This window comes from Sphaeramia orbicularis, chromosome 17, assembly GCF_902148855.1.
Source record: "Sphaeramia orbicularis chromosome 17, fSphaOr1.1, whole genome shotgun sequence".
Lineage (NCBI taxonomy): Eukaryota > Metazoa > Chordata > Actinopteri > Kurtiformes > Apogonidae > Sphaeramia > Sphaeramia orbicularis.
Window position 1 is genome coordinate 38,534,257 of NC_043973.1, and position 60,605 is coordinate 38,594,861.

General features: G+C 34.8%; 2 protein-coding genes across 2 annotated transcripts; one reads left to right on the top strand and one right to left on the bottom strand.

The window, feature by feature from the left end:
- Positions 1 to 7,830: 7,830 nt before the first annotated feature.
- Positions 7,831 to 40,044, bottom strand: LOC115437276 (regulator of G-protein signaling 11-like). The gene is given in 20 exon segments (XM_030160465.1): positions 7,831 to 8,541; positions 9,578 to 9,660; positions 11,630 to 11,768; positions 11,857 to 11,944; positions 15,325 to 15,440; positions 19,936 to 20,049; positions 20,346 to 20,407; positions 20,509 to 20,532; positions 24,576 to 24,643; positions 29,425 to 29,510; positions 34,772 to 34,843; positions 34,932 to 34,995; positions 35,200 to 35,251; positions 35,496 to 35,536; positions 35,539 to 35,601; positions 39,370 to 39,420; positions 39,641 to 39,655; positions 39,658 to 39,736; positions 39,983 to 40,014; positions 40,017 to 40,044. Coding segments are annotated over 20 exon segments (1,416 nt in total). The 3' UTR covers positions 7,831 to 8,402.
- Positions 40,045 to 42,469: 2,425 nt separating this feature from the next.
- On the top strand, positions 42,470 to 53,760 carry LOC115437273 (uncharacterized protein C7orf26 homolog). The gene is made up of 8 exons (XM_030160463.1): positions 42,470 to 42,580; positions 43,504 to 43,704; positions 43,785 to 44,006; positions 44,863 to 45,028; positions 45,150 to 45,427; positions 46,852 to 47,086; positions 50,979 to 51,018; positions 53,297 to 53,760. Exons 2-8 carry the CDS (start codon positions 43,510 to 43,512, stop codon positions 53,520 to 53,522), a joined length of 1,362 nt encoding a protein of 453 aa, XP_030016323.1. The 5' UTR covers positions 42,470 to 42,580; positions 43,504 to 43,509; the 3' UTR covers positions 53,523 to 53,760.
- Positions 53,761 to 60,605: the final 6,845 nt, after the last annotated feature.

Consider the following 60,605-nt stretch of genomic DNA (forward strand, 5'->3'; position numbering starts at 1 on the left):
TGATAATAACCAAAATCACTTCAGTTCTTACATCAAAAGCTATGGCATTGTACTGACAAAAACAGTGCTTTTAGGCATTCCATGTTTTCTTTTCTGTTTGTTTTAGTCACATGATACGCACAGGAGTTAGGACTTGATTGCATAACCATTGTTTTTGATGACTTTTGATGGTCTAATAATTTCTTTCTGCAACTGTGTATGGACTTTTATATAATTATTACCTCCGCCAAGGAGGTTATGTTTTTGCCAGGGTTTGTTTGTCTGTCTGTTTGTCTGTCCGTTAGTGTGCAACATAACTCAAAAAGTTATGGACAGATTTTGATGAAATTTTCAGGGTTTGTTGGAAATGGGATAAGGAAGAAATGATTAACTTTTGAGGGTGATCCGGAAGAAATCCTGGATTCTGGATCACTTTGAAATTTTCGTTAACATTGTGGTAAATGGGGCCAAAATTTTCGTTTCCCAATATCTCGCTTAATTATTGACCAAAACTCATGAAATTTAACTCAGGAATTGACAATGGGGTCCTCTATCACATTTCAAAGGCTGATCCGGATCTGATCCAGAAGGCGGATTTTATCTCAATTTATATAAAAAATGGGGGTGCCCTTACTTTTTGGCCTACTGTGCCTTTAATATTAAAGGTAGAAATTTCTGACAAGCGCCATCGTGTAGCTCAGTCAGTTCTGCATCGGGAGTATGCCACCGGATTTCATGTAGCTTTAATACTTAAGGAGCTAGATCCAGAAGAAAACCGCCATTACGAGAAATGTGATTTTCGTGAATAACTACTGAACTAATAAGGATATAATTATGAATCCAGTTGCTAATGGTATGTTTTCATGGTCAAGGAATCTTAAAATATAGGTAAAATAAATATGGGACTAATATTTATGGTGGAAATCACAATATGGGGGAATTGTGCAAATCTCATGCAATTTGACTCAGGGATTTACAATGGGGTGTTCTATCAAATGGCAAAGACTGATCCGGATCTTTCAAAAAGTTATGGACAGATTTGGATGAAAATTTCAGGAAATATTGATACTGGCACAAGGAACAAATGATTAAATTTTGGTGGTGATCGAGGGGGGGGGGCATTGATCTGCCTTGGCGGAGGTCTGCGCTCTCAGAGTGCTTTTCTAGTTTGTTGAGTTCCCCTCCAGTCAAAGTACCAACCACTTCTATTGGGAGATCGATCTCCTGCATCAAGACCACAGGACTCTAACATCATAACAGAACCTGACAAGCTCTCAAATTCAACTCGTTATTGATTATTGATGGAACATTCCGGTGAGATATAGGGACATTGTTCCTATTTTTCAGCTCTTACTTTAATGAACCTGCCACGAACCTTTTGCCTGATAGGTCATTTCCAATCAGATACAGATAAATAAAACAATAAATGATTTTTCTTCCTGTATGAGAGTTGAAGAAACCAGGTTGTTTTCGTGTGGTTTTAAGTGAATATTTATGGTCAGAGCAAATAATTGTAGAAATCTAGACGTAAAACATTTACGGCAACATTATCATGATGATTAAGAAAAATAACTGTAGAGTGAAACAAACATTGAAAGTTAAAAATGGGGTAGGAGATGTTTTCCTGGAGCATTTTTACTATATTACTTAAAATCTCCTTCACATCCCGATTGCAACCAATTAATTAAATGCTCTAACACAAAAAATACAAATTTTAGTCACCTGTGGAACGGACAGGACTGAAAAAACACCATCCAATCATTTTAACCAGCTCATCGAAATAATCGAACGGTGATATGTCTATCAAACTCAACTGCCATTTGTCCCTCCCCCCTCCTCATATAGAAGATTTTCAGTCCCTGGCCTTGTTCTTCTTTTATTTGATAGACAATCTGTTGCTCAACAGTGTAAACAAAAGTCATATTTGAAGAAATTGGAAATAGTAATTAGGTATCACTAGTCATGCACAGTTGCAAAAGATTAAGTTAAAATTTAGCTGTATTTTACCCATTATAATACACACAGCACCTAGCGTTAGCATTAGCTTTAGCAGTGGAGGAGAGTTTACATTTTGATCTCTCCTGTACAGAAATGTAGTATTTATTTATTTGCACGTCACAAACAAGATTTTTTTTTTTTTAATTATCATGCAAGTAACACCATTGTGCAGAAGAGGATAGAAGCCAAAAAAGGCTTATAGAAATACCTCCCCAGAATTAAACAATACACAAAAAAGAAATAAAGAAATGAATAAAATATCCTTAGATTTATACCTTCTTTACCAATTTCTCACTCTGCAGTCTTAAATATAAAAATAATGTTCCTTTTTTTTTTTTTTTTTTTTTTGACACGCCATGCAAAACAGGTTAAATTATGCAGATTATATAATAAAAATAAAACTCCTCAACTGGACTATTTGCCAAATTCTGCTCACCACGCCTTTCCATACCGTGAACCTCAGCCTCATAACTTTCTTTCTTGTTTTTGTCTTAAGTACTGTACATGACAAAAAGCTAATATGCAGCTCGTACCGAAAGTGAATGACTGTTCTTTCTTGTATCTACATTGTTTTGTTCCCTTTTTTTTTTTTTTTTTTTCTTATTGTCTCGATTGATTCTGAAGCACTTTGATGATTTACTGCATTGATTCTACTGCGTAATGTACACGGCCCATATACGATACGTATAAATGGGCGCTTGGTGAATGTATAATCAGATTATTGTGTCCAGTGCCTCCTCTGTTCTCTGTGTGTGTGTGTGTGTTTTGTCCTCTACAGCAATAAAACTACTGAACAGTCCCACTCTTAGTCGAATCTAAGACGGGGTATTCGTTTGTTGTTTTTAAAATCTCCACAGCCAGAGGATTTTCTAGCTGTGATTTTTTTTTTTTTTTTTTTTTTGCACAACGTCATTTGAATTTAATGTTTTTTTTCTGAATAACCTACCTTTTCTCGTTGAATTGTTGATTGTTTCGACTGTGCGCGCGAGTGTGAATGCTTCCTTTCTGTGGTCTTATTTACATATTTGTAAAGTAGGAGTGTGAAAGGATATTCTGCCCACTGTTGCTCTCTTTGTGTTCGGATGAATATATCTAATGTTCGGTGTAAAATATAATTTCGCTCACTTGTACTGGATAGTTATCTTTCATTCTGTTTAAGAATACAAACAGCATTTATCCTACCAAAAATAAATCTGTTGTAGAAAGAGAAATGATTCACGATTTCATGTTTTTTTTGGTTTTTTTTTTACTGTGAAAATACCGCCTCGTACTGTTTTTGTTCTTTCATCAGGCACACGGTACAAAGTGGATGGCAAATGGAGGGAAGAGGATTATTATAATCCTCAGAAATATGGAAAGTGCTTGTTTGAAGTGCTGGAATACACATTTCATTGTTTGTGTGTGTGTATATTTGCTTGCATTCCCGCATATAGCTTACAACCATTAGCAAATGTGATGAGTTCCCTGGTGTGTGTGAGGCCGATGCAGATCTGAACCTGCTTATTGGAGTTTTAACAACACTGACGCCACTTGATGTTGACCTGAATTTACACCAATAAGAGTTAAGCAGCAGTGATGCTCTAATCCCTTCAGTTAAGTTATTTACATGTGGACTGTTTTGTGTTTAGAGGGTTGTTTTGTAGCTTTCTAACTCAAGATGCTGTAAATCTAAACCAGGGGTGTCAAAGTCATTTTGGTTCAGGGGCCACATTCAACTAAATTTGATTTGAAGAGGGCCAGACCAGTAAAATTTAAATAATATTATGTTATTAAATGTCAACTCCAAACTTTTCTCTATGTTTTAGAGTGAAAAAAGTAAATTTACATTATGAAAAGGTTCACATCTACAAACGATCCTTTCAAAAGATGTGAATTACATGAACAAACTGAAAAAATAAGTAAAATTTTAACAATATTTTGCCTCAGTTTTTCATTTAAACATGTACATTATAACTTACAGATCACAGTGGATCTACAAATACACAAAACATTTAGTAATAGGCAGAAAATTGTTGAAATTGTACTTACTTCTCTTAAGACATTTCAGGTTGTTCATATTTTTTCAGGTTATTCACATTTTTTGCAAAATTAATCTTTGTTTTAGTGTAACTACATGAAAATATTTACAAAGAGAAAAATTTGGAGTTGTCATTATTTCTATGTTATTATGATAGTATTTTACTGGTTTGACCCATTTTCGATCATATTGGTCTGAATGTGGAACCTGAACTAAAAGAATTGTTAATATCTTAGTGTAATTTTTGCTTTTCACAGAATCATCCCAAGGGCCGGACTGGACCCTTTGGCGGGCCGGATTTGGCCCCCGGGCCACATGTTTGACACCTGTGATCTAAACTGTCGAAATGATAAAGGGGAAACTAAAACTAGAAAGCCACTATGACAAGGTTCAGCCCACTCCTTAAAATGATAATCGATCTATGTTTTCCTCTTTTCTGTCATTTCATGCCATAACTGGCTCTTTCCACCATAAAAAAAAAAAAAGGATTTAATGAAATTTTGTCAGATGATGGTTATTCTTTTAGTTAACTGTGGTAATCATGTATGAGCAAAATGCTTCCTGAATTTTTATATTTTATAATTTTATTTTTGTATCCTTTTTTGTTTTTATTAATTTCTTTTCTCCTTTGTTTTCTGGTAAGTTACTTATGTGTTTTGAAAAACAATGAATATATTTTTTTAAAAAAAAGCTTCCTGAATAAAAAGTAATGAAACTTAATCCAATTTGAGTAACTAGCAAAGTAAAATTACAATGATTGTTTTTAATGTAGTATTTAATTTCTCTTAATGTTGGACTTTCTTTATCTTTGTAGCACTTTGAGATTCCACTGAATGAAAAGTGCTTTAAAAATACAATTTATTATGTTTATGTTTATGCATTTGGCAGACGCTTTTTTCCAAAGCGACTTACAGGGGAAAGCCAATCAAATCAATCAATCAAATTTTATTTATATAGCGCCAGATCACAAAAAAGTTATCTCGTGATACTTTATATATAGAGTTGGTCAAAACCAGACTCTAAGACAATTTACAGAAACCCAACATTATTTATTTATTTATTTATTATTATTATTATTATTATTATTATTATTATTATTACAGCAATGAAATTATGCCAAAAATGTTATTTTTTTTATGGTACAGTACGGGGTGAAAATGTGAAATTCTATGATTTAACCTTCTAAGTAAGACCCAGTTATGGGTTTTCTGTCCATAATTGTTGACAAGAGTTTCACAACTTTATACAAAAAAAAAAGAAAAGAAAAGAAAAGAAAACTCCACCACAAAGGACATGCCACAAAAATTTTAAAAACTGCATCTGAAAAAACTGTTGCATCATGTTTCCAATATAGGCACTTATTTAATAAAAAAAACAAAAAAAGCTGGTACTTCATTGACATTTCCTGGGTCTTAGGAGGTTAATGAATGTTTGTCTCTTGTTCTACTTCAAATGTCTGTATATTAGAGTACAGATTCATTCAGTTCATTCAAATTCCTTCCAGTATAGGATTTCTAGATCTGCTTATCTTCAAAAACATAAGCCAACCAGCACTTTCATCATTTGTTTTCCAGTTCATCGCATCAAATTATGTATGATTTAGATCATTTTATCATTATGAAGCAGATATTTCCCAAAAAACAAACCTGCAGACTCTCTGTGAATCTCAGATATTACACATTTAAAAAAAAAAAAAAAACAACAATTCAATCCCAACCCCTTTTTGGGATCAGATTATAAATTTGACATGATAGATTCTTCCAAAAACCACTGGTAATATTCACTCTAACCCCTTAAGTTTTGATGAAAGCGTCCATTCTTTTCCAAAGCCACTGATGTTCTCAGTATGTGGACACTTGTGTTGCTTTTACCATAAGTCCCCAGCAGAGGGAGCCCATCTAGTTCAGCAAATGTCAGGACTGAAGGAGGAAGGAGGGAAGTGGTTGAAGAAAGTATGTGCACATTAAGAAACCAAATGGAGTCAGTGTTTGTTGGACACAGATACAGACAGACTGATTAATCTGTGCTAATTGAACAATTTGTTTTAACTTTCAAAGCTATAGAATTGTATTATTATCTTCTTTTTTAACTGCACTGCAAAAATCAAAATCTTACCGAGTGTGTTTTTCTCATTTCGAGTCAAAATATCTCATCACACTGAAAATAAGACATAATCGTTTATATCTGTAAATGATATTCATTTTCATCTATATACGTGTATTTGTTTTTATTAGTGGTTTTGGGATTTTGAGATCCAGGTTGGGTTGGTATGGGGGTCGTCATTGGTTTCGGGGGGGGGGGGGGGGGGGGGGTTGTACTTTGTGTGTCACAAAGTCTTGTATCATAAAATATGAATTTCTTTCCTTTTTTGGATTGTACTTTTGGAGATGCACAATAAAAATGACTAAAAAATTGAAAAAGAAAAAAAAAAAGAAATAATCACCTAAAGAGTAACTTTTCAGTGAGATATAAGAACTGATTTTTAGACAATAGATCTGGAAAATCTTATTTGAAGAAATCTTACCAAGATAATTTTCACAAATTTTCACAGATTTTTTTATTTTTACTGTTTTGCTTAATCCAAGCAAAAAAAAATCTGCCTAATGGAACAAGTGAAAATTATCTTGGTAAGATTTCTCAAAATAAGATTTTCAAGATCTATTGTCTAAAAATCAGTTCTTATATATCACTGAAAAGTTACTCTTTAGGTGATTATGTCTTATTTTAAGTGTGATGAGATATTTTGACTAGAAATGAGAAAAATACACTTGGTAAAATTTTGATTTTTTCCAGTGTGCAAACATACAATTTTTTTTTTTTTTTTAACATTACTATTTTTTTTTTATTTATTTGTTTATTTATGCTACTTTTTTTGGGGGGGGGGATATTTATGCTGTCAGGGTTTTTCTTTTTATATTTCAGTTTTTATACCAGACCTCTTCAGTTAGTTTTACCTCCAGCTCATCCTCTCATGCCTTCTTAATTTTAGTCATATCTAAAACAGTTCCATCATACAAGATCTTATGAAAATATAATAATGCTCCCCAACCGACAGGGTCAAATTTATTTACCATTTTACCATTTTTACCATTTTTGCTTAATTCATGCCCAAAAATCTGCCAATGGAACAAGTGAAAATTATAAATATAAATAAAGATCTATTGTCTAAAAATAAGTTCTTATATCTCACTGAAAAGTTTAAGTGTGATGAGATATTTTGACTAGAAATAGGAAAAATATACTTGGTAAGATTTTGATTTTTTCCAGTGTGCAAACATACAAAAAAGAACATATACATGTGTGTGTATATATATATATATATATATATATATATATATAAATTTTTATTTTTTTTTCTGTTTTTTATTATTTTTTTGAGCTGCTTTTTAGGATATTTATGCTGTCAGGGTTTTTCTTTTATATTTCAGTTTTTATACTCTTTTATATACATTATTTATACTTTTTTATGGCACCTCGGACGATCGCGCTTTTCAATTTTGTTGTACCTGTACAATAACAATAAAGACATTCTATTCTATTCTATTCTATTCTATTCTATTCATGTAAAGTGTTACAAATACATATAAGAAAGAGAAGAAAGTCCAAGATAAGATGAAATAAAAACCTGATCAAAGTGGAACATTTTCTATTCTATTCTATTCTATTCTATTCTATTCTATTCTATTCTATTCTATTCTATTCTATTCTATTCTATTCATGTAAAGTGTTACAAATACATATAAGAAAGAGAAGAAAGTCCAAGATAAGATGAAAAAAAAACCTGATCACAGTGGAACATTTTCTCAGCATGCACAGATGAGAGCACAACACAACACTGAACACCGTCAGGACTTTTTATTGGGATGAAAACATGCTCAAGCATAATCAACAGCAACGACAACAACTATCACAAATGACAAGCTCCGGCATGAAATGAACAAAAACAATCAAACCCCTATGACATGCTGATTCAAAGTTTCTACTAAATACATACTGTAAATGTCTATCGTCTATTAACAACAGCAGAAACGGGCGCGGTAGATTCTCGATAAAAGGCGTCTAATGGATTGAGAGAAACAGGAAGTCAGGGTTTTTTTTTTTTTTGTATAATAACAATAGGACACACTTTAGACCGTAAATGTAAATGTGGGATGAATGTCAGTAGCACTAAAAGCACTTAAGCCTGATGCTTGTGCGCTGAGAATAAGATGTGAGTCTGTGCTCCGAGTTGGAAGTTACACACTTAGGTGGGGTCATGTTGTGTTTGTTGAAGGAAAAAAAAAAAAAAAAAAAGTAGAGATGTCTTTGGATGGTTGCTATGGTGACGGATGTAAGCAATAGAGACTGAGGTGATTAAATCTGATACGTTGTGTTTTGTTTTGTTTTGTTTTTTTGGTAGTTCTTGCAATCAGGCATTGGAACCGGCTGCAGAGTTGGTACCTGCTTGCCCCGCCCCCTTCGCACGCCCACCTTCCGGCGGCGTCTGACTGGCGGCCTGGGCGGGGGAGGGGCTTGCGTGTCGCTGGCGTCTCATGAAGGGAAACACGCTAAGAGAACAGAGGAATGGAATTAGAAGTTGAGCAGTTTCAATCGGATTCTATTTATGAATCAATATCACCCAGTATTTCCCCCTTTTTTTTTTTTTTACCCTTATATCCTCCCATTCCGCGATTTAAAATTCCAGAATAAATATGAAAAAACGCAACATGAAATAACTTGAAATTTTAACAATATCATGCCTGTTATTAAATGTTTTGTGCCTTTGTAGAACTACTGTAATCTTATGTATCAATGTTAAAATTGCATATATATTTTTTTCCAATACATTTAGTATTTTTTATTCAAATTTTTTTTACTTTTTTTCACTCAAACATATAGAAATATTTGGAGTTTGACGTAATCTATAGGTTATTACGCTGTTATTTTACTAGTCTGATCCTGTTGTTTGAAGCTCCTGAACTAAAATAACTTTAACACCCGCCTTAAAATAATGTTGAGAAAAACTAGTTAACCCATAAAGACCCAGCGCTACTTTTACGTTAGTTCCCAAATGAATTTTTCTCTCTATTTAACCTTTCTTAAGTGATTTATCACCATTGATCGTAATATTATCCTGCTTATTTTGCATTTTTTTCAGTGTAAATCAGGTATTTTCCTGTATTTGATTCAATGATCATGTAGATGTTCATAAAAGCTCAGATTAAAGTTAAGGTTTATTGTATCAAAAAAAGAAAAAACTGAAAAAAAAAAGTGACTTTCTAAGTAAACATATCATTAACTGAACATAATAACTAGTATCTCCATCCACTGTCATTGATCCAACTCCATGAATCAATGTTGTAGAAGATGACGGTGTTTCCACGGTAACTACGAAGCCTCTGAACATCCAAATAGGTCATATCTGATGACCACGAAAAGGTTAAAAACTGCATTTTACACCAATTATTTGCATGTATTGATAGAATTAGTGGATCAACAGGTGTTAAACAGTTTAGATCAGTAGATGGTTTTGGTCATCAGCGGCTGTTTGGGTCTTTATGGGTTAATCAAACAAATTCAGTGATGATTAATGAGGACGTTCACCTCTTCTTGGTCTCCTGGGGGACGATGGCTTTGGCCAGCATGTTCTTGTACAGCTCCGACTTCAGATATCTCGGGTAGGAGTCCTAAATAAACACAAAAAAAAACCCAGAAATACACTGGCATCATGTGACCGTTTCAACATGTTTTAACTAAAATCATGAAGGATCAGACGAGTATGAACCCTTTAACCCAATAACACCAAACGTGTCGTATTTGATACATGAGTTTTGAAGCCCTCTACATGATCAGTGTGATATTTTTTTCCTTGAAAAACCTGATGTATACAATTAGATACATGTAATACACAGATAATCCACCAGGGGGAGGGATTCATTCCCCAGAGGCCTTTCCAGTGACACTACAAGACTGTCATTAATGAGGAAGGAGGCAGAACTTTGCCAATTTTGAAAAGGAATTACCAATTTGTTAGACATGTTTGTGTTATATTATGTTTTTGTTTGTTCAAAAATAATAATATTTGACCATTGAGACCTGATATATCAAATATGATACAAAATTGAAACTCATACATGGAAATTGATATTTGGAAAAAAAAAAAAAAAAAGTTGTTGTTCAGAAGGACCAATAAAGGCTCTAGTTTCAAAGAACTGGAATTTTCTGTCAATGATTTAAGGGTTCAGGCTTTACAGGGTTAAGTTGAGATGTTGCCAGTGCAGATAAAGTGTACATTTTAATTAACACATAAAGACCCAGTGTTACTTTTGTGGCAATTATGAAAATTAATTTTTCTCTCTGTTTAGGCGTTCTTAAGTGATTTATCGCCATTTATTATAATATTATCCTCTGCATTCTGTTTTTTATGTGAAAATCAGGTATTTTCCTATCATTTAATTCACTGATCATGTCGATGTTTATTAAAACTCAGATTAAAGTTGAAGGCATTTATATCAAAAATAGAGAAAACTGAAGAAAAAGTGACTTTTGCAGTAAAATGTATCATTATCTTAACATAAACTGTCTCCCAAACTGCATTTTACACCAAATAATTAGATGTTTATTGGATCAGAAGTCATTAAACATTTTAGATACATTTTTTTACATTTATTTAGGTAGATGATTTGGTCACCAGCGGCTGTGTGGGTCTTTATGGGTTAATCAGAGGTCAGAGGCGGCTGTGGCTCAGGTGGTAGAGTGGGTCGTCCAATAACCGAAGGGTTGGCGGTTCGAATCCCGCTCTGTCCTAGTCAGTCTGTTGTGTCCTTGGGCAAGACACTTCACCCTCCCTACCTCCAGTGCCACCCACACTGGTGTATGAATGTTTGGTGGTGGTCGGAGGGGCCGTAGGCGCAAATTGGCTTCTGTCAGTCTAATAGTCTGCCCCAGGGCAACTGTGGATACAGATGTAGTTTACCACCACCAGAGGGAGAATGTGAGAGCGAATGAATAAAGGGTCAATAATGTAAAGCACTTTTGGTGTCTAGAAAAGCGCTATATAAAATCCAATCCATTATTATTATTTACAGGGTGGGGAAGCAAAATTTACAATATTTTGAGGCAGGGATTGAAAGACAGTGTATGACCAATTAGTTTATTGAAAGTCATGACAATTTATTTGCCACAAGAACATTTACATCATAGAAAATGTTTTTATTCTATGTGTCCTCCTTCTTTCTCAATAACTGCCTTCACACACTTCCTGAAACTTGTGCAAGTGTTCCTCAAATATTCGGGTGACAACTTCTCCCATTCTTCTTTAATAGTATCTTCCAGACTTTCTGGTAATAGTTTTGCTCATAGTCATTCTCTTCTTTCCATTATAAACAGTCTTTATGGACACTCCAACTATTTTTGAAATCTCCTTTGGTGTGACGAGTGCATTCAGCAAATCACACACTCTTTGACGTTTGCTTTCCTGATTACTCATATAGGCAAAAGTTTCTGAAAAGGTATGGATAATAGTGTTAGGTATGATTATGACATCAATATATGTTTGGTTTCAAAACAATTGACGTAGTGCCTGCTGAGAAAAAACAACTAAATGTTCATTGTAAATTTTGCTTCCCCACCCTGTATTATTATTAGAGGTCAAACCTTCTTCATGAGGAAATAGATGTGCATCTGTGCGTCGTCCATGACGAAACGGTGCGGGTGTTTAATCCCCTCTAAAGTTTTATCCATCGTCTTGCTGTCGATGTTGACCCAGCGAGCTGCTCCAGGAGCCAGAAAGTTTCTACACCACATACATAAGAGCGGTGACTGTCAGCAAAAACATTCAATTCTGTATGGTTCATGTGTGCGTTCTCTGTACGTACACTTACTTGTAAACTTCCTCCACTTTCTCAATGATCTTGGAACTTTCTCCATGTCTGATGTCTTCACAGGCTTGCCAGAAACACAGGTTCTCCGCTAACAAAGAGGAAAATAACAACAATGAATTTAAACGTGATAACACAATACTTTAACTTTTTTCAACCTCTAAAACTGGTTTCCCTTTAACCAGTTAACTACAACGCTGAAGTATAATATATGGGTATTTCCATTTTATGCATCTTTCTGATTCTTCTACACTAAATTCCACAGGTAAATATTATTACATCACTACATTTTTCCAACAGCTTCAGTGATTTTTCAGATTACAATTTCAAAGGTGATATCAAATGGATAAGTGACCCTTCAGTTTTGTCGCCCCCTCTGCCTGAAATACTCCTCAATCAGAACAAAAATACCAGAATTCATCTCACTATAAGCTGTTCATACTATTTTACTGACCAGACAGCGAGAATCTTTTGCGTTTTTAGATTCTTTGCTGACCTGGACCAGATTTTACACTTTAAAGAATTACTTGTGACCTAAACTGCATTGCAAGGTTTTTGTTTTTGGTTCAGTTTGTTTATTTGTTTGTTTGTTAGCACTCTAGCAGCAAAACTATTGGTTAAATTCATACCAAATTGGGTTTATAGATTGCCAGTGACCCAGAATAGATCTCATTACATTTTGGGAACAGTAGGTCAAAGTTCCAATTTTTTATGAATTTTTTTTTAATCTTTTTTTTTCCTCCCATTTACTTATAATGGGCGAAATTTCAAATGTCTATAAAAACATCAATTTTGTTTCAATTTACTTAAAACTTGGCACATATATAGAGGCAACTGATATGCTGACATCAGCACATGCATAGACATGATGACATCAGCGGGATCGATGCCAAAATAAGCTACAATACGTACGAGGGGCGGGGTTTGGTGTGCCTGACACCACTAGTTATTTTGTGTTATTGCTAAATTATTGTCTTTTTTTTTTTTTTTGTTTTTTTTTGTCATCACTGATTCTTGAACCTGTTTTTCATTATGGTATGGTGTGTGCTGCTTGACCTCTTAGCCAGGTCGACCGTGTAAAAGAGATCTCGATCTCAAAGGGATTTTATCTGGTTAACTAATGGTTAAATTAAATTACATTAAATTAAATTAAATTAAATTAAATTAAATTAAATTAAATAAATAAATAAGTAAATTCTTCTCCTTTCCTTTCAGCAAAAACCACTTACCTTCAAATGTGCTGATTCTGAATATTGGCTAAAAACTGAAAAATTAAGTGTCCTTAGATGGGTTGAGAAAGCTTTCCTGCTTCTTAAGATGAAATAAACTCTTTAAAACACTCTTGTATTAACTGTAAAATATGCTGTCACAAAGCTGAGAAGAACCTTTACAGTAAATAATTTGAATTTGTCTTCAACCACTGTCTATAATCTTTGTTCTTAGTGTGTATAATCTTTATTTTTAGTGTCTATAATCTTTATTTTTAGTGGCTATAAGTTTTGTTTTTAGTGTGTATAATCTTTATTTTTAGTGTGTATAATCTTTATTTTTAGTGTCTATAAGTTTTGGTTTTAGTGTGTATAATTTTTGTTCTTAGTGTGTATAATCTTTATTTTTAGTGTCTATAATCTTTATTTTTAGTGGCTATAAGTTTTGTTTTTAGTGTGTATAATCTTTATTTTTAGTGTGTATAATCTTTATTTTTAGTGTCTATAAGTTTTGGTTTTAGTGTGTATAATTTTTGTTCTTAGTGTGTATAATCTTTATTTTTAGTGTGTATAATCTTTATTTTTAGTGTCTTAAGTTTTGGTTTTAGTGTCTATAATTTTTGTTCTTAGTGTGTATAATCTTTATTTTTAGTGTGTATAATCTTTAGTGTTAGTGTCTATAATCTTTATTTTTAGTGTCTATAATTTTTGTTTTAGTGTGTATAATCTTTGGTTCTTAGTGTGCATAATCTTTATTTTTAGTGTGTATAATCTTTATTTTTAGTGTGGCATAATCTTCATTTTAGTGTGTATAATCTTTATTTTTAGTGTCTATAATTTTTGTTCTTAGTGTGTATAATCTTTATTTTTAGTGTGTATAATCTTTAGTTTTAGTGTCTATAATCTTCATTTTTAGTGTCTATAATCTTTATTTTTAGTGTGTATAATCTTTATTTTTAGTGTGTATAATCTTTATTTTTAGTGTCTATAATCTTTGTTTTTAGTGTGTATAATCTTTATTCTTTGTGTGTATAATCTTGTTTTTAGTGTCTACAATTTTGTTTAGTGTGTATAATCTTTATTTTTAGTGTGTATAATCTTTATTTTTAGTGTCTACAATTTTTGTTCTTAGTGTGTATAATCTTTATTTTTAGTGTGTATAATCTTTAGTTTTAGTGTCTATAATTTTTTAGTGTGTATAATCTTTATTTTTAGTGTGTATAATCTTTATTTTTAGTGTGTATAATCTTTGTTTTTAGTGTCTATAATTTTTGTTTTTAGTGTGTATAATCTTTAGTTTTAGTGTCTATAATCTTTTTTTAGTGTCTATAATTTTTGTTTTAGTGTGTATAATCTTTATTTTAGTGTATAATCTTTTTTTTAGTGTGTATAATCTTATATTATTTTGTGTGTATAATCTTATTCTTAGTGTGTATAATCTTTGTTTTTAGTGTCTACAATTTTTTGTTCTTAGTGTGTATAATCTTTATTTTAGTGTGTATAATCTTTATTTTAGTGTCTATAATTTTTGTTTTAGTGTGTATCTCCTTTATTCTTAGTGTGTATAATCTTTATTCTTAGTGTGTATAATCTTTGTTTTTAGTGTCTATAATTTTTGTTCTTAGTGTGTATAATCTTTATTCTTAGTGTGTATAACCTTTATTTTTTAGTGTCTATAATTTTTGTTCTTAGTGTGTATAATCTTCATTTTTAGTGTGTATAACCTTTATTTTTTAGTGTCTATAATCTTTATTTTTAGCGTCTATAATTTTTGTTTTTAGTGTGTATAATCTTTATTCTTAGTGTGTATAACCTTTATTTTTTAGTGTCTATAATCTTTATTTTTAGTGTCTATAATTTTTGTTTTTAGTGTGTATAATCTTTATTTTTAGTGTGTATAACCTTTATTTTTTAGTGTCTATAATCTTTATTTTTAGATTGTTTTCTTCCTCGTACTGCCTTCCTCCACATGGACTGCTCTCCCTTGTCTCCTCTTTCCATCATCCAACCACATCATGAAATTAATTGTTTTTTTCCGCTAACCTGTGTCCTCCGTCTCTTACCACTGGGAATGGAAAATGCCATTAGGGATGATAATAAAAACCCGAAGGCTAATAAGAGTAAGAATCAATTTGATAATACCATTTAGAACCATTATTTTAATTTTCTCTACCTATTACTATAATTGGTTTCTCTACATGGATAACAATAATAAGCTGTATTTATTGAATATAATCCGGTGTCTTGGTTGTTTTTTTCTCACCGCTGAACTCTTTCTCGAGGTAGGTCATGAACTCCTTTCTCCCCATGACGTCGTTGAGAAGTTCCATGAAGCTGAAGCTCCAGCGTTCCACTCGGAGTCGTGTTGGGACGGGAACCCTGTTCACAGACAGGTAGATCCAAACACAGCAGTAGGCATAAAACAGCTTCTGCTTATATATCTGCGCTAAATATGAATAAATGTGTTGTAAAAGCAGTCAAATGGATTTATGTTCATTATGGCCTGTGTGCAGAGGTGGTTAAGGACTGGAGCCTTCAGGTAACAAATAGTCAGTTTACATGAGTATTTAATTTTCTGACAACTTATTTTTACTACTTATGTTTAAAGGAGTGATTTTTTTTATTTTTTTTTTTAATGGAATTACGCATTTTAAAATATTTCCCTGTGGTCTACATAAACTGTAAATGCTATACTTGGGTCTGAATTCTTCATTAATTCAACTCCACAGGTCCATCTTCAACCCTATTTCTGAGTAATGACACCAGAAAGGTCGTTTTGAGCGCTGGCCCTTTAAATGCACATGAGCCCACCCCTTTCCAGGTTGTTGACTGTGCTGCTCTGTCCCGTTCAGCCACTTGTGTTCGTTCATACAACCAACAACTGAACATTTTAGGTAATCGTCTCGAAGTTTGGACATATTTTCAGTTTTTACTACAACCGCTGCTGCTGATAAACAATTATGTCGTACTCGGAGAAATGTTCGTCTGAAGTCTTGATCTTTTATGCGCAAATGTCGTGACGTAACTAGTTATAAAACATAACAAATTAAGCAGGACTTAAAATGTTTTTTGTTGAAATCCACTTGATTTTTGGCAAAATGAATATAAAGATAGCTTTACAGCACCTGGTGGGTTCAAATTCCAACTTTATGAACTATTGGGGTCCAAATACACAAATAAATGAATCAAAGAGTAATAAAAGTGGGTTGAGCAAAATATGAGCCCTTCAATGAGGGGTAATGTCAGTCATTTTTATTTTACCTTACTGCACACCTTCCCAACAAATGTCACTTTTTCTTTGCTGGAAAAAGTGACTTTTTTTTTTAGCAAAAAAAATATCAATAACTGAACATAAAACAAGTGTCTCCAACCACTGTGTAATCCATGGTGTCCAGTGGCGTTACATGCAGAACCTGCTCATTTAAACACACAAAAATCACGAGTGATTTTGCAACAGCAGTCATATTTGTGAAACTCTCTGTCTTGCATAGTTCAATTCCCAAAATGTACCTGTGAGAGAATAAAGATATTCAAAAATTTAATAGCGCCTAATTTTCGTGTCCTTTTTACCGTGTTACATGCGGATTTTTGTATAAAAACAATTTAAAATATGTTTTATCTGAAAAATAGTTTTGTATCTCAGTAAATATTTATTTTTAAAATAGACCCAAAGTGCTTCCAAACTTGGTTCATAACATTAGTCTAGATCCCCCATGTCCTGTTTTTAGGGATCAGTTTCATATAAACACCTAAATCTAAGGCAACAATAATACAATGCCTCTCATTTTTGTGTGATGATGCAATAATGAAAATATTCTATTCCATTTTTTGTAATTAGATCCTGCTAAATCCCCCTAAATCTTACACAACTGACCCCTCCACTATTGTTCTGGAATAGGGGTAGTAGCCATCTGGGTTGTTTGGCTAGTTCTATGCCAGTGCATTTGGAAAACAGCGTCAGGAGGAAAGTTGTTTGGGTGGAACATGGGTGCATTAGGGAGGACCTGCTGGTGTTTAAATACCTAAATCTCTAAAAAATAAATAAATAAATAAATAGCACATTAACAGAGCAGTGTCTTTGTTAAAACTTGCCATTTTCAGGGAACAGATGCAGCTCAGAGGTAAACCTTCAATATTCATTATTACATCATTAGTACACTGTTTTTCCATTATTTCTGTTTTCTTTGTACACAAACAGCTGGTTAATTCTGTCTTTTATACTTTTAGTCAAGGTTCAGAGCCTTTACTAACTCATTTTGGAGCAAAGAGAAAAAATCAGTACTTTTACTTTCACCAGAGCCTGTTTTTAAGTATCTGTAATTGGACTTGGACAGAGTATATTTTTGTTTTGTGTAATATTTTCATGAAGTGGACAGATTTAATTTTTGTTTTTAATAGGTGTATTATTGTCATGAAATGGACAAAGTTTATTTTTGTTTTTGATATGGGTATTATTACTGCTATGAAAGGGACAGAGTTTATTTTTGATTTTAATAGGTATATGATTGTTATGAAATGGACAGAGTTTATTTTTGTTTTTAATAGGTCTATCATTGTCATGAAATGGACAGAATTTATTTTTGTTTTTAATAGGTCTATTATTGTTATGAAATGGACAGAGTTTATTTTTGTTTTTGTATTATTGTCATGAAATGGACAGAGTTTATTTTTGTTTTTAATAGGTCTATTATTGTCATGAAATGGACAGAGTTTATTTTAGTTTTTGTATTATTGTCATGCAATAGACAGAGTTTAATTTTGTTTTTGATATGAGTATTATTACTACTATGAAAGGGACAGAGTTTATTTTTGTTTTTAATGGGTCTATCATTGTCATGAAATGGACAGAGTTTATTTTTGTTTTTAATGGGTCTATTATTGTTATGAAATGGACAGAGTTTATTTTTGTTTTTATATTATTGTCATGAAATGGACAGAGTTTATTTTTGTTTTTAATAGGTCTATTATTGTCATGAAATGGACAGAGTTTATTTTAGTTTTTATATTATTGTCATGCAATAGACAGAGTTTAATTTTGTTTTTGATATGAGTATTATTACTACTATGAAAGGGACAGAGTTTATTTTGTTTTTAATATGTGCATTATTGTTATGAAATGGACAGAGTTTATTTTTGTTTTTGATATGAGTATTATTACTACTTTGAAAGGGACAGAGTTTATTTGTATTTTTGATATGAATATTATTACTACTATGAAAGGGACAGAATTTATTTTTGTTTTTAACATGTGTATTATTATTATGAAATGGACAGAGTTTATTTTTATTTTTGATATGAGTATTAATCCTACAATGAAATGGACAGAGTTTATTTTTGTTTTTGATACGGGTATTATTACTACTATGAAAGGGACAGAGTTTAGTTTGATGTGAAATGCAGTTCCAAAATGGTCTGTCCTTTATGTACAGCATTTTTGTGTTTCATGCTTTTGAATTTCATCGGATATGTGTAGGATTTGTTGAGTTACTCACAGGATCTGACACAGGAATGTAGGATAGGTAGAAGGATGGGGTAGATTATAAATTAAACTTCATCCCACTCCTTTTCGATTGTTTTCCTTTCTTTTTATACAAATCCTTTTTTGGTTTGGTTTTAATGCTACAGTCTACTCTCGTTAAACCGTCCGCTGTTATACCGCCGTTTTCGCTCACCGCCGACCAAAACCATTGCACAAAAATCCCCAATGCATTATTCCATTAGCTACCGCCATTTCCACCTATCGCCATCCGCCAGCCCAGTTCCATGCACAAACAACACTTATACCATTGATTTCCCGACCGTTATACCGCCAGCGTGATTGCCATCGAGTACACATAAATTTTAACAATGCACTGAAACAAACGCGCCAGACGCTGATCGCGACAAGCTACGAGTAGGTCTACGGAACGGCCACCGTTCATTTATCGCAGAACACTCAGTAGGTCAGGATGTCAGGAAGAGGACGTGGGATTAAGCCAAGCCTCAAGATGATGGGGTGTCATTTCCCGACACGGTATAATAATGCTTAAAATGTTTCCCCACTTTAAATGATCCCTTACAACATAACAGAATCAAGATTTATTTAGAAACGCAATTAGAACGGGTTAACGGAGGCAGCATAGACATCATATAGTAAAGACATGCACATTATGGACGCAACCCGTTGTAACGCCATTTTCGCTATACCGCCAATTTGGCCGTGAACGGAAGTTGGCGGTATAACGAAAGTAGACTGTATATTCAAAACAAACAAATAAAACAAACTTGTGTCTGCTTTTACCACCTCTGTGTGTGTGTGTGTGTGTGTGTGTGTGTGTACAGGGTGGGGAAGCAAAATTTACAATGAACATTTAGTTGTTTTTTCTCAGCAGGCACTACGTCAATTGTTTTGAAACCAAACATATATTGATGTCATAATCATACCTAACACTATTATCCATACCTTTTCAGAAACTTTTGCCCATATGAGTAATCAGGAAAGCAAACGTCAAAGAGTGTGTGATTTGCTGAATGCACTCGTCACACCAAAGGAGATTTCAAAAATAGTTGGAGTGTCCATAAAGACTGTTTATAATGTAAAGAAGAGAAACTATTACGAGAAAGTCTGGAAGATACTATTAAAGAAGAATGGGAGAAGTTGTCACCCGAATATTTGAGGAACACTTGCGCAAGTTTCAGGAAGCGTGTGAAGGCAGTTATTGAGAAAGAAGGAGGACACATAGAATAAAAACATTTTCTATTAATGTCAATTTTCTTGTGGCAAATAAATTCTCATGACTTTCAATAAACTAATTGGTCATACACTGTCTTTCAATCCCTGCCTCAAAATATTGTAAATTTTGCTTCCCCACCCTGTATTTAGGATTCCTCTTACATTTCTGAGTTCATCGTCCAGTGGGCTGTGTCATCAGAGATCCAGGGGTTACTGGGGAGGCAGCCTTGCATAATGGGATCATGGTTCTGGTACTGCTCGCTGTATTTCGTAAAACTGCAGAGCCACACACAAATAGCAGAGGCATGCGCGCACAAAGACACACACACACACACACACATATAGTATTATTGTATTACTGCTGCAGATCATAAGAGTTAATGGCCACTAATTCCAACTTGCCTCAGGAAGCGTCCATTAGTGGCTCTTCTAGTGGGAGCACTAAGCCTGGCATGTGTGTGCGCTTGTGTGAGCCCCAGACAGTTCGGCAGCTCAGCCACTGCTATGTCCATTAGCTCTCGTCTGAATGGCATGTTTACAAGTGAGTGTGTGTTCAGCAAATTGTCACGCACCTTTCTAAGCAGATGGATGATTTTACACGGTTTCGTCCCAGCGCTCTTTTACTGGTTTCGATCTGTAAACAAAAAGGCCGAAAGCACAAATGCACACAAAGTAAGCTATCGTACACATTCAGCGCAGTAGTGCAGCGTGGGTCTAAATTATATATGTTTTTACCTCTCTTTTGTAGTAGTCGCTGTTCTAGTTCTGTTAAGAGAAACACAGTATTATCATGTTAGATCACACACTAAACACATTATACATTCATAAAGGAGATGCCACAGGAGCTAGTGATGTCATGTCTATATGGAGTTACATGCAAAACGATAGAAATGCATGTTTTTAATGCAGAAATAATATTTAACAATATATACTTATGTTTTATTAGGCTAATGCAAGTTTGTCTTTCGCATATAGGATGAAAAATGGATGCTTCTATGAAACTGGTCCTAAAAACAGGACATGGGAGCAAAAAATTCCAACCAGATGTAGACTAATGTTATGAAGCAAGTTTGGAAGCACTTTGGGTCTATTTTAAAAAATAAATATCTACTGAGATAAAAGAGAAACTATTTTTTAGATAAAACACATTTTTTAAATTATTTTTGTACAAAAATCCGCATGTAACAGTAAAAAGGACACGAAAATTACGCGCTACTATTTTTTAGAATATCTTTTTATTCTCTCTCAGGTACATTTTGGGAATCTAACTAATTATGCGAGGCAGAGTGTTTCATAAAAATGACCGCTGTTGCAAAATCACTCGCGAGTTATTTGTTTTTAAATGGGCAGGTTCTGCATGTAATGCGAATGGACACGATGGGTTACATACGAAACCTGAAATGAGACTGAGATTCATGAAAAACCTGCATGTCTGGATTAGAAAAACCACCAGGATCATCACATTTAACACAGTGCCTTTATTTATAGTGATATATGAGACTATTTACAGTATATTTTCCAGATCAAATGCACTGACACCTAGGTAGTTTTTCTTGTCCCAATTTTGGTCCTATTTTTGGCCCCAGTATTTTATTAAAAATTCATAAATTTTGGGATGGCTCAGAGCAAGAGTATAATTTTTTTTTGATTTATCTGAGGTCATCATTAGGTACATCCTGGGGCGAAATATGTCTAAATTTCACTTTTTTATTGGGTCTAAAAAACCTGGAAAAACTCCAGATACCAAAATGAACCCAGTTTCATAGAAGCACAAAAATAGAACCAGCTTGAACTCTGTGTTTTTGGAATTCCGACACAAATATACAATATAATAATTAGGGGTGTGAGAAAATATTGGTTCTGCAATATATCGCGATATTTCCTTTCACAATACTGTATCGATATTAAAAAGTACTGTATCGATATTTTTGGGTATTTATTCAAATGCAGATATTGTGGAGGTTCATTTTAGTTTTTCTTTTTTGTTTACATTTTATTTATTATTATTTAACACTGTTTTATCAAATAATGTTTCTTCCTTTGTTGGGATTGCACAAAAATAATGTTCTGATGTTAGTTCTGAACTAACAGAATATGAACATTTGAACAGGATCTTAAACTGTAATGTCTGTAAAAAAAAATTTAAGTTTGAACACAGGAACATTTTGTGATATAGCATTAGATCCTGTTCTGATCAAATAAAAATGTCAAGTATTTGTGCATATTTCTGGTGTAATTAAATTCTTCCAAGAAATAATCTTTTATAAAAGAAACAAAATCAATAAAAAATTGCCTTTTAACAGTATCGTGATATATCTTGATATATCGTATCGTGATCCTGGTATTGTGATTTGTACTGTATCACCAGTTTATTGCCAATACACATCAAGGCTACTGTCGTTAACGAAAACTAACGAAATGACGAAGACTAGAATTGTAAAAACATTTTCCTTAACTGAAATAAATAAAAACTCGAATTAAAAGAAAAAAATGATAACTAACTGAAACTGTATTGTGTGCTTATAAAACTAACTAAAACGTATAAAAATTATGGCTAAAATTCCCTTAGTTTTCGTCTTTGTCAATGTTGATAGAGGATAGAACACGTGAAAATTTCATCTAAAGTCAGCGGTGTAAGAGAGGTATAGAAGTCAGGAGGTCAACGGTGAAAGAATGGAAAGTTTCAGTTTTGTTTTCACATAAGTGACGTTGTGTATGGATCGCACCCCTACCTACATTGCCCCCCCCACACACACACACACAACCTGCTATAGGACCTCACTAATTTCTTTGAATAGAATGGCGAGGAAAATAAAATATATGAAAAAAACTGAAACTAATACTAGAACTAAACTAAACTAAAACTAAGCATTCAGAAAAAAACGACAACTAATAAAAGCTAGCAAACCTGCTCTAAAAACAAATTAAAAATAACTGAATTAGAGACAAAAAAGTAGTGATGTGACATTCACGAACGAATCAAATCTTTTGAACGGCTCTTAGAAAAGAACGATGGAAACTGACTCTATGTAAAGAGCCATTCATTTTTTTTTTTTTTTTTTTAAGGAAGGAGTGTCCGATTGCCTGTCAATTTAGCATCACTGGGGAGGCATTGGGCAGGAGGAGAATGTTGGAGTAGAAAAAAAAGAGTGCTTGCGTACTGCACATTTCTCATGGGAAGAAGTTAATGCACTACAGTTGTTAAGGCAGCGTCTTTCAACCTTGGGGTCGGACCCTACTTGGGGTCCCCTGAAATTTCTAGTAATTGATTAAAAAAAAAAAAAAAAAAAAGACTAATAAAAATTTTTGGTGAGTTGAGAGAGACAATCACAATCCATAAAAGACATGACAAACTGTGAAGCTGAAACTGAAGCACTGTGGTTCTGTTTATCTGTCAAATGTTCATTGTGGTCAGTTTCAGATGCTGCAGCTCTTTCATAATTCATAGTTTGAGTTCTTGTTTGTTCAGTATTAATTGTCAGCCTTGTAAATCCAAGCTGGACTGACTGTACATATCCTGACCAAGGAAAATAAAATTCTCACTTTGTGCAGTAATCTACACCTGGATTTTCTGCCTCCGTCCAGAATAATATACATTATATAGACTAAATGTCACCTAAAATTAACTTTTATTTGCAACTTAGTATAGCAAACTATTACATGATCAAAAGCAAATTAATTTTAGCAAAAAAAAAAAAAAAGTCTCTGTTTTGAATGTCTGGGGTCGGCAGAAATTTGTGATGTTAAAATGAGGTCACGAGCCAAAATAGTATTTAAGTAATTGCAATAATAAATCGCTTTTGTCTTTTGTGCATTTTTTTTCTGTATGTTTACCAACATACTGTTCTTGTTCTAAGAATTGCACTATAGTTCAGGTATTTAAGTAACTGCAGTGATTAATCACTGTTGTGTTTTGTGCATTTTTTTCCATATGTTTACACACATTTATTGTTCTTGTTTTGAGGAGAATAAAATGTTATTTCATAAGAAAATGTTTTATTTTCTTCTTCATTTTTAGACTACAGACTAGTCCACATAATATACTGTGATGTTTTTAGTCAAATTCCAGCATTTGTCTAATGTCACCTCTCATGTCATGTATGTAGCCCACACATTTTAAATAACTATTCTTTTTTACGGTAAGATAATATTTACTGTCACGCCGATTAAACACCTTTAAAATGTAATGTCAATCATCACATGTAGCCTATTTAGTCATTAAAACATTGGTGTTTCAAAACAATGCAAAAAACAGAAAAGAGCCAGTCTTTTGAATGAGCCAAAAGTCCAATCACTACAAAAAAGTCCAAACTAAAGAAAACTAAACTATAATGAAAAATCCAAAACTATTACAGTATAACCTTGATACACACCCCTAATAATAATAATAATAATAATAATAATAATAATAATAATAATAATAATAATATTGGTAATAATAATAATAATAATAATAATAATAATAATAATAATAATAATAATAATAACAATCATAATAATACAATAATAATAATAATAATAATAATAATAATAATAATAATAATAATAATAATAATAATAACAATAACAATAATAATAATAATAATAATAATAATAATAATAATAATAATAATAGATTGGTGTTCGTACAAGGCGGGACATTCAGACACTTACTTTAAAACAATCCCAGCAGCAAGAAAAGACAGACAATGATAAAACAATAAAAATACAATAGCAGACGTGTTACACAGTCAGATATTTCAGTGCAGGAATATAAAACTGAAGTCAAACACAAGAGAAAGAAACATGATTACACCACTGACCAGAGTAACTCGAGCGCTGAAATTATTTGGCCTCTCAAGACCCATGTCCAACACATTATGAGCCCGGGCTGCAAATAAAAACACACACACACACACACACATACATATAAATAGGACAGCATTAGCCCTGTGTTGTTTATTTGTTGCATGTGCGTCAGTGATTTGTGTGTGTCTTTGGTCTTTGATGAGAGGATGTGTGTGACTGAGCACTTATCCTTCCAGGAGCGTTCCACTCCACTGGCTCTGACTTTTATTCCCAGGTTCCTTTCTTTTTAACCATGCCCTCGTCCCTAATTCATAAGGGCATGACAAGACGTCCTCTGTTCACCCTGCCTTCTCCCACATTCAACCTCGAACATTTTCACTCCTAAACAAAACCTAGAACGTCGCTTTAATTCTCCTTCAATACCTCCAGAATTTTTTTTTTTTTTTTTACATCTACACCTCTCATTCTCTCCTCATCACATCTGAATTTTCTCTTTATCCTTACATCTTCCTCCTTCCTTCTCCTTTTTTTTTCTGTTTCTCCTGTTGTGAGCTGAGTCTTTCACCAGACGGGTTGAATATTTCATGTACGATGTAGAAGGGACTGTGGCTGAACATTAGCGGGACCTCTGATGGGTTTTATACTCTGTTACTCTGTGTTTTTCTTTAGCAGCTGCTTTTATGATTTAAGTTGGGATGTTATGGTGAATATAATATACAATACTATATTATGGTGTTTTATATTATAGAAATTAGATAGATAGATTTAGATATTATATTATAATATACATTCACGGAAAATTTATTAGACCACGCTTGTTTTCCTCAATTTCTTGTTCATTTTAATGCCTGGTCCTAGTAAAGGTACATTTTATTGGACAAATATAATGATAACAACAAAAATAACTCATAAGAGTTTAATTTAAGAGTGATTAATCTTTGAATTTAGAGGGATTCATCTTTGAAATGGCCTGGACAGTCAATTATAACAGTCTAAAACAATTAAAACTTTTAAAAAGATATACAAAATTAACTATCACTCACAAATATAGAGCTCAGGATTGACACATTGGTACATTTTTTTAAAATAAATATAATAATAACAACAAAACTAGCTCAAAAGAGTTTAATTTAAGACCGATTAATCTTTGAAATGGCCTGGACAATCGATTATAACAGTCTAAAACAATTAAAACTTCTAAAAAGATGTACAAATGAACTATTATTCAAAAATATAGAGCTCAGGATTGACACATTGGTACATTTGTTAGAAAAAATATAATAATAACAACAAAAAATAGCTCATAAAGTTTAATTTAGAGGGATTCATCTTTGGAATGGCCTGAAAGATCGATTAAAACAGTCTAAAACAATTAAAACTTTTAAAAAGATGGACAAAATATAGCGCTCAGGATTGACACATTGGTACATTTGTTTGAAAAAATATAATAATAACAACAAAAATAGTTCATAAGAGTTTAATTTAAGAGCGATTAATCTTTGAATTTAGTAGGACTCATCTTTGAAATGGCCTGGACGATCGATTATAACAGCCTAAAACAATTAAAACCTTTAAAAAGATGTACAAAATTAACTATCACTCAAAAATATAGAGCTCAGGATTGACACATTGGTACATTTTTTTTGAATAAATATAATAATAACAACAAAAATTGCTCATAAGAGTTTAATTTAAGAGCGATTAATCTTTGAAATGACCTGGAAGATCGATTAAAACAGTCTAAAATTAGACTTAGAAACAGGCGGCTTGAACTGAAACTGTTGAACATAAGTCAAGGTAATAAAAACCAACATAGATTTTACATCAAGATCCGTAAATATAATGAGGAAATCTGAACAATATATTTGTTAATATTGTTAGAAGGGCAAAAAAAGCCATAACCCGAAAATGGATGTGCGAGGATCCCCCAATACTTTTGGACTAGACACATTGAAACATTGGTACATTTGTTTGAAAAAATATAATAATAACACAAAAAATAGCTCATAAGAGTTTAATTTAGAGGGATTAGTCCTTGGAATGGCCTGGAAGATCGATTTAAACCAGTCTACAATTATAACTTTTAAAAGATGTACAAAATTAACTATCACTCACAAATATAGAGCTCAGGATTGACACATTGGTACATTTTTTTTTAATAAATATAATAATAACAAAATAGCCCATAAGAGTTTAATTTAAGAGCGATTAATTTTGAAATGGCCTGGAAGATCGATTAAAACAGTTTAAAACAATTAAACTTTTAAAAAGATGTACAAATTAACTATTATTCAAAAATATAGAGCTCAGGATTGACACATTGGTACATTTGTTTGAAAAAATATATAATAACAACAAAAATAGCTATATGAGTTTAATTTCAGAGCTGATATCTGGTCATTTTCCATGTTTTCTTGGTAAAAACCAAAATCACTTCAGTTCTTACATCAATATCTATGGCATTGTACTGACAGAAACAGTGCTTTTAGGCATTCCATGTTTTCTTTTCTGTCTGTTTTAGTCACATGATACCACTGAGTTAGTACGTGATTGCATAACCATTGTTTCTGATGACTTTTGATAGTCTAATAATTTTTTCCGTGACTGCAGTAGTAATGTAGACTACAGTTAGCCAACAATACCAATTATTAGTAATCTAGAAGACAGATAATCAAAATACATTTACAGTAAAAATGAAAAGTGTCCATTAAATCTAATATTAGATATGATTGTCAAATAAAAAAAAATAGAAATCAATAATGTATCAGTAATGATTATTAGCAGCTTTCAGATTCTACTTGAAAAACTAATAATTTAGTGCCGGTAAATACATGTTTTTCTCATTTTCCAACTCATAGGCTCTCAGTTTCTGCATGGAATTAATTAGGTAGACATTATTCCAACTTACAGAGTCATGACTACAAACAGGCAGCAAAAATACGATTTGGATTATATTTATTTTCCAGCATATTGTTTAAAAAAATCAGAGAAATACCCGTAATTATAAAAATGCTGAATATCTCATATGATAATCAGCCAAGTCAGGGACATAGTATATTCACCACTTAGTATATTTTTAAGTGCTGAAATAATAATTAAAATAATTAATTTTGATATCATTGTATACTGTTGATGATTGTTCTTGCAGTCTGTCCTCATGTCTTTTTGTGGTTGTAATGGAACACTAGCATGCATTTTAATCAAACATGCCTTGCGTTATGTGTTCTAAATAGCACATGTCAATCAAGTACAAGAGTATTTTCAATAATGCTTTATTTATTTATTATTTATCAGTTTTGCTGCTTTTTCATGCATAAACTTTAATCTTTTGCTACTGTTTTTAGGTTTAAACTGTGAAATCTGCCAAGCGTCAACAGATGAAATAGTGTTTTGGAAACATCTGACGCAACAATGTTGACTGTCAGTTGAACCAATAAATTGAATGAAGTAAACTACCTTTGACTTAGAAACAGGCGGCTTGACTGAAACTGTTGAATAAGTCAAGGTAATAAAAACCAACATAGATTTTACATCAAGATCCGTAAATATAATGAGGAAATCTGAACAATATATTTTGTTAATATTATTAGAAGGGGCAAAAAAAGCCATAACCCGAAAATGGATGTGCGAGGATCCCCCAATACTTTTGGACTAGACACATGTTGTGAACAAAATTTATGGCATGGAAAGGCTGACCTTCTCATTAAGACTCACTGCGGACAAATCTAAAAAAAATATTGGGAAAAATGAGATGTTTATATTAATCAAAGAAATTACTGAACATGTATAATCTAATCTGTATGCTTATTTTGACTTTTGCTTAATTTGTCCTGAACCTTTCTGTATTTTATTCGTCTAAAGGTTGAATCTAGATGCTCTAACTGTTGTGGTCTGTTTTTACCCCACCCCCCGAAAGGGAGGCAAGGGGTATCGTTTTTGTTGTTTGTGATTGTTAACACTTTAGCAGCAAAACTATTGATTGAATTCATATCAAATTGGGTTTATAAATTGCAGTGACCCAGAATAGATGTCATTACCATTTTGGGAAAAGTAAGTCAAAGTTCCCAATTTTTTATGAATTTTTTTAAAATCCTTTTTTTTTCCCCCATTTACTTACAATGGACCAAATTTCAAATTGCTATTTAAAACGTCAATTTTAACTCAATTCACTTAAAACGTTACAGAGCTATAGATACTAATTTTAGACATCACTCTGCAAAATATCTAAGTGTCGGCTTGTTTTTGAAATTTTTGTTGCTATTTTTTTTTTCTTTTCCCAGTTACCTTACAATGGGCAAAATTTCAAATGTCAACATCAATTTTTTTTTCAGTTTACTTCAAACTTGGCAAATATATAATTTTTATATTTAACAAATATTGAATATGGATGAAAGAGTGGATAAATGCCAAAATAAGCTACAATATGTGCGGGGGGGGGGGGGGGGGGGGGGGGGGGGGGGGGGTTGTTGTACCTGGCACCACTTGTTCGTTTATTTGTTTGTTTTGTATACTGTAAAATTTGTATAAAAATAAAGTATATAAAAAAAAATCAGTAAATATAAAACTCAAACTAATTAAAAGTACACAAAATCAGAACAGATATACAAAATAATCAGTCACTTCAATAAAAAAAGCTTTATGTTAATCATCCAGTATATTAAAGTGAATGTTCTAACAATATCATTAGTTTGTAAAATAACCTATCCATGTTAATTAAGTCTATCTGTAGTGTAGTTTTTAGCTGTATTCAGTGGGATAGTGCTGTAGTTGTGTTCTGTTCTATGTATGGTGGTGCTGTAGGGTAAGGTGCAATATAACATGATACAGTCCAATAATAAACAGTACAGTGCGATGAAAGTGAACGTACCGGGGGTCTGTTGATGAGCCAGTACGCCTGCTCCTGACATTCTAGAACAATGCGGTCAGCCTTCCGCCGCTGTTTGGAGGCTCTAAACATAAATCACACTGTTACTGTATGTGTGTGTGTGTGTGTGTGTAAGGCTGTGAGAGTGCTTCATTATGTTATGGGGACCTACAGCTGTTCACACAGTCGCTTGTAAGGACTCGGTTCCATTATTGGAACAAAATGTAAGTCCAAATGTGCAGGTGTGAAACAAGAAATATCACCAGAGGTCACAGGAAAGACAAGAATCTCCAAGTAGGTCATTTAATTGTCTTGGATATAGGAAATGTGTAGATCTGAAACACCTTCAGGTATTCGAGAAGTACAGCAGAAGTGAGTCGGCACACTGTTGACTTTATCGACACTGTTTTAGAATTGATTCAGTTTGAATAATTTTGAAGAAACAAAGTTCAAATTCTCTGCTTGTATTTTCTTACATGTGATTACTTTCTGGTGTCTTTGTCTCCATTCTCAAGTGAATATTTTTGGACAAAAGTGACTGATATTTCATCATGAGTTTTGGGATGGATGGATGGATGGATGGATGGATGGAGGATGGAGATGGATGGATGGATGGATGGATGGATAGATAGATAGATGATAGACTAGATAGATAGATAGATAGATAGATAGATAGATAGATAGATAGATAGATAGATAGATAGATAGATAGATAGATAGATAGATAGATAGATAGATGACCTACTTAACAATGTTTCAGCCTTTTCTCTCTCAGGTCCCCATAACATCAGTCATCACATTTGCAGGTTAACATTATTCTCAGGTTGGTTTTAGTTTAATGATAGTGTCAAAAACATGAACATAAGTCAGTCTAATACAGAACATACACTATATTGCCAAAAGTATTTGCTCACCTGCCTTGACTGCATATGAATTTCAGTGCCATCCCATTCCTAGTCTATGGGGTTCAATATGACGTGGGTCCACCCTTTGCAGCTGTAACAGCTTCAACTCTTCTGGGAAGGCTGTCCACAAGGTTTAGGAGTGTGTTCATGGGAATTTTGGACCATTCTTCAGAAGCGCATTTGTGAGGTCACACACTGATGTTGGACAGAAGGCCTGGCTCTCAGTCTCCGCTCTAATTCATCCCAAAGGTGTTCTATGGGGTTGAGGTCAGGACTCTGTGCAGGCCAGTCCAGTTCATCACACCGACTCTGTCAATCCAGTCTTTCTGGCCTTGCTTTTGTGCACTGGTGCACAGGTCATGTTGGAAAGAGGAAGGGGCCAGCTCCAAATGTTCCCCACAAAGTTGGGAGCATGGAATTGTCCAAATGTCTTGGTATGCTGAAGCATTCCCAGTTCCTTTCACTGGAACTAAGGGCCAAGCCAGCTCCTGAAAAACAACCCACACCATAACCCCCCTCCACCAACTTTACACTTGGACATATGTGGTACGACAAGTATCGTTCTCCTGGCGACGCCAAACACAGACCCGTCCATCAGATTGCCAGATGGAGAAGTGTGACTGGTCACTCCAGAGGAAGGCGCCTCCACTGCTCTAGAGTCCAGTGGCGGCGTGCTTTACACCACTGCATCCGGTGCTTGCATTGCACTTGGTGATGTATGGCTTGGATGCAAGCTGCTCGGCCACGGAAAACCCTTCCATGAAGCTCTCTGTGCACTGTTCTGGAGCTAATCTGAAGGCCACATGAAGTTTGGAGGTCTGTAGCGATTGACTCTGCAGAAAGTTGGCGACCTCTTCGCACTATGCGCCTCAGCATCCGCTGACCCCGCTCCGTCAGTTTACGTGGCCTACCACTTCGTGGCTGAGTTGCTGTCGTTCCAAACACTTCCACTTTCTTATAATACAGCTGACAGTTGACTGTGGAATATTTAGGAGTGAGGAAATTTCACGACTGGATTTGTTGCACAGGTGGCATCCTATCACAGTTCCATGCTGGAATTCACTGAGCTCCTGAGAGCGACCCATTCTGTCACAAATGTTTGTAAAAACAGTCTGCCTGCCTAGGTGCTGGATTTTACACACCTGTGGCCATGGAAGTGATTGGAACACCTGATTCTGATTATTTGGATGTGTGAGCGAATACTTTTGGCAATATAGTGTAAGTCAGCATAATAACAGAACATAAGTCAGTTTAATAACAGAACATAAGTCGGTATAATAACAGAACAAAGTCAGTTTAATAACAGAACACAAGTCGGTATAATCACAGAACATAAGTCGGTATAATAACGAACATAAGCAGTTTAATAACAGAACACAAGTCGGTATAATAACAGAACATAAGTCGGTATAATAACCAGAACATAAGTCAGTTTAATTACAGAACATAAGTTGGTATAATACAGAACATAAGTCAGTTTAATAACGAACATAGGCGGTATAATAACAGAACATAAGTCAGTCTAATAACAGAACATAAGTCAGTTTAATAACAGAACACTAAGTCAGTCTAATAACAGACATAAGTCAGTCTAATAACAGAACATAAGTCAGTTTAATAACAGAACATAGTCAGTCTAATAACAGAACACCTAAGTCGGTATAATAACAGAACATAAGTCAGTTTAATAACAGAACATAGTCCGGTATAATAACAGACATAAGTCAGTTTAATAACAGACAATAAGTCAGTCTAATAAAGAACATAAGTCAGTCTAATAACAGAACATAGTCGGTATAATAACAGAACATAAGTCAGTTTAATAACAGAACATAAGTCGGTATATAACAGAACATAAGTCAGTTAATAACAGAACATAAGTCAGTCTCATAACAGAACATAGTCGGTATAATAACAGAACATAAGTCCGTCTAATAACAGAACATAAGTCAGGTTTAATAACAGAAACATAAGTCGGTATATAAACAGAACATAAGTCGTCTAATAACAGAACATAAGTCAGTTTAATAACAGAACATAAGTCACGTCTAATAACAGAACATAAGTCAGTCTAATAACAGAACATAAGTCAGTTTAATAACAGAACACACATAAGTCAGTCTAATAATAGAACATAAGTCAGTCTAATAACAGAACATAAGTCAGTTTATAATAGAACATAAGTCGGTATAATAACCGAACATAAGTCGATTTTAATAACCGAACATAAGTCAGTCTAATAACAGAACATAAGGCGGTTATAATAACAGAAACAAAGTCAGTTAATAACAGAACATAAGTCGGTATAATAACAGAAACATAAGTCAGTTTAATAACAGAACATAAGTCCAGTCTAAATAACAGAACATAAGTCAGTCTAATACAGAACATAAGTTCGGTATATATAACAAGAACATACGTCGTTTAATAAACAGAACATAAGTCGGTATAATAACAGACATAAGTCAGTCTAATAACAGAAATAAGTCGGTATAATAACAGAACATAAGTCAGTTTATAACAGAACATAAGTCAGTCTATAACAGAACATAAGTCTGGTCTAATAACAGAACATAAGTCAGTCTAATACAGAACATAAGTCAGTCTACTAACAGAACATAAGTCGGTATAATAACAGAACATAAGTCGGTTTAATAACAGAACATAAGTCGGTTTAATAACAGAACATAAGTCGGTATAATAACAGAACATAAGTCGGTTTAATAACAGAACATAAGTCGGTTTAATAACAGAACACAAGTCGGTATAATAACAGAACATAAGTCAGTTTAATAACAGAACATAAGTCAGTCTAATAACAGAACATAAGTCAGTCTAATAACAGAACATAAGTCAGTCTAATAACAGAACATAAGTCGGTTTAATAAAAGAACATAAGTCGGTCTAATAACAGAACATAAGTCGGTTTAATAACAGAACATAAGTCGGTTTAATAACAGAACACAAGTCGGTATAATAACAGAACATAAGTCAGTTTAATAACAGACCATAAGTCAGTCTAATAACGAACATAAGTCAGTTTAATAACAGAACAGAAGTCAGTTTAATAACAGAACATAAGTCAGTCTAATAACAGAACATAAGTCAGTCTAATAACAGAACATAAGTCAGTCTAATAACAGAACATAAGTAGTTTAATAACAGAACATAAGTCAGTCTAATAACGAACATAAGTCGGTTATAATACCGAAAATAAGTCGGTTTAATAACAGACACAAGTCGTATAATAACAGAACATAAGTCGGTATAATAACAGAACATAAGTCAGTCTAATAACAGAACATAAGTCAGTCTAATAACAGAACATAAGTCAGTCTAATAACAGAACATAAGTCTGTATAATAACAGAACATAAGTCAGTTTAATAACAGAACATAAGTCAGTCTAATAACAGAACATAAGTCAGTTTAATAACAGAACATAAGTCGGTTTAATAACAGAACACAAGTCGGTATAATAACAGAACATAAGTCGGTATAATAACAGAACATAAGTCAGTCTAATAACAGAACATAAGTCAGTCTAATAACAGAACATAAGTCAGTTTAATAACAGAACATAAGTCAGTCTAATAACAGAACATAAGTCAGTTTAATAACAGAACATAAGTCAGTTTAATAACAGAACATAAGTCAGTTTAATAACAGAACATAAGTCAGTTAATAACAGAACATAAGTCAGTCTAATAACAGAACATAAGTCGGTTTAATAACAGAACATAAGTCGGTTTAATAACAGAACACAAGTCGGTATAATAACAGAACATAAGTCAGTCTAATAACAGAACATAAGTCAGTCTAATAACAGAACATAAGTCAGTATAATAACAGAACATAAGTCAGTCTAATAACAGAACATAAGTCAGTCTAATAACAGAACATAAGTCAGTCTAATAACAGAACATAAGTCAGTCTAATAACAGAACATAAGTCAGTTTAATAACAGAACATAAGTCAGTCTAATAACAGAACATAAGTCGGTATAATAAAAGAACATAAGTCAGTCTAATAACAGAACATAAGTCAGTTTAATAACAGAACATAAGTCAGTCTAATAACAGAACATAAGTCGGTATAATAACAGAACATAAGTCAGTTTAATAACAGAACATAAGTCAGTCTAATAACAGAACATAAGTCAGTCTAATAACAGAACATAAGTCGGTATAATAACAGAACATAAGTCAGTTTAATAACAGAACATAAGTCAGTCTAATAACAGAACATAAGTCAGTTTAATAACAGAACATAAGTCAGTCTAATAACAGAACATAAGTCGGTATAATAACAGAACATAAGTCAGTTAATAACAGAACATAAGTCAGTCTAATAACAGAACTAAGTCAGTCTAATAACAGAAACATAAGTCAGTCTAATGTACGTTCACACCGGATGGACTGTGTTTGTGTGGGTGAGTGTACCTGAGTTGTTCTCTGGCTTGCATCACCACAAAGTCCCAGGTGTGGTTGATCCTCTTGTGCAATAAGCTGTACCTCTCCTAAAATAGTGAAGGGAAAAAGAAAATGAAAAAAAACAAATATGAACGCATCCATCATCTGTGCTCAAAATATAAAGTCCCACTCTCACCCTTTCATATTCCATCGTTCTCCTTGTTTTCTTATGTTCTTTTTAGCCAGGTAGATAGCTGATTGGATTTAAGGAGGAAAGAAGTTATTAAAAAAAAAAAAGAACGGGTTGTGTGTTGATAGACGTCATATTTTTTTCTTCTATCCTACCTTTAAATGCTTTATTATTTATCTCCACCTTATTAAACTTTAATATGAAGCAGAGGATGTTTGATGGTTGAGACTGTTGCCTATTTATGTCTAGTTTTAAAGCCTGGTCTTACCATAGTCCAGCTCTGAGGCAGGCCACCGGGTGCTAGTCCAGAAATAAGGTGTCTGAGAGCAAAAAAGTGACATTTATTTTTTTAATTCTAACTGACTGGTCTTAATTTAAGTGATGAAAAAGGGTTTTTTCAGGCAGTGACAGATGGATAGGGGGATTAGGAAGTGAGCCAGTGGAATGGAAAGGGAGATAGACGGACACACCACAGAGAAAAGATTGTAGCTGTGAGTTTTAGAAGTGGATGGAGAGGCGGGGGGATAAAAAAGCAGGTAGTTAAGGTGGGATTGGGGGTCCGACCTGGAAGCGGTACGGTGTCTCGTCAGGTCGTAACACTAGGACCGTGGTTCCTTTAGTGGGTAGATGTACCCATATCTGACCAGCATGTCACCCACGTGCAGAGCCTCTGTTAAAAACCACAAGAGAAATTCCACACCTTTAACCCTTTCAGGCATGAATTACGAGAACCCTTCATCAAGATTTTTTTTCCTGAGTGTTTTTATTCCTCTTTAGGCATGAAAAAAAAACAATGTGATTGATTTAATGAACCTATTTTTCATGGCGCTACAAAAATGTCCACTCAGCTGAACACCATGTGTTTAATTTTTTAAGCAAAGAAACATGCCATTTACTGACATACAGAATAGATAGATAGATAGATAGATAGATAGATAGATAGATAGAATAGATAGATAGATAGATGATAGATAGATAGATAGATAGATAGATAGATAGATCGATAGATAGATAGATGTACTTCATTTATCCCAAATTAGGAAATTACAGTGTGGCAGCAGCATGACACACATTCAATAACAATATAATACCATGGATGGATGGATGGATGGATGGAAGGAAGGAAGGAAGGAAGGAAGGAAGGAAGGAAGGAAGGAAGGATGGATGGATGAGGAAGAAAGAAGGATGGATGGATGGAAGGAAGGATGGATGGAGGAAGGAGGAAGGAAGGAGGATGATGGATGGATGGATGGAAGGAGGATGGAGGAAGGAAGGAAGAGAGGAAGGAAGGAAGGAAGGAAGGAGGGATGGATGGATGGAGGAAGGAAGGAAAGAAGGAAGGAAGGAAGGAAGGATGGATGGATGGATGGATGGATGGATGGAGGAGGAAGGAAGGATGGATGGATGGATGGATGGAAGGATGGAAGGAAGGATGAGGATGGATGGATGGATGGGAGGAAGGGAGGAGGGAGGAAGGATGGATGGAAGAAGGGGGAGGGAGGAAGGAAGGATGGATGGATGGATGATGGATGGACGGAGGACGGACGGACGGAAGGAAGGAAGGAGGATGGATGGATGGAAGGATGCTGGATGGATGGATGATGGAAAGAAGGAAGGAAGGAAGGAAGGAGGAAGGAAGGAAGGATGGAAGTTTCAACTCCACCACCACCACACACCCATGATGGAAACATGCTGAGGTTGTTGATCATTAGGGATCTTGCTCGTTGTATAATTACGTCACATCCATCTTATCTGTGATTGGTTTACTCAGTGCCTGTTAGTCCCGCCTTCATATTTGGATTCAAGCCTCATGATTACAGATGGATTTCTCATTGAGACAGGCGGATAGCTGGCCAGGCTATTGATTTTTAACATAACAACATAAAATTTGGAAAAATTGTTATGTCCTGCAAAACGCACTATGGTTGAAAGTTTGAATTTCAGAGTATTTCTATGAGTGTCCTATAAAGGGATAAGGCTTCAGTAGTTGCTCTTTCATTGGACATCTGCACAAAACTTCACCGATATTTACTAAATATCGAAAAAACAGAAGTAGTACGTAATGTCGGTTTTTCCATTAAATCACAAATGCGATGATTTGTTTATTATTATCACGAGATGACACAAGAAGTCATTCCATAAACATGGCAACAAACGTAAATATGGTTTTGATTTACAGATATATTATTATTATATATTACCCCTCTATCTGGTATTAAATTAAAAAATGATTGGGTTTCCTGGTGTGTCCACGCATACTATGGCATGTTTCTTCTTCTTCACTTCTTGTAACATCCGTCAACATCCGTTTTTTTTTAATTCACCTGACTCTAGTTGCAAAAAAAAGTCTTTCCATTGCAGTTTTGTGTGATATACCATTTGCACTACGCCCAAAAAACCACCTCTTGCCAGCTCAAAAACTTTTAATCAAAAAATGAGACTTCAGCGAAATTGTCATTTTTCCATTAGGTAAATTTTTATGCACAAGTTAATTTGCGCAATTTGAGGGTCAATAAAAGCGACTAATGACCTCTTTATGGCGTATCTTCAAAGCTACATGATAATTTTAACCCATAAAGACCCAGCTCTACTTTTGTAAATGTTCCCAAATGAATTTTTCTGTAGACTGAAGCTTTCTTAAGTGATTTATCACCATTTATTATAATATTATCCTCTGTATTTTGCAGTCTTTTCAGTGAAAATCAGGTATTTTCCTATATTTAACTCACTCAAGTTCAAGGGTTATTAAATCAGAAACGGAGAAACCTGAAGAAAAAGTGACTTTTTCAGCAAAGATATCAATAATTGAATGTAAAACCAAGTGTTTCCATCCACTGTCATTCATCAAATTCCATGAGTTTTACTAGTGAATCAATGTTGTAGAAGATGACGATGTTTCCACGGTAACTACGGAGCCTCTGAATGTCCAAATGGGTCATATCTGATGACCATGAAAAGACGACAAACTGTATTTTACACCAATTATTTACATGTATTGATAGAATTAGTGGCTCAACAGATATTAAACATTTTAGATCAGTAGATGATTTTGGTCATCAGTGGATGTTTGGGATTTTATGGGTTAATAGCCTAGATCAGGGGTGTCAAACTCATTTTAGTTCAGTTCCACATTCAGCTAAATTTGATCTGCAGTGAGCTGGACCAGTAAAATAATAACATAATAATATAGAAATAATGTCAATTCCAAACTTTTCTCTATGTTTAAGAGCGAAAAAAGTTAATTTACATTATGAACAGGTTTACATCTACAAACTATCCTTTCAAAAGATGTGAATAACATGAACAAACTGAAAAAATAAGTGTAATTTTAACAATATTCTGCCTCAGTTTATCATTTACACATGTACGTTATAACTTACAGATCACAGTGGATCTACAAACGCACAAAAATGTAATAACAGACAGAATATTGTTAAAATTGTACTTACTTCTTAAGACATTTCAGGTTGTTCACATTTTTGTGAAATTATTCTTTGTTTGAGTGTAAATACATGAAAATATTTACATTTACAAAGAGAAACATTTGGAGTTGTCATTATTTATATGTTATTATGATAGTATTTTATCGACTGTAGATTGAATTGGTCTGAATGTGGAACCTGAACTAAAAGGATTGTTACTATCTTAGTGTAATTTTTGCATTTCATAAATTCATCCAAAGGGCCGGACTGGAGCCTTTGGCAGGCTGGATTTAGCCCGGGCCGCATGTTTGACACCTGTGGCCTAAAAAGACATTAGGGTTAAGTCTTCTACTGTGGGTGCTAAATAATCAGAATAAGTCACTTGGAATAAAATCTAAAATTCTTATGATCAGACGTCTAGTGTCAGCAATCTGCCTCAAATCAAGGCTCTGTCCCAGTGATGAAATGCACCATCAATCTTCAGTCTTTCCTCATTTGTTAAAGAGCCCTACTTTTATGACTGACAGCTACCAAAAAAAGCTGCGCGATGCATTTTAATCAGCTCTTACCACTCCTTTCCCATGCTGCCTGACTCTTTCCCTCGAGCCTAGTCTGAGGTAAAATTTAAAAAAAAAATAAAAAAAATTTTAAAAAAAGAAAGAAAGAAAGAGAAAGAGAGAGACCAGCAGGCTACTTTTTCCAGACGCTAATTTTCAGGTACACTCAAGTCTCCTGAGGTGAAAACGTCCACAGAGACAGTAATCAAAGCCAGATCATCAGGTGAGTTAATCAAACTTGTTTCCTTGGCGGCTCACCCCATTCCTGTTTACTGGAAACAGCAACCCCCTCAGTACCACACACACCACACACACAACCACGTCAGCTCAGAGGAAACACCCAATCCTGACAACACACTAGCAACAACACACAACAGCACTATCAAACTGAAACAGGGAGTCACAACAAATCCTCTTTTCTACAACACACACATACAATGTACATTAAATCTTACTCACCCTCTTCATTTATAGTGTATTTCTGGATCAACCAGTCAATGATATCCCGGCCTGCAGAAACAGGAGGAGAGAAAAGAGTAGAAAAGAGGACAAACTTACTTCCTCTACTTTGCAAAGCAGACAGTATTCTCCAAAATACACTGATGCATTATGCATAGCCACTGGGACAAACACAGGCTGCAATGTGCATGTCCACACACACACACACACACACATACACATACCATACACACACAGATGCTAATACACACTGACACAGACACACACACACCTGTCATTGCATGGGAATGACAGTGATCAGGAGCCTTTGGTTTCTCATCTTCATGCCCATGTCAGGGTCCTGCATGGCCACAATCACTTTCTCCATCTGTCGGCGGGGACGCGCACACACAGTGACATGAACATGAAAACACAGTTAAAACAGTCATAAATCATACAGTGGCATTAGATAAATGCATATTTATTTCTTCCACAGTCCGTTTTATTCTTGTGTCCGAGCTGCATGTTTCCTGAATGACACAGGGTTGTTATTGTAATAATATCTCTCGTGCAAATATTCACATAATGTAAAACACAAACAAAACCAAAAAAATAACAAATTATGAATACCGACCTTTCGAAAGCATGTCATTTGCTCCCGGTGCACCCTCCTTTTGCGAGGGTGTTGATGGTCATCTTTCAGGATGCTTGGGATCACTCGACGGGACGATATAAAGTGCAAGAGTGAACTGTCGGGGGCGCGCATCTGAGAGTGCACGGCTTGCGTTTCCTTTTTTAACTCCCCATCCAGCGGTGCCGTGCGCGGCGGGCGCGCCCCGGTGTAGATTAGAGAGGATTACACCGGGCCGAAGTGATTTTCAGTATGTTTATATAGACATCCGGATCCTGTCCGCTGAAAACATCTCATACATCTCCACAGGCTCAGTAGAGTATATGTTGTTTATCTGCCACTCTCAGTCTAAAGCTGTTAAAGACATGAGGCCGAAAGTGAGGAGAAACTGCGTCAAATGACACCAAACCTTTAAAACATAGAGATGATATAAGCTCATTTACCAACATAATCACAAACATTAAGAATAAGCCTAACACTACACATATAGGCTGCAACATGTGTTTAAAAAAAAAAAAAAAAAAAATATATATATATATATATATATAAAGCGATAAAGCACTTTGTGACCCTGTCTGTGAAAAGTGCTCTATAAATAAAATTTACTTACTTACTTACTTAATTTACTTATATTAATATATAGTAGTAGTAGTATCACATAGGCTTAGTTTTCAGTCATTTCAGTCCGCTGAGTCCCATATTTAACCATTCAAGCGACTGACAAAAAAGATTTTTTTCTACATTTAACCTTTCCCACATGATTTATCATTTATTAGATTCCATTTATTACCATATTTATACAGTGCATTTTGCATTTTTCCGTGAAAATCAGGTATTTTTCTATTTATTTAATTCACTGAGCATGGAGATGTTCATTAAAGCTCCAAATGAGTTCAAAGGTTATTAAATCAGAAACAGAGAAACCTGAAAAAAAAAAGACTTTTTCAGCAAAGGTATCAATAATTGAATGTAAAACCAAGTCTCTCCCACCACTGTGATTGATCCAAATCAATGAGTTTTACTGGTGAATCAATGTTGTAGAAGATGACGGTGTTTCCACGGTAACTATGAAGCCTCTGAACGCCCAAATGGTAAAAAAAAAAATTTAAAAATTCAAAGGTTATTATATCAAAAAACAGAAAATTGAAGAAAAGTGACCTTTTCAGCTAAAGTTATACCTATTTGAGCAGAAGTAGCACTTTTATTGTCAAACTACAATGGTTTTATTGGTGATTCATGCTTTTTGGAGCAAGCAGCTATTCAAATGTTGGGGGTTAAAATTAATCAGTCATATGTCAAAATCTCCACACTTTTTAAAACTTTTATAGAGACTTTAATCTCAATTTAACCCCTTGTCAAAATAAATGTTGTTTTTTTCATAGTTTGTACACTGTAAATGAATTACATTTCAGATAATTTTTTATCTGGCTCATCCTTTGGTGTGCTGTTTGTGCCCAGAGGAGCATTATTCAATAGCCAAATCAATCAGTCATCAATCTATCACTAAACTGTCCATTCTACTGGCAATTTAAAGCACACTAATTACTATAAACAATGATATACAATCATTAAGAACAAATTCAGTGGCACAGCCTGGAAAGAACAAGACTGCAAGCCTAGAATGAAGCACCTGAGAGAAATGACAAAAATAAATCTCTGGGGTCTGTTACCCATTAAACAGGATTAAGGTTAAAGGCAGACAGCAACATAGTCTCAAATCCATGTAGTTCAGTGGCACATTTTCCCAAATATTGTCTATTCAAACATTACTTACATACTGAAAATGCGTATGCGAGAACCAGTAATTTTTTATTTATTTTTCATGTTTGTTAAACCACTCCGCTATTCCGCATTGATATAATAATGCATTTTATGGGCTCAGGAGTAGTTATTTATTTAATTAACTATTTATTATTTAAACCTCAAAAAGTTTTAAGTCGATTTGATCACTTTCATTTGTTATGGTCAAAATGTATTGTAGGTTTATTGTAGTTTTTCTCGTTCAGGTCATTTAGTTCATTCATGAGATAAAAGAAAGACACAGAAAAGAAAATGTGCTTTTACATGTCAGCAAATTGACCATGTTATAAATGATAAGGAGCAGAAGAACGAACTGTTAATCTCTTAAAGAAAAAAAAAAAAACTGTAGTAATTTCAAACAGAATTGTGAAATCAACCTTTTAATACAATATCCACCATCACAAAAAAAACAAAAACAAAACAAAAAAAATCAAACAATTTATTCTTTCTTTCTCATTTCTTCAGCAGCCAAGCACTTAAAAAAACGGACAAAAAAGCTTAAAAATAAGAATTAAAAATGTTAATAATGACCAAAATACCACTTTCTATCATTTATTGGTAGATTATTACTAAATTAATATGCCGCATGCACGTTTACATGTTTTTTGTGCATATTAAAAATATTTGTATTTGTATGAGGCGCAATCGCGTAAAATTTGAGTAACAGTATTTTGTCCCACGCCGGTTCTCGTAGACTCGCACTAGCAGGAAGTGATGTCATCCATCCGTCGCTGAGGGCGACCCTCATCGTTGGCTAGTTTTACAATAAATTAACGACCATTTAAAAGCGTATTCGCAGAGGTAGGCTCTGAGTTACACGTATATTCACTCTTAAATTTTGAATGTTGATTATAAGCGAACTATAAATTTACTGACGTGTAGAAGCAGGCTGTTTTAGCTTCACTTTGCTAACTAGCTGTAGCCGGATGGAGGAGACCGCTTCAAAGGGGAGCCTGGGGTCCTCTAGAACTGTGTACTGTACAGCTGGACACATGTCATTTAATGCATAAAATATATATAATATATGTTTAGCCTCTGACAGGACATCCCAGTTATGTTTTTGTGTCCGCATCCAGTGTACAGATGTTTCCTCTTTTTGTATGGAGCAGTTAACGTTTATGGGTATAGACTGTAGACATTGTTTTCCAGCTTTGTGTCTGAGTCGTTTGTATTTTAAAAGGCATGATCCAAGACATACCCCCGATTTATGCAATATTTATTTATTTTTTTATGATAAGTGAACATCGTTGCATGCATTTGTACCTAATGTGCGTGTTGACAACAGTAGTCACCTTATTCAGTGCAATTATTAGGGGTTTATTTCATAGTTTAAGAACCTAATATTTTAACATTTTAAGAATGTGTGTTATTTATGATGCTTGTGAGGCTTTTTTAATTTTCTATTTTATTAAACTATTTTTCATCTAATTAAATATTCATTCATTTGCTTAAAATGCACAAAAGGTAGTGCCATTGTGTTGGCTTTTACAGAGAGTGATGCTAATGCAGATCGGACAGGTCTATTTGTTTTAAAAAGTTAAAATTATTCTACTCAGATTTTATTGTACACATTGCGGTGTGTTTTTTAATGTACTGCCTTCCTTATGGCATTGCTGTGTATCACAAATAAATTTAATCATAATCCAAGTATCATGATATGTCCTATTGTATGGTCATATTCTTACCCTCATAATATATAATGTTATTTTTGTGTTTGTCATCAGGTGGCGATGGGTGACATTCGTCAGTCTTTGCTTCCTCGCGATGTTCTGAATGCAGCAAAGGAGTTGCTCTACCATTTGGACATCTACATCTGTAACATGGTGCAATCAGGGAGACAGCCTCCTCAGGTGGACTCGAAAACCTTGGACCTGGTGGAAGAGTTCATACTGCATGCACCCAAGGACAGAAATGCCCCAGTTAGGGTAAGTCATGATCCTGACAAACAGTCCACTGATATTTCCAAAAGTAGACTTTCTGTATGATGCCTTTGTTTTTCTTTCAGAGGATGAGTGCCATTCAGGAGCTCCAGTTGTTGGAGATTATGTGCAGTTGTTTCCAGGAACAGAGCCGTGATACAGTCCGGCAACTTGTGTTCTCCGCCCTCTTCAGTCTCCAGGGCAACCAGGCAGATGAAAGCCGCATGGCACTGTTAGGCAAGCTGGTCTCCATGGCTGTTGCTGTGGGCAGGGTACCTATTTTAGAATGTGCTGCTACCTGGTTACAGGTGAGGATTAAACACACAAATTATGGGCATAAGAAACCATTTGAGTTGGGCTAGGTTGTATGGGAAAAAAATGGTGTAATGACCAAAACTTTTGTTGAGAATTTCCCCAATAAACGTGAAATTGTTATTTCTTTAAGGTCTTATTTTTGGTCCTCAGTGACAGATGAACAAAGCAGATGTTTGTTGTTTGTGGTTTTAAAGTGTTGTTTATGGTCATAACATAAAAAATGATTTTCTCATATCTAGATATAGAACATCCCAAACAATTGTAATGATGAACTTTTTTCTGAGTTATTATACAATTGTTTTAGCTAGTGAAAATAAACCTAAAATATTTTAGGGAAATTTATCCTGTATAGATAGAGGTCTGCCACACAGTATAATTCATTGCTCCATTTTGCATTTAAGTATTCAGATACTTTGTGATTTGAGATACTGTATGAATTGTCAAACACACTTTGTTCATTTTTAATTAATAGCTGAAAAGATCAATGGAAGGCAGTGGTTCATTTTGTGTTTCCCCAATTATTTGGTACTGTTGTGATGTTGAAATCTGGATTTGATCATTAATTCTTCTACTCCAACACAATAATGTAAACTGAGACATAATGTCACAACATATTGAATCATTACTCTGTATCACAATATATCATATTACTAGATTATTGCCAATTCCAAGATGTGCTTTAAACAAATGTGCATTAAACTGGGCATATTCTTATCCCTCTGAAGTATAAGTTGTTGACATTGTTTATAGTGTGTGTAATATGTGCCACTTTTTGCATGTCTGTCCTTGATTAAACATGCCATTGTTGGGTTACTAACATATGCATCTGTTTGTGATTGTGTCCTACAGAGAACCCACCGTGTATACTGTGTGCGCCTAGCTCAGGTGTTGGTCGATGATTACTGTAGTATGGTTCCTGGCTCAGTACCCACCCTTCAGAACATACACAGCGCCAGCCCACGTTTCTGCTGCCAGTTTATCACTGCTGTGACCACCCTCTACGACCTCTCCTCAGGTATTTTGGCCAAAGTGTCTACATGGCACGCAACATGGTTTTAGTAAAGCAGGAAAACCCTTAAGTCATGGCTTATATTCACTTTGAAAATGTAAACGTGTGTGTTTGTGTCTGTCATTAGAGGAGCTCACTCCTCCTTTAGAACTCCTCCAGATGATTGTTTCGTGGATCCAGGATGACCCTCGGCTTGTCTTAATCACCTTCTTGAACACGCCCCTTTCTGGAAGCCAGCCAGTCAGTTCACTTGATGTCACACCATTAGGAGGGCTGGTTCGCTGGTGTGTCAAAGCTCCACTGGCGTACAGGAAAGACAAGAAGCAAGCGCTGACCAATAGCAGCTCTGAGAATGAAGCAGAGGTGGGGCATCTTTTCTCTGCACTTCATCTGAGTGTCCTACAGGTATGTGTTTGGTTTCATTTATTCGGAGTGTCATGTTTTCACATTTGCTGTACATATTTTTTTTTTATTGTGTTGGGTTTTCTATGTTTTATATATAATAATATATAATAAACTCTATTTATATAGCACCTTTAAAAACTGAGTTTACAAAGAGCTTTGACAGAAAAGGCAGAAGGGACAACAGCAGAATAAAAACATAGAAAACAACACAACACAATAAAAGAAGTAAGTTCAGCAAACACAAAATCATGTGACCATATCGTAGTAGAGAGGGCAGAAATAACATAACATGATGCTGTCAGATCAATGCAAAAATGAAGGAATGGAATAAACATCATGTAATAATAAAATAATACATTTAATTTATAAGTGCCTTTCAAGACACTCAAGGACACTGTACAACAAGATAAAACAAACAATCCATGAAATACAAAGAAATAAACAGATTAAAAAAAAAAAAAAATACTATATTAGAAATGAAGTTGTAGAATGGAGAGTAGGGCTTATGGGGGTAGGCTATTCTGAAAAGGTGAGTTTTGAGTCTGGATTTGAATGTGGGGAGAGAATCACAGTTACGGATGGATGGTGGGAGGGAGTTCCAGAGCTGAGGAGCAGAGCGGCTGAAGGCTGGGCCTCCCATGGTGCTGAGGCGGACGGGGGCACGGTGAGGTGGATAGAGGAGGAGGACCTGAGGGAACGGGCTGGAGTGGTGACATGGAGGAGGTCTGACAGGTACTGAGGAGCGAGATTGTGGATGGATTTAAATGTGTACAGGAGGAGTTTGAATTCAGTTCTCTGTTTGATTAGGAGCCAGTGTAGTTCCTGGAGGATGGGGGTGATGTGGTGGTAGGAGGGGGTTTTGGTGATAATGCGGGCGGCAGAGTTATGGACCGGTTGAAGCTTATAGAGGGACTTTTGGGGGAGACCGAATAGGAGGGAGTTACAGTAGTCGAGGCGGGAGGTTACGAGACTGTGTACAAGAATAGAGGTGGTATGGGGATGAGGGAGGGGCGGAGACAGTTGATGTTGCGCAGGTGGAAATATGCAGACCGGGTGACGTTATTGATGTGGGATTTGAAAGATAGTAGGCCATTGAGGATAATGTATGTCAATATAAATAATAACCAAAATTTTCAAACAATAAAAAAGACATCACATAAAGGCAAGTCTATAAAGATGTGTTTTAAGAAGTGCTTTAGTTAGTTCAGTTTGTGTCTTTGCCCACATCTTGTTTTTTCAGTTGTATTCTGCTGTTGTGCCCTTCTGCTTTGTCTGTCAAAGCACTTTGTAACCTCAGTTTTTAAAGGTGCTATATAAATAAAGCTATTATTATGATTATTTATTTACAGTGTAAACTTGAATAGATAATTGGTGCATACAAACCTTATACACACTTCTGTCTTTGTCCACCTCCACATACTTAGGTCTTCATGCTCCTGCCAAACATACTAGAGAAAGGGCTTTTTGGCCGCCTGGCGCTGCTCCAAATGGAATCCTTGGCCGCGCTGACCTCTGACCTCTCCAGACTGTTGGACCAGGCCGACAAACATACGCACACGTCATCCGCTGATACACACGCACTGTCTCAGCTGGCCCTGGACCGGCTGGCACAGGCCCTGCAGGTGGCTATGGCCAACAGAGCCCTGCTTTGCTCAAGAGGTAATGGTGTGAAAAAGGTGGAATGGAAGATAAAAGGGGAGCAGACAATAAAAGACTGGAGACAGGAGAGGCCATTTGGGTTATAGACTGAAGCAGAAGCCTCAGCCAGAGATTAAAAAGTATTTTAATTGCAGATATTCAGATCTGATCTGATCTGAATGTTTCCTGGCTCTCGTGTCGGTGCTGTTTACTGGCAATGTAACGTTTTCAGCAAGTAAATAGACGCCAGTAGAAAAGGATCAATGTGCTCAGTTTACCACGGCTATCAACTGCTTCATGTGGGACAATACACACACACACACACACACACAAATAAATCAATAGAATCAGGAAATGTTATTCAATTGAGGCTTACAGGATTTTATAAACATTAAATCTATTTTAAATTATATGGACTTCATACATGGTAAGATCACTTAAAATTCAGAATTTTCCCCAGTTTATGACATTGGATTTGTGGCAAAAAAATATGTGAAACTAGAATTAAATGCTTATGAGGCAAAACAATTCTAAAGGTCTACTCCATATCTGCATACGTTTTAGTTCAAATGTTTACACATAGCTGTCACATTTAAATTTAACCATTAATATTTATATTCTTAGCTCAGTACTTAATTAATTTTCATTGGGCTGGGTTAAAATCTGTAATGAAACTAATGATAAGCTGCAATATGTTTTTGTAAATTCTTACTGAAATCAAGTGACTAAATAGAAATGATAGTTGATTGTCAAAAATGTATTCACGTCGCCATTAGTTTTTATTTTCTTCCAACCGTATTTGATTATATACTTGGCGCCATTAAAAACACACGGGTCGGAATAATATGTGTTTGGAGCTATATTAAATTAATTGCTTTGTGGTTACCTTCTATTAACCCTTTCATGCATGAATTATGAAAACCTTAATCAAGATTTTTTCCTGTGTGTTTTTATTCCTCTTTAGGCATGAAAAAAAAACACCAACTGAATTTTTTATGAACCCATTTTTCATGGAATTGCAAAAATATCCACTCAGTTGGACACAATGAGTTAAATTTTTAAAGCAAAGGAACATGTATTTACTAATATTCTGTGTGGAAAACTGTGAAACAAATTATTTTAATGCTGCTAATCTGATGTTTTGTCACATTTTAACATAGTCTAATATTAGTTATACTTTATGGAGATAATACGTTAAAAAAAAAACTTTTTGTTTAAAAAAAAAAAAAAATTAATTACAGTCTAATAACAATAACAAGGAATTGACTTACACTCAAACATGTTACTGCAGATCAGGTTTATCAAGAACAGCAAAGTTACAGCAATGGTACGTCCACTTTATTGGCTGATATGGAACTAAAACAAAAAAATCCATGAATATATAAGATAACTGCTTTGAATAGGTGTCCACTGTAGTGACCACTATGCGTGAAAGGGTTAAAGAGGGAAGCAGTGGTCATTAGAGGATGAATTGTGGACAAATCATGATCAACTTAACGCGTTTATTCAGTCACTGAATACAGGTACTCAGAAACTGCAAGTGTCACCATTCAATATCGGGTGTGTCCACCTCTGGCTTCCGAACAAACAGTGCAGCGACGACACATGAAACTAAGTCTCTTAATCCTGTCCTGAGGGATCCGATCACTCAGACGCCTGATTGTATTGCGATGACAGCGCAGACGGCGAGCGACTTCACCACGGCTCAGACCTGAGCGTAAAATGCTAATGACACGCTCTCTCTGTTGTATCAGAAATCGTTCCATTTTGAGCCGGTAAAAACACTTCAGCGTTTTCTTTGCTGCCTTTATATCGGCTATTGACCACACCTGAAGTTACCAGTCAAGCGTGACTCTGTACAAGAGATTCGACTCAATGTCTGACATTAAGGGACATTGTTTGGTGAAGGAGTACGAATGTATTGTACTTATTTTGTTTATTTTTATTGCATTGGGTTGTTGTATATGTCCTGTTGGTGTGTGTGCGTTGGTGTGAATGGTGTAAGATTAATGTAAAATAATTAAAATTGTAATGTAAGTAGACGAGACCCCAGGAAGAAATCAACTGAATCATCAGTTGCTAATGGGGATCTTAATAAATGAAATGAAATTAAAGGGATTTGTCCAAACGCCGATGTCGCACATATCGGGAATGAAGAAAATACAGCTGTTAACTGTGTTACTCATCTCGTGAGCAAAATATACAAAATAGGCACCTGAGCAAATCATTTTCTGAAAATTACACCACATGTTTAGACCGTGCGTTTTTAATGGCGTTAAGTTTATGTAGCACTATATAGCTCTGTCCCATTTAGAAATCATTTGACTCTGTATAAGAGTAATTAGGGCTGAACGATATGGACAAAATTTCATATCTCTGTATTCATGCCAGATGTCTCAATACCGATATGAAACGATATGACTACGGGTTCGGTGAAAACCAAGCATTTATCAGAAAAATACAAACATCATAATACAAAAGAATGTGGAAAGTGCAGTTTTATTTATAAGAACTCACTGCCAGTCATCAACATTAACATAAAGTACAAATAAATAAATTACAAATCAAACATTTTACTGCAGGAAATGTTTTTTTTACTGCAGAAATCTATATCGTTTATATCGTTGCTTTTTCGATATTAATATCTTGAATGTTCATATCTAGATATCGATACGATAACGATATATCTTTCAGCCCTAAGAGTAATACACTGCTTCAGATCTGTAAAATCCACATTTTGAGGAACAGTGATTTGAATTTCCCTTATTTACGTAAAAGTCTTGATATTCATTAGGTGTATCTAAATATATACAGGGTGGGGAAGCAAAATTTACAATATTTTGAGGCAGGGATTGAAAGACAGTGTATGACCAATTAGTTCATTGAAAGTCATGAGAATTATTTGCCACAAGAAAATTTACATAATAGAAAATGTTTTTTGATGTGTCCTCCTCCTTTCTCAATAACTGCCTTCACACGCTTCCTGAAACTTGCGCTAGTGTTCCTCAAATATTGGGTGACAACTTCTCCCATTCTTCTTTAATAGTATCTTCCAGACTTTCTCGTAATAGTTTTGCTCATAGTCATTCTCTTCTTTCCATAAAACAGTCTTTATGGACACTCCATCTATTTTTGAAATCTCCTTTGGTGTGACGAGTGCATTCAGCAAATCACACACTCTTTGACGTTTGCTTTCCTGATTACTCATATGGGCAAAAATTTCTGAAAAGGTATGGATAATAGTGTTAGGTATGATTATGACATCAATATATGTTTGGTTTCAAAACAATTGATGTAGTGCCTGCTGAGAAAAAACAACTAACTGTTCATTGTAAATTTTGCTTCCCCACCCTGTATATAGACAGAAAAATATAAAGATGTTACATTACTACCGTAGTCAATCATTGTTTCGTCATAGAATCCTTATAGTTAATAAGACTTTAGGTTTAAGGCCCAAACCTAAAAAACTTCTAAATACATTGTTATTATTGTAAATATGTCATGAATGGCGGGCTCTATGCACAGCCCCAGTACTTCCTGAACTTAAGACAGTTCCTTTATTTCCTGTCTTTCATTATTGGGCACACTGATTAATCTAGGTGTGTCTGCTGCTTCTTGTTGTGACTACTGTGGTCAGACACACCGGATTAATCAGTGTGCCCAATAATGAAAGACAGGAAATAGAGGAGTTGTCTTAAGTTCAGGAAGTACTGGGGCTGTGCATAGAGCCCACTGTGACGGCCAAGGTGGTGCCACATGGAGTCATCCTCATCTGTGTACAGTAGCTGTGTATTTAACTGCTATATGTGCTGCTCACCTGAAGAGGGCAGCAGTGTGTTTAGCTGGATGTAGACTCATAGGTGCTGTGGTTATATGTGTGGTTATAAATGACTACGTTCTGTTTTCTCTGCAGAGGATCTGCGCGCCATCTGTTCCCGCCTTCCGCATAACAAGTAAGACTCATTGACTCCTCACTGCTTGTTTTCTTGCTAACTTAACCATCTTCAGGCTTATGTGAGGAAAATAATGTACGTGCCCACATGTGGAGAGCAAAACCTGCTGTGGCATAGAACTAAAAAGGCTAAAAAAAAAGGTGTCTAGATGAATAAAAGTAGATTCCAAAAGGGTTCAGTGTAGACAAAGGCAGCCAGAAAAAAACATCTGAGAGAACTCTGATTATTTAAATATAATCCTTTATTTTGTTACGGATATGCCAACATGTTTCATCTGTTATTTTTACAGTCAGGATGCCTCAGTTTTTTGTCACCGCCTTTGTCTACATTTTACATTTTTAGATACTGACTATTAATCACATAGACAGTCTTTCAGCTTTTTTTTTACTTCCCTTTCATCCAGCTCCGTCCTTAACGAATACCCAATTTTTCATATTCACAGTGTTACTTTGTGCATTTTGACCCAGTGCAGCATTCGTTCTTAATGAATTCTCTTCTTTGTGTCCTATTCTCCATTATGTGTGTAGCTGTTCAACATCAGGGAGCGATGCTAAATTAATGTCAAACATAGAAGCTTGAATAGCAGATACAAACTAAAAGCATTTTATTAAAAGAGAGAAAAGTTTCATTCCTCTTCCAGGGTTTCTGCAGGTCATAAAAAGCATTTAAAGTCATTAAATGCACTTTGCACTTTATGTATTCATTATATTTTAGTTGTATTTTAATTGTATTTCATTGTGTTTTAATGGTATTTAATTGTATTTTATTTGTACTGTTTATTTGTACTTCGCACTGTAAAGCACTTTGTGACTCTGTGAAAAGTGCTCTATAAATAAATAAATAAAATTAAATAGATTTTGTGAAAATTAAGGCCTTAAATGGCATTAAAAAGCATGAAATTTGACGTCCAGAGGCATTAAAAAATTCAATACACTTGATGGAAAAAAAAACCCATTGTTATTCATGATTTATTTTGATCGGCAGTATAGTGTGATGATTGACAGGCCGAACCCTTTAATTGGCTATTGTTTATGGCCGATACACCAAGCCACAACTCCAGATGCTTGGAATGCAACGTGCTGTGAGCGTGCTCATGCTGTGGCAAAAGGGCGGAGGGAATATTAGCAAATGTCAGAAAAATGGGAAACTGCAGGTTTCAGCAGAAGTGGTTGGAGGAGGAACTGTTCAGAATCTGGTTAAAGCCTGTCGAAGGAAACTATCATAAAACTGGATACAAAACTGTATCTGCAGTTAGACATGGGCTTTAAATTTGTCTAAAGTGGCATTAAATAGGGCATTAAATTAGATTTGCTGATACCTGCAGAAACCCTGTCTTACTATGTTTGTTAAAATATACACTGAACAAAAATATAAATGCCACACTTTTGTTTTTGCTCCCATTTTCATGGGCTGAACTCAACAATAAAACTTTTCTACGAACACAAAAGGCCTATTTCTCTCAAATATTGTTCATAAATTTGTCTAAATCTGTGTTAGTGAGCACTTCTCCATTGTCCTTTGCTGAGATAATCCATCCACCTCACAGGTGTGGCATATCAAGATGCTGATTAGACAGCAGGATTATTGCACAGGTGTGACTTAGGCTGGCCACAATAAAAGGCCACTCTAAAATGTGCACTTTTACTGTATTGGGTGGTCCAGGGGGGTCAGAAAACCAGTCAGTATTTGGTGTGACCACCATTTTCCTCGCACAGTCTTCTTCATGAATTCTCTGAAACAGCTTTGGAGATGGCTTATGGTAGAGAAATGAACATTCAATTCACGGGCAAAAGCTCTGGTGGAGATTCCTGAAGTCAGCATGCCAATTGCATATTCCCTCAAAACTTGTGACATCTGTGGTATTGTGCTGTGTGATAAAACTGCACATTTTAGAGTGGCCTTTTATTGTGGCCAGCCTAAGGCACACCTGTGCAAAAATCCTGCTGTCTAATCAGCATCTTGATATGCCACACCTGTGAGGTGGATGGATTATCTCAGCAAAGAAGAAGTGTTCACTAACACAATATGAACAATATTTGAGAGAAATAAACCTTGTGTGTACACAGAAAAAGTTTTAGATCTTTGAGTTCAGCTCATGAAAAATGGGAGCAAAAACAAAAGTGGTGCATTTATATTTTTGTTCAGTGATTTCTTGAGGTTATTTTTTTTGCATATCTATCTACAAAATACAAAATGTGCAAAATCCAGTGTATTTTTCTCCATCTTAATATTTCTTTTTCCTTTTCTCTCTCTGATCTTGTTTTTTCTGTCTTACCAGTTTGCTCCAGCTGGTTTTGTCAGGCCCAGTGATGTACTACAACAACATCCATACCCCTCCAATGGCTTTTAGCCCGCACGCCTCCCATTCCCCCATCGCCTCACACACAACACACCCCGCTCACCCCACACACCCTACTCTTCCCACTCACCCACACACGCCCCACACGCACCTCTGGCCTCCCATCCCTCCCCTCATCCCCAGTATCCAGCTCAGCCGTTCATGACAGGGATGCCATTTCCCTTCAGACCCAGCCACTAAACGTCAGAGCAGAAGCTGTGTGTTCTAAGTACGTATGTGCGGATGGTGTGTATGTAAATGTATGCGCTGATGCGGATGGTTTGTGTACAGTATGTGTGAGTGTTGGTAGGATGTGTATGTATTATGATGTTAGTGAGCAGATTCGCTTTTAAATAAAGTCTGTGAGACTGTCACATTTGTCCAATAAATATTTTTTTACTTCATTGCTGGTGTTGTTCTTTATTCCATCCTCATGTTGTCACTATTGACCCACAACAGGTTCTTATTCTGTGTGTCTGTCTTTACCAAACTTCCCCAACCTGTTCTAAGACACATACAGTCGCGGAAAAAATTATTAGACCACCCTTGTTTTCTTCAATTTCTTGTTCATTTTAATGCCTGGTACAACTAAAGGTACATTTGTTTGGATAAATATAATGAGAACAACAAAAATAGCTCAGAGTTTAATTTCAGAGCTGATATCTATCCATTTTCCATGTTTTCTTGATAAAAAAAAACCACCTCAGTTCTTACATCAATATCTATGGCATTGTACTGATAAAAACAGTGCTTTTAGACATTCCATGTTTTCTTTTCTGTCTGTTTTAGTCACATAATACACAGGAGTAAGTACTGGATTACATAACCATTGTTTTTGATGATTTTTGATGGTCTAAACATTTTTTCTGCAACTGTTGGTCTAATGTTCTAAAATACATGTTCCTTTCCCATTACATGTGTTTTTCTTGTATTTTTAATATTCGCTTCTTTGATTTTTGTTTTTTTTTGTGTTTTGGGGTTGATGTTTTGGGTTTTTTTCCATTTACGGGTAAGGAACCAAATATGGTAACTTCATTGACCTTGATTTTCTGCATAATAATGAAAAAAATTGAAAAAATTCACTAAAGTAATAAAGGTATGTTCTGAAATCCCAGTTTTAAAACACATACAGTCACGGAAAAAGTTATTAGACCACCCTTGTTTTCTTTAATTTCTTGTTCATTTTAATGCCTGGTACAACTAAAGGTACATTTGTTTGGACAAATATAATGAGAACAACAAAAATAGCTCATAATAGTTTAATTTCAGAGTTGATATCTATTCATTTTCCATGTTTTCTTGATAATAACCAAAATCACTTCAGTTCTTACATCAATATCTATGGCATTGTACTGATAAAAACAGTGCTTTTAGACATTCCATGTTTTCTTTTCTGTCTGTTTTAGTCACATAATACACACAGGAGTAAGTACTGGATTACATAACCATTGTTTTTGATGATTTTTGATGGTCTAATCATTTTTTCTGCAACTGTTGGTCTAATGTTCTAAAATACATGTTCCTTTCCCATTACATGTGTTTTTCTTGTATTTTTAATATTCGCTTCTTTGATTTTTGTTTTTTTGTTTTGCTTTGGGGTTGATGTTTTGTTTTTTTGCAATTATCGGGTAAGGAACCAAATATGGTAACTTCATTGACCTTGATCGTCTACATAATAATGAAAAAATTTCACAAATGTAAGAAAGGTATGTCCTCCAATAACACACTAAGGTTGAAATTTAGAATTTCAGAGCATTTCTATGAGTAAACTATAAAGGGTCAAACTAACGTTCATGCACTTTTCAGACCTTGAAAACAACATTGAAATTCAAGCATTTTCAAGGATTTTAAGCACCTGTACAAACCCTGTTTACAAAAATTAAGATCCAGAAGAGTCAGCCTCTACTTTAACCCTTTATAGGTCACTTATTGAAATATTCTGAAATCCCAGTTCTAAAACACATGCAGTCACTGAAAAATTATTAGACCGCCCTTGTTTTCTTCAGTTTCTTGTTCATTTTAATGCCTGGTACAACTAAAGGTACATTTGTTTGGACAAATATAGTGAGAGCAACAAAAATAGCTCATAATTGTTTAATTTCAGAGCTGATATCTGGTCATTTTCCATGTTTTTCTTGATAAAAACCAAAATCACTTCAGTTCTTCCGTCAATAACTTTGGCATTGTACTGACAAAAACAGTGCTTTTAGGCATTCCATGTTTTCTTTTCTGTCTGTTTTAGTTACATGATATACACAGGAGTTAGTATGTGATTGCATAACCATTGTTTTTGATGACTTTTGATGGTCTAATAATTTTTTCCGCGACTGTAAGTCATGTAAACTGTTGTATTGTTATGCATTTAATTGTGCAAACGTTGACCGATTATGTCTAAATCATCCTCTGTATTAAACACATAAAGGTCAAATGAATACTAAGCATCTCAATTATCCCAAAGTATCCATCTTTGTTAGCCAATAAAGTTGTTTATATCATTACATTGACATTTATGCTGAAATCCTCTGTATAGAACTCATCAGTGGATTGCTTCTTTAACATCTTTTCATCTCCGTTTTAATATAACCACGCATAACCATTGTTTTTGATGACATGATGATCTAATAATTTTTTCTGCGACTGTAAATATGTTATGCTATGTCAGTTTATTTTCATTACCACAATCTGGTCAGTGACTTCTATGATTCCTTCACTCTTGAACACATGCAGGATGGTGAAAATACACAGGAGTTCACATATTTTACTTCATCAAAGCTCTTAGAAATGCAGAGGAAGTGAGGAAAGTTGCTTAAGGTGAAGAAACAGCAAAAAAAAAAAAAAAAAAAAAAAACCCTCAAAACAGAACAAAATGGAAACTATTAACAAAAATGTCCCAGTGCAAAGACATTGTTTTTGCACCTGGAAAGTAAAAAGTCATGTTATTTGTGTATTTTAGCATTTCATTCAGATTTTTTGAAAGTTATTAATGTGTTGTTAAGTTGTCTAGCTTCAACTGGCATCCACTCTCTGACTCATTCATAATGTAAATTAACCCATAAAGACCCAAACCATTTACTGATAGAAACTGTTTAATACCTGTTGATCCACTAATCTTATCGATACATGTAAATAATTGGTGTAAAATGCAGTTTTTCATCTTTTCATGGTCATCAGATATGATCCATTTGAACGTTCAGAGGCTCCGTAGTTACCGTGGAAACAGTCATCTTCTACAACATTGATTCACCAGTAAAACCCATGGAGTTGGATCAAAGACAGTGGATGGAGACACTAGGTTTATGTTCAGTTAACGATAGATTCGCCTGAAAATGTCACTTTTTCTGCAGTTTTCTCTGCTTTTGATATAATAACCCTCAACTTTAATCTGAGCTTTTATGAACATCTACATGATCATGAGTTAATATAGGAAAATACCTGATTTATATTAATAAAATACAAAAAAGAGGATAATATTAGAAATAAATGGTGAGAAATCACTTAAGACAGTTTGGATATAGAGAAAATTTCATTTGGGAACTGACATAAAAGTAACACTGGGTCTTTATGGGTTAAGCAGCAACTATCGGAATTTATCATAATAAGATAATTCACAAATGTCCTTAATATAAGTTCCAGATATAAATATAAAAATATGTCCTACCTAGACAGACACCAAATTTCTCCTTTGGGTCTTGAGGTAAAAATACTTGAGAACCTCAGCTGTACATTATCATCTTCAGTACAAAGACATAAATTAAAAATCTGTGGAATAAATTAAACCTAATTAAGAAACATAATGTGATTATGAATACTGTTTTGTTTTGTCCTGTTTCTTAACTTTAAGATGCATTTACTTCCAATAGAGTTCATTTGTATGGAATAAACCCTGCTACATTCTGGAGTCAGGAATAAAGACTGTGAGTAGAGCAAGGATTTACCATCAGATGGTACTTGACTGTATTAAACTGACAAATAATCGTCTAAATGTAGACTGCTTACCTACGTTTAACATCAGCATGAACAAGTTCTTACATAACCATGGATGTCAGAGTCTATTTGAGCCAAACCCTGCGTACATGCTTTGTCCTGTCCTGAGGCAGATAGCATATCGTGCATCTGCAGCACACGTGCAAAAAAAGATGTTCAACTCCTCGCTGCTCCTTGGATGCCTTCATCTAGGGGGAGAATTGCATCATCAGTTCTGGTTTCAACAACGTGTCAGTGGTAGCCACTTTTAATTTCAACATTTTCTAAACTGCACAAGGGTACAAGATATAGGATATATTTAAATGCGTTGCAGTTTTAGAGGCCTAGGGAACTTTTATAAAATGTGTACGCTGTTTTTTAGTTCCTCATAGCAAATAAAAATACCAGACATCATTGTGTCTGTGCTCCTGTTCAGTATTGTTACTATAAATAGCTGTTACTTCCTTCTTCCTTGCTTGCATTTTACTGGAAATATTTGATAATGGTGTAATTATAACTTTATAAAAACATTGTTAGACTGTTTTGCCAAGACTGAAGTAATGTGTGAGCCAAAGGGGAACGCCTGCATGTAGCACCGCTTTGGATTTAAACCACTGTGTCTCACATAGTGCACAGTGGATACTGCTGAGGTCCTCACAGAGTAGATGTACTACCTACAGGCTTGTACCCTGCAGAGCTCTTGGGTGGGACAGCGATAAGGGCGTCTTTCTAAGAAAGTGATGCATTACTGTTGGGCTGCAGGAGGGTGATACTGTTGAAAAGGCGGGATAGGACATGTAGTGTGTCACTCTATGAGGAGCAATAAAAGAGGTGCTTTTTTATGAATTGGGCTGATTTTTCTAAACGTATTCCAGATTCATTATGTACAGAGGTGACAGAGTAAAGCAATGGTTCCCAACCTTTTATCTTTTATGGCTCATGACCCCATTTTAACTTCACAAATTTCTGGTGACCCCAGACATTCAAAATGGAGACTTTTTTTTTTTTTTTTTTTGCTAAAATTGTTTGTTTTCATCATGTAATAATTTGCTCTAATAAATGTTAATTTTAGACGGCATTTAGTCTATATAATGTATATTTTTATGTGGAGGCAGAAAACCCATGTGTAGATTCCCAGCCAGCATGTCCATGTGGGCCCCAGAAGGGTTACAATTGGGCTGCATATAAGGGTCCCATGTGGGTTTGTCCGCAGTTTCCATGGTGACCCCACATGTGTTTGCCCATATCGGAATCAGAATCAAAATCAGAATCTCTTTATTGTCATTGTACCAAGTACAACGATACTGAGGTAAAGCTCTCAGGTTCAGTGCAAGAATTTACAGACAGACAACAAATATCAGTAAAAGACACAGTTATTTACATAGAAAAATAAAAAGTATTGCAAACTAAGATATTTGTAAAACATAGAATTTAAGTAGTGCAAATAACATGAGAAGTTGTGCAAATGATGTGAAAGATAAATATCATGGGATAAATAGTGTGAAGAATAAATAATAAGAGATATTCAACTTTCTGATTCTGATATGGGCAAACATGTGGGGTCACCATGGAAACTGCGGACAAACCCACATGGGACCCTAATATGGAGCCCAAATGTAACCCTTCTGGGGTCCACATGGACATGCTGGCTGGGATACTGCACAAAGTGAGAATTTTATTTTCCTTGGTCAGGATATGTACAGTCAGTCCAGCTTGGATTTACAAGACTGACAATTAATACTGAACAAACAAGAACTCAAACTATGAATTATGAAAGAGCTGCAGCATATTTATTTATTTATTTATTTAAAATTATACATTTACATAAACATGTACTTAGACATAAGGAACCACACAGACACAATACAAAAAAAAAACAAATTATACAACAAACCTACAAACCTATTAAACCCCCAAAAAAGAGAAGGAAAAAAACCCAAAACACAGCAACAACAACAAAAAAAAAAAAAAAAAAACATAAATAATGTTATCAACTTCTCTTTACAATGCTCAGGGTTAATTAAGAGTTAATATAATGTATACTAACGACAAATTTCGCCGTCAAAAGGACATAGGAGACAGCAGGACACTTTTGTTGACAGTAGAGACAAAAGGACTTCACTGCTGATAAAACAAATTAATTTGTCCACAAACAGAAAACTTAATCTTTTCCAACTTTAAAAAGAAAAGTAAATCATGCACCAGGATATGTACAGTCAGTCCAGCTTGTATTTACAAGGCTGCAAATTAATACTGAAAGAACAAGAACTCAAACTATGAATCATGAAAGAGCTGCAGCATCTGAAACTGACCACAGTGAACATTTGACAGTTAAACAGAACCACAGTGCTTCAGTTTCAGACTCACAGTTTGTCATGTCTTTTCTTTGATTTGCTGGTTTGGTAACCCCAGTGTTTTAAACAAAAACCAGCTCAGGAATGTTGTCAAAATCAGCCCAAAAAAACAAATGGTACTGGCTTGAATGACCTTGATCATTTGTATCAAGCCAGAGCCACTCAGAAGACGGAGGCCATTTTGGCAAACCCTCTCCATCCTCTTCATGCTGAGTTTCAGCTTCTTCCATCGAAGAGAAGGTACACTTCCACCTGCAGAGCCAAATCAAACCGATATTTCAAATCATTTGTCCGATCTGCTGTTAAGTTTTTAAATAGCCTGTAGACGAGCCTGTTGGGAACAATGCACAATGCTATGATGACTTATTACCTCCGCCAAGGAGGTTATGTTTTTGCCAGGGTTTGTTTGTTTCTTTGTTTGTCTGTCTGTTTGTCTGTCCATTAGTGTGCAACATAACTCAAAAAGTTATGGACAGATTTTGATGAAATTTTCAGGGTTGGTTGGAAATGGGATAAGGAAGAAATGATTAAATTTTGGTGGTGATCGGGGTGGGGGGGCCCACGGGGGGGGCGCAGACCACAAAATTTCATCAAAATCTGTCCATAACTTTTTGAGTTATGTTGCACACTAACGGACAGACAAACAGACAGACAGACAGACAGACAAACAAACAAACAAACCCTGGCAAAAACATAACCTCCTTGGCGTGGGGGGGCCCACGGGGGGGGCCACTGATCAGCCTTGGCGGAAGTCTGCGCTCTCCGAGTGCTTCTAGTTTATTTATTTATTTATTTACTGTATTTACCTCCGCCAAGGAGGTTATGTTTTTGCCAGGGTTTGTTTGTTTTTGTTTGTTTGTTTGTTTGTTTGTTTGTTTGTTTGTTTGTTTGTTTGTTTTGTTCTGTTTGTCTGTCCGTTAGTGTGCAACATA

Excerpts from the sequence above, each read along its gene's own strand:
- LOC115437273 (XM_030160463.1), top strand. The coding sequence starts at position 43,510 with ATGGGTGACATTCGTCAGTCTTTGCTTCCTCGCGATGTTCTGAATGCA. Across the intron at positions 43,705-43,784 it reads ACAGAAATGCCCCAGTTAGG|AGGATGAGTGCCATTCAGGA; the intron begins GTAAGTCATGAT and ends TTTTTCTTTCAG. Across the intron at positions 47,087-50,978 it reads AGCCCTGCTTTGCTCAAGAG|AGGATCTGCGCGCCATCTGT; the intron begins GTAATGGTGTGA and ends TTTTCTCTGCAG.